The 58,451-nt window shown below is 51.9% G+C and overlaps 2 protein-coding genes across 3 annotated transcripts; both read left to right on the plus strand.

Moving 5' to 3' along the window:
• Window positions 1-11,255: 11,255 nt before the first annotated feature.
• LOC109283525 (zinc finger protein ZFMSA12A) lies at window positions 11,256-18,553 on the plus strand. Of its 2 annotated transcripts, XM_059721399.1 has the most exons (6): window positions 11,276-11,342; window positions 12,352-12,539; window positions 12,883-12,999; window positions 15,798-15,985; window positions 16,475-16,621; window positions 18,414-18,553. In XM_059721399.1, the coding sequence occupies exons 3-6, from the start codon at window positions 12,972-12,974 to the stop codon at window positions 18,444-18,446; spliced, it is 396 nt and encodes a 131-aa protein (XP_059577382.1). In that variant the 5' UTR covers window positions 11,276-11,342; window positions 12,352-12,539; window positions 12,883-12,971; the 3' UTR covers window positions 18,447-18,553. The 2 variants fall into 2 exon arrangements, with proteins under 2 accessions (XP_059577383.1, XP_059577382.1); XM_059721400.1 differs by lacking the exon at window positions 12,352-12,539 and having other exon boundaries at window positions 11,256-11,290.
• A 7,459-nt stretch (window positions 18,554-26,012) lies between these two features.
• On the plus strand, window positions 26,013-39,258 carry LOC102567853 (zinc finger protein 135). Its single transcript, XM_014595814.3, has 7 exons — window positions 26,013-26,895; window positions 26,995-27,199; window positions 28,161-28,333; window positions 28,832-28,958; window positions 31,619-31,735; window positions 36,325-36,509; window positions 36,975-39,258. The coding sequence occupies exons 1-7, from the start codon at window positions 26,533-26,535 to the stop codon at window positions 38,253-38,255; spliced, it is 2,451 nt and encodes an 816-aa protein (XP_014451300.1). The 5' UTR covers window positions 26,013-26,532; the 3' UTR covers window positions 38,256-39,258.
• Window positions 39,259-58,451: the final 19,193 nt, after the last annotated feature.

Raw genomic sequence — 58,451 nt, forward strand, 5'->3', positions numbered from 1 at the left:
CGTTCTAAATAGTCACTAGGGTGTTCATTTTTATTTTGCTTACAACTATTTATCTTGGTCCAGTCTGCCATCTTCAGGCAGATTATAAGAATTGCCTGAACCAAAGTTTTTCTTTTGTCAATAAAGCCCTGACCAGTTCCCAGGTCCTCATTTGGCCATGAACAAGAAGTATAAAGGCACATCCTGGTTTCTTTGGGTAATTTAGGTATCAGGGCTTGTAAAAGTTGATTTATGTCAGCCTAAGTAGGGTTATAACAAGTTATTACAATTTGTAACTCTTTCTGAAACTTTTCTGGGTCTTCCCTTAGTTTAGGAAAATTTTGAGTTAAATTATATAAATCTCCTGGTGTCCAGGGCGCATGCACGGTAACGATACCACTCATCCTTGTTGATCAACACCTGGCATTTGCCGCAGTGGATATATTTGAACACTACTGAACCGGAGATTCATGGCACATGGCCGCCTTGTGACTGGCGGGGTGGTGAAGTCCGGGCTAGGAGGCTCGTAAGGTGGATTTATCAATAAATTATTAGGTTGTGTCGCAGCTTGGTGTTGGGCTGGCTGTTGTGGTGGGGTTCTCATGAGAGCGGGATTGGAGCAGAAATTAAGAATTTCTTCTACTGGCTCCGGTGGAGGGGATGCCCCAGACAGAGCCGGATACAACGAAGTGGTGGCCGGCATATAATTTGGGGGAGCAGCCAATTTCTCCCGAACAGCTTTTAACTGCAGTTTCAATTTTTCCTGAGAATCTTTTAGACTTTGATTTTGAGATTCAGAGCATCTTTTAGACATCTTTTCATACCAATTAAAAAAAAAAAACATTCCACTGACTTAGAGGAAACTTTCCTCCCTCCAATTCTAGGGCACCACGCAAATGAATAATTTTTATCTTGGTCAAATGTTCCTTCCTGTGGAAATTGCTTCACGGGATCATCCCTAGTATACCGGTTCCACTTATCCAGATACTTGCAAGTCTCGGGAGAATAGTGTGTATACATAAAGTACGCTGGAGTCCCCTTAGGGGGGACTGGAACTGGTTTTGACTAACCTGTCCCCATTTTCAATCACACAGGAAGACACAGGAAAGGCTTATTTAAGATGTCCGGGCTGCTCGGTGCCTTGCCCGACGGTTTTTTACCACCCAGACAAAAGGCTTCTGACCTGACACCGGCTCATACAATGGAAACAGGGAGGGAAACACAAAAGGGATCCTTTCACTCCTGCTCTTGGCAGAAGCTACTGGGACAAGTGGTTTGGAAAAGACAAAATCATTCAGACGCCCTGTCCACTGGGTCATGAGGTTTCAGCTTGGCCCCCTTGTTTTTGACGCTACCTTATCAGGCAGAATTGGGGTGGCTAGACCCAGCCTCAGTCCCAGACCTGGTCAGTGGCTCATTTTTCTAAACACACACACACACACACACACACACACACACACACACACATTCAGTCAGCCAGACCCCCTCTCCCACACTGCCTTAGTTAATTAACCCAATGTGCTGTTGGGTGGAGGTGTTTTAAACAGTTTCTCCCTGAACAGAACATACTTTACCAGACAGAAAATTTTAGCCAGCAGTAAGGTTCTAATCTGACCTGTATTCAATAAGGTTCAGATCCAGTTACCACGGTCAAGTCAGGAGCCTACAGGCAGCCTTCCTTCAAAACTGCATTAGAGATTTTAAATTAGGTCTATTACCTCTTAAGTTTGGTGCCACAGGGTTCGGGGGAAGCAGTCTGCGGTCCTCCTTCCTCAATCTGTGTCATGGATCCGAGTCACGGCACCAAGAAACTGTTGTGGTAAAACACACGCAGCAAACTTTAGGTCAGGTCAACAGAAGCTTGGTTTATTAGAGAATGTATTCTGGACAGACTCATACACAACTGGAGAATTGTGAAGAGGTCTGACCCTGTACAATAGGTGAGTCGAGTTCATATAGAAAATATGACATCATAAGTATAGCAACAACACATACCAATTAGCATTTGCCATGACTTCGTTAGTAATGCGCATGTTTCTATTTATCTTATTTTAGCAGAATTTAGGTGTTTCTTCTGACCTGTAACCTCAGGGGTCACTTGCCATTTTGGGCTGACTCAGCAGGCTGGTTTGTGGTTACTTTTGTGCTAAGTTTTTGTTTTTACTAGACTAGGACAGGATGGTCCCAGTCTGTGTTAGTCTGGCAGTTTTGGGTCATGTCCTTTTGACTTCCCCATAGCCTAAGCTGAGTACACGATTTGCATACTTACACATGTGCGGGCTGGAGCGGTCTGCGGCCCATCTTGCGCACGTGGGCTGTGGCCAGCAGCCCGGGCACGCGGGGTCGGAGAGGACAGCTGGAGAGCTAGAATTAGTTATGGATGCGTAGTGGTTGATTTAAGATTGTTTACTTACACCAAAGATGGTCGTGGTGTAGGCTGGACAGTTTTCCAGGCACAGCTCCGCTTAAATCCCCGCTTGAGGATTATGACAAGCTCAATCTCTCCCACGGAGTTGTAGAAGCTCTGTAGGTTCATTTCGGTTCTCTCCCACGGAGTTGTTGAAGCTCCGTGGGTCCATATCGGTTCTCTCCCACGGAGTTGTTGAAGCTCCGTGGGTTCGTATCTTTGGTATGCAGGAAGGGATATGTCTAGGAATTTATCGGCGATGGGGAGAGGCCAGAGGCTGGTTAGGCCCCTGTTGCCTTTTAAGAAATGCGTTGGTTCTGTAAGGATCCGCAGCGCTTAGAGATCTTCACGCAAGGCGAAGGTTTTCTTTCTCTCTCTCACTCCGACTTGGGTGGAAACCACCCAAGCTCTTTATACGGCTAGCAAGCCAATCGCTAGCCGCCATGTGTGCATATTTTAGAACTGGCCAATAATGTGGCTCGAATTCTCATACAAATGGTGGGAACTCTTTGCACCGAGCATTTCTTAGATGCAAAAAGAAATGCACCATGCAAAGAAAGTTACAAATTTGGCGGGAATACTCCGTTGCACCGGGGTTCTCTTCTACAGCAGAAAACTCCACCGTGCAAAGAAGCTGCAATTTAGTGGGAAAAATAATTTAGCAGTGCCGAAGCACACACAAACAAAAAATCACAACTTTGGGTTGTGACAACACATAATGGAGATTCAACTCCATTTTTCTCTTCTTCCACATTTATAATATTACTGACCTACAGCACAACCTCTGTCTGTATAATGTCAGATCCATTACTGGGTGTGACATACAGTATAAAAGAAAAGACATGCTGCGTCAGTCCCTCACCCCACAGGACAGCCTCTTCAAACCTAAACTCACCCCAGTCTACTTAGGCATGTCCCCCAAGCCCTCAGACATGCCATCATACACCCAGCAATCCAACAGGCCTTACAAGTATTACAGTCCCAAGCCAATAAAACCTACACTATTATCCAAACTAATAACCACTGTGGAATTTAAAAGAATGGCTAAGGCCTCAGGGGGGAGAGAAAAAGTCCTTAGATAAGAGGAAGAATACCATAAAGCTGTCCTGAAGGACATAACACAGATAGCCCCAAGGCCGAGCAAAACTAGTTTGGGCTGCTCTCTGGACTTCTAATTGTTAAGCAAGTAACAACCCTTTGTCTTGAATCTATAAAAAGCCTGAAGCCCTGGCCGTGAGTAGAGAAACCAGAGGAAAACCTTCTGGTGATGGTTTCTCTCCAATAGCTATTGAAAGAAAGTTTCTACCTGACCTGATTCTAAATTCTACAGCATGTTTCCTCCACGACACCACCAAGGTACCCAGGGACTCACCAAAATCAAACTCAACCACTACAGCCCTTGAGAGACCATCCTGGGCTGGTCCCCAACTGCCACTGGTGTCCTGAACCTCATGATACACCCCATTGCAGTGCTGTTTATCCTCATGATAATTTTAACATTCCTAATTCTATTCCTGTATTGCAGACTTGTTTCCACCCGATGCACAGTACATGCTAGAATAGATGAGGCTAAAATACTAGCCCAAATACATTAGTGACATCACCCTGGTGGCCAATGTCAAGAGGGGGAATAATGTAACAGAAAGCCCCCTTTTCCTCCTTTTCCTCTTGCCTGCATTTGCTCTCCCCTCTTTGGATATGTTTCTCTTTTACCTTTTCTCCCTTCCTCTTTCTTTCACTATAAGATAAGATAAGGAATTGTCTTTTAAAGTTTGTATGTGTGTATGTTGTATCTCCCCTTGTATTTTGGTATTTTTATCTATTTGTGTGCCGTGGCATTACTCTTGTAGCCAAAAGCAGTATCCTTGGAAAAAAATAGCCAATGCCACTACCATTGAGTTCCGTGAAATAAGTAAAGAAATGGAAGAAATGAGACAAATGACTTTGCAAAATAGATTTGCTCTAGACTGTATACTAGCCAGTAAAAGAGGAGTATGTGGCCTGATAAAGCCTAAATGCTGTGTATATATACCTGATGCCTCTAGTGCCACGAAAAATCAAGCCGAGATTATTAAAAAAGAAGCTGCCAAACTTCACCAAATGAATCAATGGGATATGGAAGGAATGTGGTCTTGGTTAACCTCCTGGTGAGGACTTGCAGAAGGGAGAGATACAGCTCCCTATAGAAACACCAGTAACACAAGCAGTACATTGATAGAATTATAGAGACCCTAGAAATGTACCCCTAATAAATGAGTGCACCCCAAAGTGATGGGCAAATCTGATAACAGCAGGGAAAACGAATAGTGGAAGAAAGAGAATCGCTAAGTATTTAATACCTTAATTTTATTTCAGTCTGTACAGAAATGGTGAGCTGTCCATGGAGAAATTCAGGAGGAGAAGGAGAGAGAAGGAGAGGGAAGTTCAAAGCACACTGGACATTAAATCCTACATTTCAGTTCAAAGTCGAGTGGAGCCCAATAGAGCTCTTCCCATCCAAACGGGTCCAGGGAGGTGATCCTCCCTCTCTATGCGATATTGGTCAGGCCGCGGTTGGAGTACTGCATCCAGTTTTGGGCACCGCACTTCAAGAGGGATGTGGACAGCATGGAGAGGATCTAGAGGCCACTCGCATGGTTGGGGCCTGTGGGTAAACCCCCATGAGGAGGGACTGAGGGACCTGGATCTCTTCAGCCTTTGCCAGAGAAGGGATAGTGCTGAAAGGAGATCTTGTGGCTGCCTACAAATTCACTGGAGGGGGAGGGGGGCCGGTAGCATGGGATAGAAGGTGCTCTGTTTAGCAGGGCACTCCTTGAAGTAACTAGGAACAATGACCACAGACTGACGGAGAACAGATTCAGGAATAACTTCTTCACAGTAAGGTTTGCCAGAATCTGGAATGGGCTACAAGGGAGGTGGTCTTGCCCCTGCCCTGGGGTCTTTAAGAGAAGGATGGATAGGACTGACTGTCTCTGTTTTGGGGCAGCTGATTGTCTGTATTGATTCTTTCCACTCCTTAGTCGGGTTTTGTAGGTGCGAACTGCTGGCAATTAACTGGCTATGTTAGCTAGGTCCTGTGTATTGTGCTGGTCCCTGTGTGAATCATGATTGATTGGTAACTGGTAACACAGGAGCTTAGCAGCCAGGCCTGCAGTAGTGCCTCCCACACCCCAAGACACACACAGTCTTTCACACAAGCACCCATGGCGCGAGTTTTGTCTGTCAGCAGCTAGGGTTGCAGGGCCCCAGACCCCCCTGCACCGATCTCCTCGACAGCTGGCAGGCTTCATGGCCGCAGCAGAGGCCACCATCCCTGCAGCGTTGGGAAGCCTAACGAGGCCAACACATCGACCAGGATGTGCTGCTTTGAACCCCAAACAGTGCTTAGCTTCTCCGGATAAGAAAGTCTGTCCAAAGCCTCGCACAGCCCTAGAAAACAAAAGAGAGAGTGAGAGCAGGGATCTCCCCCTTCCAAGGCACTCGGGTGTTTTGTTGAGATGCAAAGTTCCCAGCACAATCGTTGAAGATTAAACAGGCAACAGAAAGATGGTGTCAGAGAGATTTCTCTCTCTTGAAGCACACTGTTTTCTGCATTACAGCTTTCTTATACCCCTAGTCCAGCCTCTTCAAAGCATTCTTTTAATCGCGTAAATCAAGAGGGTCCCAATCCATAATTGACAGGGAAAATCCTGTTATAGAAACAGTTTCAATTTAAATGAATTACCTTCTTCAGTGACAGGGGGTTATCTGGTTTGGAACATCTCACGAAACTGATTCACAACCACGAAAACCATCAAGTTTTAAGGAGTAACCGGACACCTAGGAGCCAGCTTGAAATTATTATGAATATAGAAGATGTACTGGAATGGTTTCAAAGATGGCCTAACTTTGCTTGCAGTGTGAAGTCAGCATTGGTGTTGTGTATTTTACCTCTTGTGAACAAGCCTCAGCTCAGTATGAATTTCAGATCTTACTGTCATCTTTGAACAGACTTAAAGGAATTGATTACTTGAAGTGTTCATAAACATTGTGGGGAGGACTTCCACCAGTCATGCCAGGAAAAGTATGACAACATTTGTGGTCGGGGCTCCACGGGGCTGGACGCTGTGATGAACCCTGAACCATTGTTCAAGTGTCGCCCGTACCCGCTCTGACTGAGTCTCTTTCCTTCGCATTCCCCAACCCAGCAACCGAGTTTTAGTCAATCAAGTTTAATAGGCCTCCCATAGTGACCAGGGAATGTATGTCCCAAGATGCCTATTAAACTTTCCTTCTGCTTAGTTTTGGTTAAATGATGTGGGAGGTGAGAGAGGAGAAAAATTCCTTTGTAAATCCATCAAGCTGGGTGCCAGGGCTCCCTCAGGAACACAGAGCTGACAGGTAACAGGGTGGGCAGCTTCATGGGCCGAGACCCTTATGTTCCTCCCTGCACGGGTGCAGCCCCTGCAGAGAGAAGCTGTACCTTGCTTGGGGCTTGCCGTGCTGCCACAAGAACTTCACATCCCAGTAGTCAGTGTTCACTGCCCTTTCTTCATGTCCCCGGGAGCCCTCTGTGCCCGAGGAGGGGCTGGTGCAGGTGACGGGAAAATTAGATTCCCCAGCAGCCCCGACTGATGAAGGTACAGCTAGCCCAGGCCTATGTGCTATGCAGACTCCCCTGAACTGAAGCAGACCTGGGAGTTGTCAGCATACAAAAGCTGCTCAGGATGGAGGCCCAGATGAGGCTCGATCCCAGGGGCAGGGAAGGGGCGGTGGGTCTCCACTCTCCAGCAGCGTGAGCACCGTCCCTCAGTGCAGAAATCTCCCTTTCACAACATGGTGGTGGGGTCAGTGCTACAAAGATCAGTGGCTCTTGTTGTCCTGGTGCCCCTGCAATCATTTCACAGCCCAGGAGCAGACTGACCTTGCGTTTCCCCTCCCCTGCCCTTAGCATGTGGATCTGACACGGCCCCAGCAATGCTCAAGCTTCTTTCCCTGGAAGCGATGTCCCTGCAGGCTCTGTCGTGGTGCTGTCATTATCTCCCCACGCTGGGACAGAGTTACCGGGGCTCGTCTCCAGCCTCATGCCTGTGGAGGTCTTTTAGCAAGAGCTGCGGGATATTGTGTTTTCCTTCTCCCCCCTCTTCCACACACTGAAGCCCCCGCCTCCTCAGTCTCAGGCCAGTGCAGGAGACTCACAGGGCTTTCCCCGTGCCAGCAGCACCAGGGTTCACATGTGCACTCCCTTCCCCACCCGCAGGTGCTGGGACCCTGCAGAGAGCTGAGCAGCAGCCTGCTGAGGAGGGGCCGCTGATCCTGGAGCTGCAGTAGATGTCCGCAGGGAGCCTGGAGGAGAGGAGCTCCCCGACCTCTGAGCCAGGGCAAGTGCAGAAGGGGCAGGGCAGGCCTTCAAAGCAGGAGCAGAGCTTGGAGGTGAGCAGGGCACCCACTTCACTTGTGGTGGGGAGTACAGGTGGACCAGAGCGCGGGAGGAGCCTGGGGTGCTGTAAAGAATTTGGGGAGCAGAGAGACCTGAAAAGCATGAAGGCAGCATTAATGGAGGCTGCAAACACCCCAAGCTGCATTAACAGGAGCTCCCTCCTGAGTGCAGATACCAGGGGTGCTGGCGCGGGCCGGCCGGGTTACAGTGCGTGGAGCCGGGGCTCCCTGCCTCTAGACGTGGTGCCCAGGCTGCCCCAAACTACCGAGCAAATAGATCGTGATGAACTGGGCTAAGGGCGACACATGAACTCCTGTGTACACAGCTGCATCCATAGATTCGTAGATTCATAGATTCATAGATGATAGAGTCGGAAGGGAACTCAATAGATCATCGAGTCCGACCCCCTGCATAGGCAGGAAAGAGTGCTGTTTCTAGATGACCCCAGCTAGAGGCTTATCTAACCTCCTCTTGAAGACCAACAAGGTAAGGGAGAGCACCACCTCCCTTGGGAGCCCGTTCCAGACCTTGGCCACTCGAACTGTGAAGAAGTTCTTCCTAATGTCCAATCTAAATCTGCTCTCTGCTAGCTTGTGGCCATTGTTTCTTGTAACCCCCCGGGGGCGCCTTGGTGAATAAAACCTCGCCAATTCCCTTCTGTGCCCCTGTGATGAACTTATAGGTAGCCACGAGTTTGCCTCTCAACCTTCTCTTGCGGAGGCTGAAAAGATCCAGTTTCTCTAGTCTCTCCTCGTAGGGCTTGGTCTGCAGGCCCTTAAGCATAGGAGTTGCCCTTCTCTGGACCCTCTCCAGGTTATCCACATCCTTCTTGAAGTGCGGCGCCCAGAATTGCACGCAGTACTCCAACTGCGGTCTGACCAGCGCCTGATAGAGGGGAAGTATCACCTCCCTGGACCTATTCATCATGCATCCCTTTCCACCTCTGTGCCACCCAGCAGGTCATTCCCTAGGCTGTAGGTGTGCTGGACATTTTTCCTCCCTAGGTGCAGCACTTTGCATTTCTCCTTCTTGAACTGCATCCTGTTGTTTTCTGCCCACTTGTGCAACCTATCCAGGTCTGCCTGCAGCTGTTCCCTGCCCTCCGACATGTCCACATCTCCCCATAGCTTTGTGTCATCTGCAAACTTGGACAGAGTACATTTGACTCCCTCGTCCAAGTCGCTGATGAAGACATTAAAGAGTATCGGTCCCAGGATCGAGCCCTGTGGGACACAACTGCCCACACCCTTCTGGGTCGAAACCGACCCATCCACCACGACTCTCTGGGTGCGACTCTCTAGCCAATTCTCCACCAACCGGACTGTGTAGTCATCCAAGTCACAGCCTCTTAACTTGTTCACCAGTATGTGCAGGGATACTGTATCGAAGGCCTTGACTGAAGTCTATGTATACAACATCCACCCCTCCTCCTGTGTCCAGGTGTTTCGTAACCTGGTCATAAAAAGGGACTAGATTGGTCAGGCACGATCTGCCTACCATGAACCCGTGCTGGTTTCCCCTCAGCATAATTTGTCCTGCCGGGCTCTCACAAATGTGAGCCTTGATAAGTTTTTCAAAGACTTTGTAAGGGTGGAGGTGAGACTGACTGGCCTATAATTGCCCGGGTCCTCCTTCCTCCCCTTTTTGAAAATGGGGACCACGTTCGCCCTTTTCCAGTCCTATGGCACTTGGCCCGTGCGCCACGAGCATTCAAATATTCCTGCCAGTGGCTCTGCAATGATGTCGGCCAGTGCCTTCAGCACCCTCGGATGGAGCTCATCCGGGCCTGCTGACTTAAAGGCACCCAGTTCTTCCAAGTGACTCTGCACCATCTCAGGATCTACGTATGGCAGTCTGGCGCCTTACTGCTGCCTCTCTACAACCCCAGTGAGAGACTTGTCGTGCCCCTCACTTAGGAACACTGAGGCAAAGAACTCGTTGAGGAGTTCAGCCTTGTCCCCCCTATCTGTCACCAATTGCTTCTGCCCATTTAGCAGGGGTCCTATTCCTCCCTGGGCCTTCCTTTTACTCCCTATATATCTAAAAAACAATTTCTTGTTGTCTTTTACTTTGGATGCCATCCTCAGCTCCATGGTAGCTTTGGCCCATCTGACTGCCTCCCTACAGGCATGAGGAGAGGAGGTATATTCGTCTTTCGTGATCTCTCCCTGTTTCCACTTTTTATGTGCTCCCCTTTTGGCCCTTAGGCTGCCCTGGATTTCTCTGGTCAGCCAGGGAAGCCTCCTGGCCTCTTTCCCTCTTTTTCCTCACACGGGGATCGTCTCGCTTTGTGCCCGAAGGAACGTTTCCTTAAGGCACAGCCACACTTCTTGGGTTCCCATCACTTCAAAACTCAAAACTCAAAATATCTTCATCAGCGATTTGGACGAGGGCATGGAGAGCACCCTCTCCAAGTTCTCAGATGATACCAAGTTATGTGGCAAAGTTTGTACACCAGAGGGCAGGGAGCAGATTCAAGCTGAGCTGGACAGGTTGGATCAATGGGCAGAGAGAAATAGGATGCCATTTAATAAAGAGAAATGTAAGGTACTCCACCTGGGAAGGAGGAAGCCCCAGCATACCTACAGGTTAGGGAGTGTCCTTCTCAGCAGCTTGGAGGCAGAGAGGGATGTAAAAGTCATAACTGACTCCAAGAGGAACATGAGCCAGCAGTGTAACGAGGCCATCAACAAGGCCAATCGCACCTTGTCGTGCATTATCAAGTGCATGACTAATAGATGAAAGGAGGTGATGCTCCCCCTCTATGCAGCACTGGTCAGGCTGCAGTTGGAGTACTGTGTCCAGTTTTGGACGCCACACTTCAAGAGGGACACGGGGAATCTCGAGAGGGTCCAGAGGAGGACCACTCATATGATTAATGGCATTTGTGATAGACCCTACAGAGGGAGGTTGAGAGAGCTTAATCTCTTCAGCCTTCACAAGGGACAGCTGAGAGGAGATCTTGTGGAGCCTATAAATTTATTAGGAGAGATCAATGGGGAATGGGGGATGCGCTGTTTACTAGGGCACTCCAGGGAGTGACTAGGAATAACAGGTGTAAATTAGTTGAGGGTGTATTTAGGTTAGATATTAGGAAGAAATTTTTCACAGTAAGGGTGGCCAGTATCTGGAATGGGCTCCCAAGAGAGATGGTGCTATCGCCTAGCTTGGAGGTCTTCAAGAGGAGGCTAGATAGTCACCTGGCTTGGGTCATCTGACCTCGGTCCTCTTTCCTGCCAGGGGCAGGGGGTCGGACACGATGATCCATTCTGATCCCTTCCGACTCTACAATCTATGACTCTCTGGCTCAGATTGCAATTCGTGGTAGTACCCAGTGATTGCAGACCGGGCTGTGGGGCCGGGAGAAGCTGGCCCAGGAGACAATGATGGTGCAACACTTGTGCCTGCAGCTCCGGGAGGTGTTTGAGGACGTGGCTGTGTATTTCACACGGAACGAGTGGGAGCTGCTGGACGATGAAGACAAGGTGCTTTACCGGGACCAGGTGGTGAAGAATTACCAAGCCCTCGTTTCCCTGGGTAAAGCTCTGGGCCTTGCTTCCCCCTGGAGATATGTGAGCTCTGCAGTTTTGTAGTCACCTCCCTGTTTCAGTGGTCTCATCCTCATGAACTTTTGGCTGTAGGTTTAAATCCCCTTCCTCCACACTGCTCTGTCATTGATCAGGCCTCTCTCACATTTCAGACCGAGATCTCCTTCATTTTTTCCATCCGCCTTCACCTGTGCCTTCCCTGTTCTTGTGACTCCTGGTTCTTCCATATGCAACAGTTTCTTGGCAACATGATCTCCCTTTGCCTTCTCAGCACGTTCACATCATCCCCAGGCCATTGTACACGAATGCACTAAGAGCTGTTCCTTGGGGGAGGATTCTGATTTCCTCCATCTGAGCTAGCGAGTCCTCTGCAGACGATCCTTGCATGCTCCATGCTGTGCTATCTAGGTCCCTTTTCTCCTGTCGTTATGACCTGGCAGAAGTTAATAGAAAGTTTTATCAGCCTTTGCTGCTACAACAGGAAGAGGCATTTCCTCAACTGCTGCTCTAGCAACATGTGTACACGAGATGTAAGCCAGGTTTGTCTGCCAAGGGGTCTCTGGAAGCTCTCGTGCACATCCCTTCCTAACATCTTCATCTCTGTAGGTCAGAGTTTCCCAAGCTCCCTCTGCCCCTCTCAGAATTTTTCTTGTGCTCTTCCTAAAATCCCTCTGCTGATCGGATGCCCATTGTTGTGAGAACAAGAAGTGGGCTAGTTGCAGGACCTAGTGAGAACCAGTTTTCATTCCCAGAGGCTCTCTAATACAGGGGCTTGTGCTGGCTTGTGTGCAGGGTTGCAGTACTGAGCTTTTTTTTACTAGGTCAGTTTGCTTTTCTGATGCTTTCTTTCCCCCGCCTTTCCCCCAGAGGATTTCCTTAAGGAAGTGTTTCTATGTTTGGTGTAGCTTAGCAAAGATCATTTAGACCATTTCTATATTATGGCCTTTGATGTGCTGTTAAATGTGTCTCTTTCTGCCTTCTTTTCGCCATATCCACAGCTCCTAGGAACTTGGTGTTCAACCCGGCAGTACTTACCAATTTGCACACTCATCACCCCTTTTGGGACGATCCTCCCAATGGACAGGATGATAGCTATTTTGCAGCTACAATTATTTCCTGTCCCTGGTGATGATGAATTGATTATTCTCTCTCCCAGAAAAAAATGTGATTGTCGCCTACGTGTCAGGTATGCTTTTCCCTGCCCTAAATCCCCTCACTAAGCTCATTTTCACTTCTTTTCCTGGCATTACTCTGATAAGATAAATATTATGCATCCATAGGTGTGTCCAATATCACTTTCTCTTGGTACCTTGAAATCAGTGAAAGCTTTGTTTTTGCTCCTTAGTACATCATGGGTCAATGCATCTCTACACCTGTCCCTGGTGACTCTGTCAGTTTAAATGCCCATCCTTCCTTGTCCATGAAGCCCCTAGCAGACATCTTGGGTTCCCTGGATGCATTCCCGAATGCCAGTTGTATTCTGCATCCCGTACCCAGTCACAAATGCTCTTTAACCACTGCCCAAACAGGCTATCGAGGTCCCACACCTGACTTAATCTGCAGCATCCAGCAAGGACGGGTGGATCTTTGGACCTGTGCTGATGAGGACTGTGGGGAAATGTCAAGATGGGAGGACCTGGTGCCAGGTGAGTTGTGGTTGTCCCTCGCCCCCCAGACTGCTGTCAGTAAAGCTCCATGGCCTGAGTGCCAGCGGGACCTGGGAAGTGTAGGCCTGCCCTGTGCTGCCATTGGTGTGTGCTGGCCTCAGACACAGTATATTACGCTGTAATGCAGGGACAGGCAATTATTTAGGCTGGAGGGCTGGGTAAGCAGTTTTGTTGAGTTGTCCAGGGCTGCAAGGGTGGCCCCATCCCTTCATTGCCATCTTGGAACCAATTGTCCTGTCCTAACCTCTGACCTTTGCCACCAGAAGTCCCTCCCCTTGTCCCCAAATGTACTGCTTTTGGAAAGGGGATTAGACATCTTGGAACGGGAAAAAACCAAAAGCCAATTGTATACTAAAAATCAAACATCCATAATATCTTTTAATTTTATTTAAAAATATATTTTTGCTCTGATTTGTGAGTGTCTGTGCTGTGTATCTATAGGAGTGAGTGTGTAATAACTCAGAAAGAAGTCTTACTTTTGTATATTGTGGGGGGCGGGGTGTGGAAGACTATTAGAGGTGCATCCATATATCAGTCTGATATTGGATCAGCACTGATATAAAGAATACTGAGGGTATTGGAAATCGGCCTGATGTGGCCAATAATTTGGTGGATTAATGCCTGTGTGTACGGGATTTGTGTGGGGCTGTGTGGTGCGTGGAGGGAGATGGGAGGTGGGGGGGTGTGTGTGGTGTGTGCATGTAGCGGTGAACGGGGCTTGCCACAGAGGCTTGCGGGTGTGAGTGTAGGGGAGGGTGTGGGGTTTATGGGGTGTCTGATTGCGTGGGGGATGGTGTGGTTGTGAGGTTTGTGTTGGAGGCTTGAAGGTATGTGGGGTGTGCATGGGAGTCCCTTTTCCCTCCCCTGCTCCGCAACAGCCCAGAGCCTGTATATCTGTGGCTTGTTCCCCGCCACAGCCAACAGCACACAGCCCGCGCATGGCCCACGCCTGCTCCTCCCGTACGTGGGACTTTCAACTGACATGGGCATGCAGCATGGCTGGGACAGCTCCTTCTCGCTGCCACCGCCGCTGTCCCCAGCTCCACAGTAACAGCGGGGGCCACTGCTTGCAGCCCCAACCCCGTCCGCCCTGTGCCAGCTCCGGACTCGCCCCTACAGGCTGAGCAGCAGCACCCGGGCAAAAACTTGTTCATTGCGGGGGGAAAAACAGGCCCTCCCATTTGCTGCTGCCAGGTACTGTTTGGTGCGGCTCCCCATGCCATGCTGGGTTTCCCTGTGACATGGTCACCACCGACTCTGGGGTGCCCTGCGACTGCTCTGTGCTGCCACTGCTGCCCTGCCAGGCAGCTTGGAGGTGAGGGTGATGTGGTAGAGACTCAGGGCAGCTCAGCTCAGGACGCTTTTGCTCCATCCTGAGCAGCAGTTTCTCTCCCACACTGTTACTGTTTAGCCAGACAGGTGTAGCTGAAGCTGCTGTGGAGAGCACGAAATCAGGGCTGCGTGCACTGGTACCTGCCACTGCAGCCCAGCTTGCAGCCAGAAGGAACTGCCACTGCCCAGACAGCCTAGGAAGCCAACCTAGCTGCGGAGCCATGCAGCCCCACTGCATGCCCGGCAGGCAGCAGGATGCAGAACAGCTGGGGAATGCCTCAGCCAGGCGGGACCAAGGAACTCTGCGTGCTGCCAAAGCCCCTCCATGGGTTGGATGTGGGCTGCCGGACGTATTTTGCCCACCCGACTGTAATGTTGTTCCTACTCTCTGAAACTGAAGAAGGTGGAAACAAGCAACTCTTCCCTTCTTCTTCTTCTAATGACACGTTAGGGCACAGGCAGGTTTGCTGTCTTGATTGTCGTCCCAGATCTAATTTCCGTGGGCGGCCACGATCTCAAGTTGCCATCTTCACTCAGCAAATTAAGTGTTCATTCCCCAGGCCAAGATAGCCATATCTGTGTAACACCCTCTGCCAGGGTATGATGGGATTTGTAGTCCCCCATTGAAATGAGCATGGTATACAGAGGGTTTGTGTAGCCATTCCTGTTGGTCAAGAAAGAAGCTGCGGCTGTCCCTGGCTTCTTCTGGTCAAGTTGACTTGGAGCCCAGGAAACGTTTCATCCTGGTCTCAGGCTGCAATTAATGGCTCCGTGGCACGGGTAGGATTCCTAACATTTCAGGTTGTGTGGGGAAGTGAATTACCCATGTTTTGCATCAGAATTGTCCCCTCCCCATTTCCTCTCTGGGGTCTTGAATGTCAGGAAGCCTGAGACTCAGCGCAGAGACCTGGTTCAAGGTCCTAACGAGGCCTTAGGCCCTTTGAAGATGCCTGTGACATGGAGGTCATCTGGGACCGGTCAACAGAGGAAAGCTCCATGGGTGCATTCCCTGCATAAGAGATTTCCCTGGAAGCAGGCAGGAAGCACAGCCCTGCTCCTCTCCCCAGAACAGACCGCCACAGCTCTACATCCTCCCCTCAACCTCAGCGCATTAGAGCATGAAGCTATTCAGGAACTGCCCGAAAGTACATCCCACATGTGCTTGTCCCAGCAGGGCCTGAAGTGATGGTATGGACAGCAGGGCCAGAAACTCTTGAGAGTCGGGCTCTGAACTGGACTGAGTAGGGAACATTAGCCCAGCACAGGGACCTGGCCCTTCCTCACCCCAGCACTTCAGGTTTTGGCAGGAAGACCTCGTTTTCTTGAAGGAACACAAGTGCCAAGGTCCAGGCCTGCTCTGAGGCTCATCCAAGGAGAAGGAATAGCGGTGTGTGCTCTCTGCCAGCAGCATAGGGACAAATGTAGAGTGTCTCTTCCCCATGCAGGAGGTGCCTGGCTGCTGAGCAGAGCTGAGGAGCAGCCTCCTGTGGAAGAGTCTGCAGACATGGAGCCAGCACAGAGTGCCCCAGGGAGTTTGGGTGAGATGGACTCCCTGAGACCTGAGAAGGAGCGATGCTACGAGAGTCAGGGGAGGCCCCAAAAGCAGAAGCAGAAGAAGGTAGCCATGAGCCAGGTACCATCTCTAGTTGGGCATGAGGGTGGAGAAGGCCAGAACCTAGAAAGAGCCCGGGTGCAGGCAAGAAGTTGTGCAGTTGAGAGACCTAAAGAGCCACTGGAAAGATGCACTGCATGCAAGCAAAGGCAGTGGAGAGGACCTCAGAGGGAAGCAGGAGCTCACTGCCAGGCATGGGCAGAGCTCAGCCCTAGCTGAAGGTCAGGAAAACCTTTAAGTGCTCATCACTGCTGGCTCTTCACAAGATAAGGTAGACTGGGGAGAAGTCCCATGTATGCACTAAGTGTGGGAAGAGCTTCACCTGCCTCTGCCCTGGTTTCTCACCGCTAGACCCATTCTGGAGAAAGACTCTACAGCTTCACCAAATTGGGGAAGAGGTTTGTTTGCCCCACAGACTGGTCAAGCACCTAGATGTGCAGAGGGGGAAGTGTCAGACACAGCTGTGGCACAAGTGGCAAGACCTTCACTGCTTTTTTCTCCTTGTCCCAGGACCGGTGCATCCCCCGAGGGAGGATCACTCACCACTGCACTGAGTGCCGGAAGAATTTCACCTGCTTGCAAGACCTGTCCCAGCATGAGTGTGTGCAGCAGCACTGCACCAAGTGTGGGAAGAGATTCAGGCAGCTGTACAACTTGGTGAGTCACTGGTGCATTCACACAAGAGAGAAGCCACATCAGTGTTCAGAGTGTGGTAAGACCTTCGCTCACTCCTCCAGGCTGGCTCAGCGCCACCGTATCCACACAGTGGAGAAGCCCCATCAGTGCTCAGAGTGTGGGAAGAGCTTCACTCTCTCCTCCATCCTGGCTAGGCACCAGTGTATCCAATGAAGGGTGAAGACAACCTCGCTACAACTGAGCACCTCTGGGTGCCAGCTGTCCCTCCTGCCCTCCGTCCCTCCATGCTATTCTCTAGAGCAGCTTCCTTGGTAATCAAGCCCAACAATTTAATGCGATCCCCCTGTGGTGGATCTCTACATCCTCTCAAGACCTATGAAATGTGATAATAGAGGGAAAGGAGCTGCAGGCTGTGACATGTCCTGCCCCTTGTGTGGAAGGGTGGGGAAAGAATGAAGGCATCCTCTGGGTGAAATGCAGAGTGTTGTAATCTCCCTTTTGGGAATACTGAGGTTTCCCTCCTTGTGCAAAAGCCATTTGACTCCATGCGTGTCCTTTAGGAGCTACTCCACAAGGTTCATTACCCATCCTGCAGAAAAGGCCCTGGTGGTTAAAGTGGGCAGTAAGCTGACTATGAGCCAGCAGTGTACTCTTGTTGCCAAGAAGGCTAATGGCATACCCCAGTATGGACATTTATAGGAGTGTTGCTAGTAGCTCAAGGGAAGTGACTCTTCCCCTCTATTCGGCAGTGGAGAGGGCACGTGTGGAGTTGTGTGTCCAGTTGTGGGCCCCGACTACAGAAAGGATGTGGATGCAGTGGAGAGTGCAGCAGAGGGCAGAAAAAGTGGTGAGAGGGCTTGGGAACATAACTTATGAGGAGAGGCTGTGGGAAATGGACTTATTTCAGAGTATCATAGTATCATAGTAGCTAAGGTCAGGAGGAACCTGAACAGATCATCTCGCCTGACCCCCTGCCACAGGCAGGAATGAATGCTGGGTTCACAAGACCCCAGAAAGGTGATCGTCCAACCTCCTCTTGAATTTGCCCAAGGTAGGGGCGAGGACTACTTCCCTGGGAAGTTGGTTCCAGATTTTGGCCACCCTAACTGTAAAATATTGCCTTCTGATCTCCAACCTAAATCTATTCTCCATCTTATAACCTTTGTTCCTCGTCACCCCAGGAGGTGCTGGGGAAAAAAGGGCTCTGCCTGTTTGCTGTTGATTCCCCACAATGAGCTTGTAGGCAGCCACCAGGTCCCCCCTCAGCCTCCTCTTGCTGAGGCTGAACAGGTTCAGGTCCTTCAGTCTCTCCTCATAAGGCCTGTCCAGCTGCCCTCTCACCAAGTGGGTGGCCCTTCTCTGAACCCTCTCCAGGCTGGACACATCCCTTTTCAAGTGCAGCACCCAGTACTGGATGCAGTAGTCTTACTGCAGCCTGACCAAAGTCACATAGAGGGGGAGCATCACCTCTCTGGACTGGCTTGTGATGCACCTTTGGATGCATGACAAGGTCTGGCTGGCCTTGCTGGCTGCATTCTGGCATTGGTGGCTCATGTTCATCTTGGAGTCAATAATGACTCCAAGATCCCTTGCCACCTTTGTGCTTTTAAGAAGCGTGCAGTTTGTTCAGATGAAGGATGAGATGCTATCAGTGCCTTGGTGGGGTGGGGTGCCGGGGCAGGGCTGGGGATGGTGGTCTTTGGGGGTGGATGAGGGGCACCAGCAGAGCTAGGGGCGGCTGCAGGGGGCTTTTAATGTTAACAATGGAATTTGGGGGTTTTTAACATGAATTTGTATTTTTTTTTTTTATCAGAGAAAACCAGGATCCCTGCTGAAGTCGTTCTGAGGTGGGCGGGAACCTGCTCCCTTTGTCTCACGTTTCCCACTCTTGCCAGCCAGGTGACCAGGTCTCTCACCTGTCTATCACTCTAGTTGCTAACCAACCCTCTAGCCTCCATGTGAGACCTCAGGTATCAGGGAGGGGAGTTAACCCCCTATTGTCTTAGAAAGGACCCCATGACTGGGAGAGGGGCTGGAGCCCCAGGGATGCATTTCCAATTGATTGGGTTGTAGCCAACTTAAGCTAGTCTCCACTGGATGCCATAGTGAGGTCATAAGGTGTATATAAGTTAAACTGCCCAGGAGGGTGGCGGCCATGACAAGGACTCTCAGAGAAGCTGGACCATCTGAAACACACTGTCTCTTTTGAAACTCACGGTCACTGAACTGCCTGCTTCCAGAGGGAATCTCCCCCTGCCTCTGGATGATGCCTGTGAGTAAGCTACTTGAGATCCATCTAGATACATAGCTTACAGTACTGCACATGCTTAATCAGTGGCTATCCCAGCCACATTTTGCTGTAAGGCTGTTCTTCAATACTTCTCTATCCTGAAACCCTACCCCAAGCCTTCCCTTTGTAACCTTCTTCACTGTTCTCAAGTGTGGTGAACTCCTTGGGAAAGGCATGCTTTGGTGCCCTTTGGTCTGGCTGACTAAGAGAGGCTACTCTTTGAGGTTTTGACTAACAGAAGCACCCCCAGGTTCTTGCAGTCAGTCAAGCACCCTCAAGGTCTATAGGGCCTTGAGGGTGCTTATAGCACCCAGGGGGAGGGGAGTACAAGGGCAGAGGAAGCTGTGGACCACCAAACCATGTGGCACCCACAAGGACAGCCCAGCCTGAAGAAGGAGAACATTGGGAACCTGAAAGCCATGGGGAGGCCAGCACTACAGAACAGGTAAGAAACAAGAAGGTAAGAAACAATGGACCCCATGGGACTGGGAGCGGGGGGGCAGCAAAGGCACCAGTCGCAGGGCTCAAGTGCCTATATACTAATGCTAGGAGCATGGGGAACAAGCAGTATGAACTAGCGCTCCTGCTTGCACTAAACACATATGACTTAGTGGGGATAACGGAGACCTGGTGGGATTCATCCCATGACTGGGCGGTACATATTGAGGGCTATAGATTGTATAGAAAGGACAGGTCGGGGAAGAAAGGGGGGGGGGGGTTGCACTTTATGTCAGTGAGCAGTATACATCAACCCTCATCAAAAAAGAAACCGAGGTTGAGGAAGTAGAAGGATTGTGGGTTAGGCTACATGGGGGGCAAGGAGAAAGGGATTTGGTGGTAGGGGTCTGCTACAGACCCCCACACCAAGGGGAAGAAATAGATGCAGGGCTCCTGAGGCAACTCTCAGAGACCATAAAAGCTAAAGAGGCGGTAGTCATGGGGGACCTAAACTACCTGGACATCTGCTGGGAGACGCAGACAGCAAGGTCCCATCGCTCACGCAGGTTTCTAACCTGTGTACAGGACCTCCACCTGACACAGGAGGTGCATGGTCCGACTAGGGGGAATGCCATACTGGATCTGGTATTGGTGACGGGAGATGACATGATAGGGGACCTCCAGATCGGTAGCCATTTGGGAGACAGTGATCACCTTATATTAGAATTCAACATAAGATGGCGAGTGGGTAAGGTAACTAGTAGGGTGAAAGTGCTAGACTTTAGGAAAGCTGATCTCAATGCACTCAGGCGATTAGTCAAGGAAGCACTGCAGAGTAGGAGTTTTGATGGGATGGGTGCCCAAAAAGGGTGGCTGTGCCTAAAGGAAACGATCCTTCGGGCACAAAGCATGATGATCCCCGAGCGAGGCAAAAGAGGGAAAGGGGCCAGGAGGCTTCCATGGCTGACCAGAGAAATCCAGGGCAGCCTAAGGGCCAAAAGGGGAGCACATAAAAAGTGGAAACAGGGTGAGATCACTAAAGATGAATATACCTCCTCTGCTCGTGCTTGTAGGGAGGCAGTTAGGCGGGCCAAAGCTACCATGGAGCTGAGGATGGCAACCCAAGTAAAGGACAACAAGAAATTGTTTTTTAGATATGTTGGGAGTAAAAGGAAGGCCCAGGGAGGAATAGGACTGCTGCTAAATGGGCAGAAACAATTGGTGACAGACAGGGGGGACAAGGCTGAACTCCTCAACGAGTTCTTTGCCTCAGTGTTCCTAAGCGACGGACACGACAAGTCTCTCACTGGGGTTGTAGAGAGGCAGCAGCAAGGCCCCAGACTTCCATACGTAGATCCTGAGGTGGTGCAGAGTCACTTGGAAGAACTGGATGCCTTTAAGTCGGCAGGCCCGGATGGGCTCCATCCGAGGGTGCTGAAGGCACTGGCCGACATCATTGCAGAGCCACTGGCGGGAATATTCAAACGCTCGTGGCACACAGGCCAAATCCCAGAAGACTGGAAAAGGGCTAACGTGGTCCCCATTTTCAAAAAGGGGAGGAAGGAGGACCCGGGCAATTATAGGCCGGTCAGTCTCACCTCCATCCTTGGTAAAGTCTTTGAAAAAATTATCAAGGCTCACATTTGTGAGAGCCCGGCAGGGCAAATCATGTTGAGGGGAAACCAGCATGGGTTTGTGGCGGGCAGATGGTGCCTGACCAACCTAGTCTCTTTCTATGACCAGGTTACGAAACGCCTGGACACAGGAGGAGGGGTGGATGTCGTATACTTAGACTTCAGGAAGGCCTTCGATACGGTATCCCACCCCATACTGGTGAACAAATTAAGAGGCTGTGATGTGGATGACTGCACTGTCCGGTGGGTGGCAAATTGGCTAGAGGGTCGCACCCAAAGTGTCGTGGTAGATGGGTCGGTCTCGACCTGGAAGGGTGTGGGCAGTGGGGTCCCTCAGGGCTCGGTCCTTGGACCGATACTCTTTAATGTCTTCATCAGCGACTTGGACAAGGGAGTCAAATGTACTCTGTCCAAGTTTGCAGACGACACAAAGCTATGGGGAGAAGTGGACATGCCAGAGGGCAGGGAACAGCTGCAGGCAGACCTGGATAGGTTGCACAAGTGGGCAGAAAACAACAGGATGCAGTTCAAGAAGGAGAAATGCAAAGTGCTGCACCTAGGGAGGAAAAATGTCCAGCACACCTACAGCCTAGGGAATGACCTGCTGGGTGGCACAGAGGTGGAAAGGGATCTTGGAGTCCTAGTGGACTCCAAGATGAACATGAGCCGGCAGTGTGACGAAGCCATCAGAAAAGCCAATGGCACTTTATCGTGCATCAGCAGATGCATGACGAATAGGTCCAAGGAGGTGATACTTCCCCTCTATAGGGCGTTGGTTAGACCGCAGTTGGAGTACTGCGTGCAATTCTGGGCGCCACACTTCAAGAAGGATGCGGATAACCTGGAGAGGGTACAGAGAAGGGCCACTCGTATGGTCAAGGGCCTGCAGACCAAGCCCTACGAGGAGAAACTAGAGAAACTGGACCTTTTCAGCCTCCGCAAGAGAAGGTTGAGAGGTGACCTTGTGGCTGCCTTTAAGTTCATCACGGTGGTACAGAAGGGAATTGGTGAGGATTTATTCACCAAGGCGCCCCCGGGGGTTACAAGAAACAATGGCCACAAGCTAGCAGAGAGCAGATTCAGATTGGACATTAGGAAGAACTTCTTCACAGTTCGAGTGGCCAAGGTCTGGAACGGGCTCCCAAGGGAGGTGGTGCTCTCCCCTACCCTGGGGGTCTTCAAGAGGAGGTTAGACGAGTATCTAGCTGGGGTCATCTAGACCCAGCACTCTTTCCTGCCTATGCAGGGGGTCGGACTCGATGATCTATTGAGGTCTCTTCCGACCCTAACATCTATGAATCTATGTGAGGGAGACTGCGATGGGGGAAGGTCATCTGAGGGAAACATGCATGTGTCATGCACACGCCTCTGTTGGGTTCTGTGTGGATCTCTGCACCGGTGTGTGTGTGTGGGTCTGTGTGCCTGTGTATGGGCCTGTGGGTCTGTGTGTGTGTGCCTGTGTCTGTGTGTGTGGGAGTGGGAGTCTGTGCATGTGCCTGAACCTGTGCCTGTGCCTATGCCTGTGCCTGGGTGGGGGTCTGTGTGCTGGTCTGTGTGCTGGTCTGTGAGTCTGTGTGCCTGTCTGTGGGACTGGGTGCGTGTGTGGGTTTGTGTGCTTGTCTGTGTCTGTGGGTGTGTAGGTCTGTGCCTGTGTGGGTCTGCATGCTTGCCTGTGTCTGTGGGTCTGGGTGTCTGTGCCTGTGTAGAGTGCATGCACTTGTGTGTGCATAGCAGGGATGGGGTGCAGGGAGAAGAGGTGGCATGTGCCCCCGCAGCCTCTCCTGCGAGCACTACGAGGGGAAGGGCCCCTTTCCCCCCTGCAGCCCAGCCCCCATGAGGGGAACGGCCTCCAATATTGTGCTTGCCCAGGGCCCCAGTGCACCTTCATCCACCTCTGGAGGGGAGGGGAGGGGAGGGGTGGGGAGGCAGGTGGCCACGAGGCGGGGGAGGGCAGGACAGGGGAGCAGGGTGGTGTGGGGTTGGCTCCGAGCTGTGGGGAAGGGGAGGTGGCGCAGGGCCAGAGGTGGGGCTCTGTTCCCGCCTGTCCCCCCCCGCCCCCATCATTCTTGATGGGCAATTTGCAGTCTGTCTGTCTGTCCATAACACTTTGGAGGCAACTGCACATGTGTGCTTTTAAACTTGGCATGCTTCTGCGTCACAGCAGGGAGACAAAAATGACGGCAAGTTTAAAACCGTGGCTTTTGCAGTTGCTTCTCTGCAGCCAGGAGGGGCCCCTGCTCCAAATGGGGCTGTGGGGGCAGGCTGGGGCTGGGCTGGCTGGGAGTGCAGTGCAGCTCTGCATGGCGGGGGGGAGGGCCAGGAGCACCATGCTGTGTGCACAGGAAGGCAGGCAGCAGCACTGGGTGGGGGGGCACAGCCCTCCAACATTCACCTTAGCTCCCGCAGCTGCCCCTCCCAGCACCGTCATCTGCATGAGGGGGAGCACTGAGCACCTGGCCTGAGCCGGCCCAGCCCATGCACGTGTGCGGCTGCAGGGACACAACTGGGGCACAGCTCCCTGCTGGGCAGGGCAATGGGCCAGGGAGCTGTGGGCAGCTGGCTGGGGGGAAGAGCTGCCTCAGCATGATCGAAAGTGGGGGAGGGGGAAGGGCCCTGGGAGGGAAAGTTGTGTGTGTGTGCATGTGAGTGTGAGTGTGTGTGTACATCTCTCTGCATGTGTACTTATCTGTATGCACGTGTGCATCTGTGTGCACGCATTTCTGTGTCTGTGTGCACATCAGGACATCTGTATGCATCTGTTTCTGTGTGTGCACCTCCTTGTGTGCATGTGTGCATCTCTGTTCATGGCAGGGAGAGTGTTTGTGTCTGTGTCCATGTGCAGGGTGAGTGAATAGAATACACGCCTGTGTGCATGCATGTGTGCATGCATGTGTGTGCATGCGTCTGCTTATGGTAGGAGGGAGCGTGTGTTTGTGTCTGTGTGTCCACGTGCAGTGTGAGTAGAGTGTGTGCCCATCTGCGTGTGTGCATGTGTGTGCGTGTATGTGTGTGCATGTGTCAGTGCATGTGTGAGTATGCATGCATGTGTCTGTTTTCATGGTAGGAGGGAGAGTGCGTTTCTCTCTGTGTGTCCATATGCAGAGAGCAGGTGAGTAGAGTGTGCACCTGTCTGCACATGTGTGTGTGCGTATGTGTGCATGCATGTGTGTGTTCCTGGCAGGGAGAGTATGTTTGTGTCTGTGTGTCCAGGTGCAGATAGAGAGTGAGTGTAGTAAATGCCCGTCTGTGTGCATGCCTTTGAGCGTGTGCCCATGCGTGTGTATGTTGGGCCACAGCGGGACAGGAGGGACAGGGATCAGGGAGAAAGGGGGGGGGGGGCATGTCCCCTCCATTCCAGCCCGGCAGCATCCCGCCAGCTTCCCCCGCCAGCACCAGGAGGGTAGGGGCCCTGCCCGCCCTGCAGCCCAGCTCCCATGGGGGGAGAGGGCCTCCAATTCTGTGCTTGCCCAGGGCCCTAGTACCCCTTCATCTGCTGCTGGGTGCGGGCCGGACACAGAGTGTGTGTGGCGGGGGGGGGGGAGGATGCACACCACCGAGCGGCCAAGATGCCAAGCGGCAGCAGCGTGGGACGATGGGGGGGCAGCGACAGCAGCCACCATGTGCAAGCTTCCCCTCCTGCCCCCTTCCTAGGAGGCAGAGGTGGCGCAGGATGGCGTTGTTCTCTTCCCCCCCACCCCCTGCCATTCTTGACGTGCACTTGGCTAGTGCCAGAAATAAGAAGAGGGTCTTGCCCTGCCCCGGCTCCTACTTGGCCCAGTCCCACAGGGAGCCGTGTGACTGGAGCCGTGCAAATGGGTGCGCTTCTGGGCCCGGCACCCGAACTACAGCAGGAGTTTGCACAGGAGGGCACGAGGCTCCAGGCACTGAGCTGTAGCCAAGGGTCGTAGTAGCCGGATTAATACAAGGACCATGGTGGGTGGGACACCCCCTGCACTAGGACTCCCCTGCTCTGACACCCAAAGGGAGCCTGCGGTCCCTGCCCCACGCAGGCAAGACCCTGGGCCCCGGTCTCTGCTCAGATGGAGCCCCTGGCTCCATGCGGATGCTGCCTAGCAAGCCTGCGGGCAGCTGGGTCTGGGGGCACTGGTACTCCCCTCGCGGGAGTCTGAGGGAGTCTGGGGAGTCTGCGGGAGTCTGGGTCTGGGGGCACTGGTACTCCCCTCCAATGGTGGAGGCCCTGCATGGCCAGACCAGGGGAATCCAGGCAACGCTCTGGCGGCTGCGCTCCATCAGGCTCTGCACCCCACGGCTCGTGAGGGGCTGCCACAACCAAACTGCCACCAAGTCCAGCCTGGGCTTGCCTGGACCACCAGCCCCAAGGGGCGCAGCCGCCTGCCTGGAGCCCATGTCCGCGACGTGATGGAGAGCACCCCCCACTCATCCATCCGGCCACCGTCCCGTGCTTCTCGGCCGCAGGGGCACGAGTGACCACAGGGCTCCGGGGCACACAGGTTTCCCTCGATTCCCCCCGGTCGCAGCACACGGGCTCCGGACACACAGCTGCGTCGGCGACCCCGCGGCTGATGGCTGGGAAGGGCCGTGGGGACACGCGCTGTGGGACGGGGCAGGGGAGCCGGGGCCGGGGGTGTCCAGCCCTTTTCCAGCTGCCCCCGCCCGGCGGCAAAGGGTTAACGCGCGAGGCACCCCTTCTCCCCGGGGGATCAGCTGTGGGCGTGACGGGAGAGGGTGACGTTATGTGACGTCACGTGGGAAGCGGCCGAGGAGGCGGGGTCGGGGGTTGCGCTCAGTTCCCAGGAGCCCGCGCGGCGGGGGGTCGGAGGTGCGGGGCGGCCGCGGGGAGGAGGCTTCCCCCGTGTGCGGGGCTGCGGGGACACGCGGGGTGGGGTCGGGGCAGGACGGGCAGCCCGGGGAGCGGTGCGGAGGGTCGTGTCCCCTGGGGGGGCCGTGGGGGAGGGCAGTGGGTGCGGGGCGCCTGTGGACGGGGACCGGGGCCAGGCTGGTGCCAGGCGGGGGGTGGGGGGCAGGGCTGGTAACGCTGTGGGGGGAGGGGGGCACAGTTGGGGCCACGGGGACCTCAGGGCGGCCGTGGGGGACGCAGGGAGGGAGGCTTTGCTCGAGTCTACGACTGTTGGGAGACATTGGAGATGTGCGGGGTCTGCGTGTCCTTGGCTGAGGGAGCTGGGCCCACGCGCAGGGCACTGGGGGGCCATGGGGGGATCTGTCTCAGGTCTCCCACCCCGCGGTGACGTCTATGCCATCCCCTTCTCCGCAGACCAGACGCTGTGGACAGGCGCCGTGCGTGAGCCCTGGCCGCAGCAGGGGAGCCCTCTCTGGGGAGCCACGTGTGCTGCACTGCAGCCCGGGGAAGCCCCCACGGCCCTTCCTGTCGCAGCCCTGCTGCAGCCGCAGGTGTCGCTGGGGTGCCGGGCGGGCGCAGGGGGGCTGCGGGGCAGCACACGTCCCTCGCGTCGTCCAGCCCAGGACCGGGTGCGTGGCCCCACAGCCCCCGGCACCGCAGGGGGCAGGAGAGCAGGCGCTGCAGGAGGAGCCGGCCCGACGCCAAGGCCGGGGGCTGCGGGCAGGAGGACATGCCGGCCATGCAGCCCCCTGCTCCGGCCGGGCTCCTCGCGGAGCCCCCCCAGCTCGCAGCGGGGCACGACCTGCCCGGCCCAGAGACCTGGCGGCAACGTTTCCGGGGCCTGGGCTACGGGGAAGCCGCGGGGCCGCGGGAGGTTTGCAGCCGCCTGCAGGAGCTGTGTGTGCTCTGGCTGGAGCCCCAGCGCCGCAGCAAGGAGCAGGTGCTGGAGCTGGTGGTGCTGGAGCAGTTCCTGGCCATCCTGCCCCCGGGGATGCGGAGCCAGGCACGGGGTCATGGTGTGAAGACCTGCGCTGAGGCCGTGGCCCTGGCTGAGGGGTTTCAGCCGGGTCAGGGGGAGGATGAGGCGCTGCAGGTGAGAGTGTTGCACCTCCATGTGCTGGCACAGCGTCCCCTCCCAGCCCCATCACTCCCACATCCCGGCTCAGCACTGACATGTCTTCCTCGTCCCCAGGTCACAGTGAGCGTGAAGGTCGAGGAGGGGCCCTCCGACGAGATGCAGCCCCCGGGGGCCCTGCAGGACCCTGGTGATCCCTGCCCGGAGCAGCCAAAGGCCCGCTGTGAGGACAGACCTTTGGAGGAGTCTGGACAGAGGGAAATCCCGGGGCGTCAGGACAAGCCACCTTGCATCCCCATAGAGGAGCCCTCACAGGAGTTAGGTGAGGTTTAGGATGGAGATGTGCATGCCTGAGTGACTGTCCTGCAGCCTGGGGCAGACACTCAGTTGTGACAGCTGTAATGTAGTTAACCATGTGGCTGGGTTGGGACAGACGTGATCCCTGGGGGTGGGCAGCTTCTGGGCTGAGACCCTGATCGTTCCCCCTGCACGGGTACAGCACACAGGCTGCATCATGCTTTGGCCTTGTTGTGCTGCCACAATAACAACCTATTTTGTATTTCACATCTCAGCCGTCAATGTTCACTGCCCCTTCCTCATGCCCCTGTGAGCTCTCTCTGCCCAATAAAGGGCTGGTGCAGGTGCCAGGAAACTGGGACTCCCCAGTGGCCTCTGGCTGGTTTGGGTGCAGCTAACCCAGGCCTGTGTCCTGCTGCAGACTCCCCTGAACCGGAGCAGACCCAGGAGCTGTCAGCAGATGAAAGCTGCTCAGGCTGGTGGCTAAGACAAGACTCGATCCCAGGGGCAGGGAAGAGGCGGTGGGTCTCCACTCTCCAGCAGCATGAGCACCGTCCCTCGGTGCAGAAATCTCCCTTCCACAACATGGTGGTGGGGTCAGTGCTCCACAGATCAGCAGTTCTTGTTCATGTGCCCAGGAGCAGACCGACTTTGCATTTCCCCTCCCCTGCCCTTAGCAGGTGGGTCTGATATGGCCCCAGCATCGCTTGAGCTGCTTTCCCCAGGAGCGATGGCCCTGCAGGCTCTGTCGTGGTGCTGTGATCACCTCCCCACGCTGGGCCAGTGTTACAGGGGCTCATCTCCAGCCTCATGCCTGTGGAGGTCTGTTAGCAAGAGCTGCGGGATTCTGAGTCTTCCTTCTCCCCCCTCTTCCACACACTGAAGCCTCCGTCTCCTCAGTCCCATGCCAGTGCAGGAGACTCGCAGGGCTTTCCCCGTGCCAGCAGCACCAGGGCTCACGTGTGCCCTCCCTTCCCCACCCGCAGGTGCTGGGACCCTGCAGAGAGCTGAGCAGCAGCCTGCTGAAGAGGGGCCGGTGATCCTGGAGCTGTGGAGGACGTGTGCAGGGAGCCTGGAGGAGAGGAGCTCCCTGACCCCTGAGCCAGGCCAAGTGCAGAAGGGGCAGGGCAGGCCTCCAAAGCAGGAGGAGAGCTTGGAGGTGAGCAGGGCACCCAGTTCACTTGTGGTGGGGAGTACAGGTGGGGCAGAGCGCAGGAGGAGCCTGGGGTGCTGTAAAGAATTTGGGGAGCAGAGAGACCTGAAGTGTGTGAAGCTTGCATTGATGGAGGCTGCAAACACCCCAAGCTGCATGAGCAGGAGCTCCCTCCCAAGTGCAGATACCAGGGGTGCTGGCGCGGGCAGGCCGGGTTACAGTGCGTGGGGCCAGGGCTCCCTGCCTCTAAACATGCTGCCCAGGCTGCCCCAAAGGACTGAGCAAAGAGAGCGGGATGAGCTGGGCTAAGGTTAGCACATGAGCTCCTGTGTCCACAGCTGCATCCACATCACATGTCTGCTGAAGACTGGGGAGTTGTGTCCCCTTACCTGTCATGGCTAAGACTGCAATTCATGGTAGTACCCAGTGATTGCAGCGGGGGGCTGTGGGGGCCGGGGGCAGCTGGCGCAGGAGACACTGATGGTGCAACGCTTGTGCCTGCAGCTCTGGGAGGTGTTCGAGGACGTGGCCGTGTATTTCACACGGAAGGAGTGGGAGCTGCTGGACGATGAAGACAAGGTGCTTTACCAGGAGCAGATGCTGAAGAATTACCAAGCCCTCGTTTCCCTGGGTAAAGCTCTGGGTCTTGCTTCCCCCCGAGATATGTGAACTCTGCAGTTTTTTGTAGTCATCTCCCTGTTTCAGCAGTCTCATCCTCATGGACTTTTGGCTGGAGGTTTAAATCCCCTTCCTCCCCACTGCCCTGTCAGCGGTCAGGCCTCCCTCACATTTCAGACTGAGATCTCCTTCATTTGATCTAGCCACCTTCACTTGTCCCTTTCCCGTTCTTGTGACTCCTGGTTCTTCCATATGCAGCAGTTTCTTGGCAACACAATCTCCCTTTGCCTTCTCAGCACGTTCACGTCATCTCCAGGTCATTGTGCATGAATGCACTAAGAGCTGTTCCTCGGGGGAGGATTCTGATATCTTCCCTGTCTGATTTAGCGAGTCCTCTCCAGACATTTAACAATCCTAGCATGCTCCATCCTGTGATATCTAAATTCCCTTTCTCCTGTCACTATGACCCAGCAGAATTTAATAGAGAATTTACCAGCCTCTGCTGCTACAACAGTGGGATGATGCATTTCCTCAACTGCTCCTCTAGTGACGTGTACACGAGATGTAACCTAGGTTTGTCTTCCAAGAGGGCCCTGGAAGCTCCTGTCCACATTCCTTCCTAACATCCGTAGACAGGAGGCTCTGGCTTTGCTGTATTTTTTTGAGCCTATGCTCTCCAGCTTCCTCTGCCACTCACGAAGTTTTCTTGTGCTTTTCCTAAAATCCCTCTGCTGATCGGATGCCCATCATTATGATGACAAGAAGTGGGCTAGCTGCAGGACCTAGGGAAAACCAGTTTTCCAGAGTATCTCTAATACAGGGGCTTGTACTGGCTTTTGTGTGCAGGCTTGCGGTACAGAGCTTTTACTTGGTCAGTTTGCTTTTCTGATGCTTTGTTTCCCTTCCCTTTCCCTCAGAGGATTCCCTTAGGAAAGTGCTTCAATGTTTTGTCCCGCTTTGCAAAGACCATCTAGACCATTTCTAAATTATGGCCTTTCACATGCTGTGAAATGTCTTTTGGCCATCTTTTGTCCATATCCACGACTCCCAAACTCTTTGTGTTCAACCCTGCAGCACTTGCCAACCAGTGTATTCATCACCACTCTTGGGATGATCCTTCCAATGGACAAGATGATTGCTATGTTGCAGCTACAGTTAATTTTGAAATCATCCTTTCCTGTCTCTGGTGATGATGATGTCCCCTAAAATTATCATTGTCGTCCACCTGTCATGGATGCTTTTCACTGCCATGAGTCCCTTCACTAAGCTCATTTTCACTTCTTTTCCTGGAATTACACTGATAAGATAAATGTTATGCATCCATAAGTGTGTCCAATATCTCATAGATTCATAGATGTTAGGGTTGGAAGGGACCTCAATAGATCATCGAGTCCGACCCCCTGCATAGGCAGGAAAGAGTGCTGGGTCTAGATGACCCCAGCTAGATGGTTATCTGACCTCCTCTTGAAGACCCCCAGGGTAGGGGAGAGCACCACCTCCCTTGGGAGCCCGTTCCAGACCTTGGCCACTCGAACTGTGAAGAAGTTCTTCCTAATGTCCAATCTAAATCTGCTCTCTGCTAGCTATTGGCCATTGTTTCTTGTAACCCCCGGGAGCGCCTTGGTGAATAAAACCTCACCAATTCCCTTCTGTGCCCCCGTGATGAACTCAAAGGCAGCCACAAGGTCGCCTCTCAACCTTCTCTTGCGGAGGCTGAAAAGGTCCAGTTTCTCTAGTCTCTCCTCGTAGGGCTTGGTCTGCAGGCCCTTAACCATACGAAGGGCTTTTCTGGACCCTCTCCAGGTTATCCGCATCCCTCTTGAAGTGCGGCACCCAGAACTGCACGCAGTACTCCAACTGCGGTCTGACCAGCGCCCGATAGAGGGGAAGTATCACCTCCTTGGACCTATTCGTCATGCATCTGCTGATGCACGATAAAGATCCCTTTCCACCTCTGTGCCACCCAGCAGGTCATTCCCTAGGCTGTAGGTGTGCTGGACATTTTTCCTCCCTAGGTGCAGCACTTTGCATTTCTCCTTGTTGAACTGCATTCTGTTGGTTTCTGCCCACTTGTCCAACCTATCCAGGTCTGCTTGCAGCTGTTCCCTGCCCTCCGGCGTGTCCACTTCTCCCCATAGCTTTGTGTCATCTGCAAACTTGGACAGAGTACATTTCACCCCTCATCCAAGTCACTGATGAAGATGTTAAAGAGTATCGGTCCAAGGACCGAGCCCTGCGGGACCCCACTGCCCACACCCTTCCAGGTCGAAACTGACCCATCCACTACGACTCTCTGGGTGCGACCCTCTAGCCATCTCGTCTTTTTGGTACCTTGAAAACTGAAAGCTTTGTTTTTTCCTTCCCAGTACATCGTAGATCACAGCATCTCTTCACCGGTCCCTGGTGACTCTTGTCATTTTAATACCCTTTCTAAATTGGGAGTAGTTGGTGCTTTGTTTCCTATGTCCATTCCTCATCCACCTGGGTGATGAGGACTGCCATCTTGTGAGGGCTTCTCCCTGCAGTGCCCTCTCTTTTATCTTAAATGCCATTTTCCCTTGTCCATCAAACCCCTAGCAGACACCTTGGGTTCACTGGATGCATTCCCGAATGCTGGTTGGATTCTGCATCCCGTATCCAGTCACAAATGCTCTTTAACCACTGCCCAAACAGGCTATCGAGGTCCCACACCTGACTTAATCTGCAGCATCCAGCAAGGACGGGTGGATCTTTGGACCTGTGCTGATGAGGACCGTGGGGAAATGTCAAGATCGGAGGACCTGCTGCCAGGTGAGTTGTGGCTGTCCCTTTCACCCTACTCTGCTGTCAGTAAAGCTCCATGGCCCGAGTGCCAGCGGGACCTGGGAAGTGCGGTCCTGCTCTGTGCTGCCATTGCTGTGTGCTGGCCTCAAACACAGTATATTCTGAGGGTAGTTTCAAGGCTAGCCATTATGAAGCGCTATTTCACTGTCAGGGCGGCTAGGACCTGGAACCAACTTCCAAAAGAAGTTGTGCTGGCTCCTTCCCTGGGGGTCCTTGACCCCAGTACTCTTTCCTGCCACAGCAGGGGGTCAGACTAGATGATCTCCTCAGGTCCCTTCCGACCCTACCAACTATGAAACTATATTATGCTGTAATGCAGGGGCGGGCAATTATTTTGGCTGGAGGGCCGTTTAAGCAGTTTTGGTGAGCTGTCAAGGGCCGCAAGTTTGGCCCCATCCCCTGATTGCCATCTTGGGACCAGATGTCCTGTCCTAACCTCTGACCTTTACCACCAGAATTCCCTCCCCTTGTCCCCAAATGTACTCCTTTTGGGAAGGGGATTAGACATCTTGGAACTGGAAAAAAAAGCCAAAAACCAATTGTATACTAAAATTTAAATATCCATAATAATATATTTTAATTTTATTTCAAAAACTTATTTTTGCCCTGAATTGTGAGTGTCTTTGTTGTGTATCTATAGGAATGAGTGCATAATAACTCAGAAAGAAGCCTTACTTTTGTATATTATACAGAGTGTGGAGTATTAGAGGTGCACCAATGTATCGGTCTGATATCAGATCAGCACTGATATAAAGAAAATTGAGTGTATTGGAAATAGGCCTGATGCGGCCAATAATTTAGCCGATCAATACCTGTGCGTACAGGGTTTGTGTGGGGCTGTGGGGTTCATGGAGAGGGAGGGTGGCTGGGGGTCTGTGTGGTGTGTGCATGTAGCAGTTTACAGGGCTTCCCCTAGAGGCTTGTGGGTGTGAGTGTAGGGGAGGGTGTGGGGTTTGTGGCTGCATGATTGTGTGGGGGATGGTGTGGTTGTGGGGTTTATGTTGAAGGATTTGAAGGTATGTGGGGTGTGCATGGGAGCCCCTGTCCCCGCCCTGTCCCGCAACAGCCCAGAGCCCATATACCTGTGGCTTGTTCCCCGCCGCAGCCAACAGCGCACAGCCCCAGCATGGCCCGTGCCTGTTCCTCCTGGACTTGGGACTTTCAACTGACCTGGGCATGCAGAATGGCTAGGACAGCTCCTTCTCACTGCCACTCCTGCTGCCCTGAGCTCCATGGTAACAGTGGGGACCACTGCTTGCAGCCCCAACTCCATGCGCCCCAAGCCAGCTCCAGGCTTGTGCCTCCAGGCTGAGCCATAGCAGCAGCTGGGCAGAAACTTGCTCATTGTGTTCGGGAAAAGCAGTCCCTCCCCCTTGCTGCTGCCAGGCAGTGTTTGGTGCTGCTGCCAGGCAGTGTTTGGTGCGGCTCCCTGCACTGTACTAGTTTTCTGAGTGACTCGGTCACCACTGCCTCTGAGGTGTGCCCTGCGGCTGCTCTGTGCTGCCACTGCTACTCTGCTGGGCAGCTCGGAGGTGGCGGTGATGTGGTAGAGACTCGGCAGCTCCATGTGGGCTGCTTTTGCCTTGCACTGAGCAGCAGTTTCTCTCCCACGCTATCACTGCTCTGCCGGACAGGCAAGCCAGGAGCTGCTGCGGAGCACACGGCATTAGGGCTGCGTGTACTGGTACCTGCCGCTGTGCCCCGGCCTGCAGCCAGAAGGAGCTGTGGCTGCCCACGCAGCCTAGGAAGCCAGCTCAGCTGCAGAGTCATGCCAGCCCCATTTTGTGCCCAGCAGGCAGCATGATGTGGTACAGCCAGGCGATGCCTCAGTCAGGTGGGACCAAGAAAGTTCTGGTGGGGAAGGACGTGTTTAAATCAGGAGGTGCAGATGATCTCCACCCCAGGGTGGTGAGGGAATTGGCATGGGTCGTCGCAGGGCTCCAGCACGGTTTTACGAGCACTCGTGGTACTCTGGTCAGGTGCCAGAGGACTGGAAAAAGGCCACTGTGGTCCCCATTTTTAAAAAAGGGAGGAAGGAGGACCCAGGTATCTGTAGGCCCGTTAGTCTTACCTTGGTCCTGGGGCAGCTGTTTGACAGAATTATCCAGGAGCACGTCTGCGAGGGGCCGGCAGGGGAGATTTTGCTCAGGGGCAACCAACATGGGTTCACTAGAAGCAGGTCCTGTCAGACCAACCTGGTTGCCTTTACGACCAAGTCACAAAATCCTTGGATGCAGGTGTCGTGGTGGACATAGTCTTTCTGGACTTTAGGAAGGTCTTCCACACTGTCTCTTACTCCATTCTCATTAAAAAATTAGGAGATTGGTGTCAATGCCTACAGAGTCAGATGGGTTGCCAGTTGGCTGGAGGGCCGCACCCAAAGAGTGGTGGTGGACGGGTCTTTTTCTACCTGGAGGGATGTGGACAGTGGGGTCCCCCAGGGCTCGGTCCTCGGGCCCACATTGTTCAACATCTTCATAAGCGAGTTAGGCAAGGGGGTGAAAAGCACCTTTTTCAAATTCGTGGACCACACTAAGATGTGGGGAGAACTGAGCACGCTAGAAGGGAGGGACATGCTACAACTAGATCTGGACAGATTACAGGGTAGGCAGAGGAGAACAGGATGGGTTGCAACACTGACAATTGCAGGGTCCTGCACCTAGGGGGAAAGAACCAGCAGCATGCCTGTAGGCTGGGGAGCTCCCTTCTCATCAGCACAGTGGCAGAAAAGGATCTTGGAGTCAATAATTATTGATTCCAAGATGAACATGGGCCGCCAATGTCAGGATGTGGACAGTAAGGCCAACTACACCTTGTCATGCATCCACAGATGCATCAGGGGCAGGGCCAAGGAGGTGATCCTCCCCCTCTATGGGACATTGGTCAGGCCACAGTTGGAGTACTGCATGCAGTTCTGGGCGCTGCACTTCAGGAGGGATGGGGACAACGTGGAAAGGGTTCAGAGAAGAACCACCCGCATGATCAGGGGCAGCAGGGCAGGCCCTAAGAGAAGAGGCTACAGGACCTGAACCTGTTCAGCCTCCACAAGAGAAGGCTGAGAGGGGATCTGGTGGCTGTCTATAAACTTACCAGGGGACCAGCGGGAATCGGGGGAGTCCCTGTTCCCCCAAGCACTACCCGGAGTAACTAGGAATAATGGCCACAAGTTGATTGCAAGTAGGCTTGGGGTAGACATCAGGAAGCACTACTTCACTGTCAGGGTGGCTAGGATCTGGAACCAACTTCCAAGGGAAGTGGTGCTCGCTCCTACCTTGGGGGTCTTCAAGAGGAAGCTAGATAATCACCTAGCCAGGGTCGTTTGACCCCAGCATCCTTTCCTGCCCATGGCAGGGGGTTGGACGTGATGATCTGCTCAGGTCCCTTCCAACCCTACCTACTATGAAACTATGAACCCTCTGTGTGCTGACAAAGCCCTTCCATAGGCCTGATGCAGGCCACGGGCCGTATTTTCCCCACCCGACTGTAATGTTGTTCCCACTCTCTGAAATTGAACTATGTGGAAACAAGCAATTCTTCCCTTCTTCTCCTTCTAATGACACATGTTAGGGCACAGTCAGGTTTGCTGTCTTGATTGTTGTCCCAGATCTCATTTCCGTGGCCTGCCACGATCTCAAGTTGCCATCTTCACTCAGCAAAGTAAGCATTCATTAGCTAGCGCAAGGTAGCCATACCTGTGAAACACCCTCTCCTGGGGTATGATGGGATTTGTAGTCCCCCATTGAAATCAGCATGGTTATACAGAGGTTTTGTGTAGCCATTCCTGTTGGTTAAGAAAGAAGCTGCAGCTGTGCCTGGCTGCTTCTGGTCAAGTTGACCTGGACCCCTAGAAGAGTTTCTTCATGGTCTCAGGCTGCATTAAATGGCTCCGTGGCACGGGTGGGATTCCTAAGGTTTCAGGTTGTGGGGGGAAGTGAATCCCCCATGGTTCGCATCAGAATTGTCCCCTCCCTGTTTTGTCTCTGGGGCCTTGAGTGTCAGGAAGCCTGAGTCTCAGCGCAGAGTCCTGGTTCAGGGTTGTGCCTAGGCCCTTTGAAGACTTGTGTGACATGGAGGCCTTCTGGGACCGGTCAGCAGAGGAAAGCTCCAGGGGTGCATTCCCTGCACAAGAGCTTTTCCTGGAAGCAGGCAGGAAGCACAGCCCTGCTTCTTTCCTCAGAGTAGAGCGCCACGCCTCTACATCCTCCCCTCATCCTGAGCCCATTAGAGCAGGAAGCTATTCTGGCACTGCCCTAACACACACATCCCACATGTGCTTGCCTCAGCAGGGCTTGAGGTGATGGTATGGACAGCTGGGCCAGAAACGGAGAGTCGGGCTCTGAACTGCACTGAGTAGGGAACATTAGCCCAGCACAGGGACTTGTCCCACTCTCACCGCCAGCGCTTCAGGTTTTGGCAGGAAGACCTTGTTTTCTTGAGGAAGCATAAGTGCCAAGGTCCAAGCCTGCTCTGAAGCCCATCCCAACATAAGGGCCCAGCAATGTTTGCCCTTTGCCAGGAGGGTAGGGACTAATTTGGAGTTCCTCTTCCCCATGCAGGAGATGCCTGCCTGCTGAGCAGAGCTGAGGAGCAGCCTCCTGTGGAAGAGTCTGCAGACCTGGAGCCAGCGCAGGCTTCCCCAGGGAGTTTGGGTGAGATGGACTCCCTGAGACCTGAGAAGGAGCGATGCCACGAGAGTCAGGGAAGGCCCCAAAAGCAGAAGAAGAAGGTAGCCATGAGCCAGGTACCATCTCTACTTGGGCATGAGGGTGGAGACGGGCCAGAACCTAGAAAGAGACCGGGTGCGGGCAAGAATTTGTGGAGTTGAGAGATCTAAAGAGCCACTGGAAAGATGTACTGCATGCAAGCAAAAGCAGTGGGGAGGGTCTCGGAGGGAAGCAGGAGCTCACTGCCCAGCACAAGGGCAGAGCTGAGTCCTACCTGAAGGTCAGGAAAACTTTTAAGTGCCCATCATTCCTGGCTCTTCACAAGGTAAGGTAGACTGGGGAGAAGTCCTATGTATACACCAAGTGTGGGAAGAGCTTCACCTGCCTCTCTGCCTTGGTTGCTCAGTGCCAGATCCATTCTGGAGAGCCACCCCACCACTTCAACAGACCTGGTCAAGTACCTACATGTGCAGGTGGGAAGCATCAGGCACAGCTGTGAGAAGAGTGACGAGACCTTCACCCCTTTTTTCTCCCCGTCTCAGGACCGGTGCATCCCCCAAGGGAGGAAAACACACCACTGCACTGAGTGCAGGAAGAAGTTCATCTGCTTACAAGACCTGTCTCAGCACAAGTGTGTGCAGCACCACTGCACCAAGTGTGGGAAGAGATTCAGGCAGCTCTCCGACCTTGCAAGGCACCTGTGCATGCACACAAAGGAGCAGCGACTTCAATGCTCAGAGTGTGGGAAGAGCTTCGCTCACTCCTCCAGCCTGGCTAGGCACCAGCGTATCCACACAGGGGAGAAGCCACATCAGTGCTCAGAGTGTGGGAAGAGCTTCACTCAGTCCTCCACGCTGACTCGGCACCAGCGTGTCCACACAGGGAAGAAGCCACATCAGTGCACAGTGTGTGGGAAGAGGTTCACTCAGCCCTTTAAACTGGCTCAGCACCAGCGTATCCACACAGGAGAGAAGCCATATCAGTGCTCAGTGTGTGGGAAGAAGTTCACTCAGTCCTCCAGCCTGGCTCACCACCATCGTGTCCACAGAGGAGAGAAACCACATCAGTGCTCGGAGTGTGGGAAGAGCTTCACGCAGTCCTCTGACCTGACCAAACACCGCCTTGTCCATGCAGGGGCGAAACCATATCGGTGCTTGGAGTGTGGGAAAAGCTTCAGCATATCCTCTACCCTCACTCAGCACCAGCGTATCCACATAAGGGAGAAGCCACATCAGTGCTCAGAGTGTGGGAAGAGCTTCACTTACTCCTTCAATCTGACTCAGCACTTGCTTACCCACACAGGGGAGAAGCCATATCAGTGTTCAGAGTGTGGGAAGAGCTTCACTCACTCCTCCACCCGGGCTCGGCACCAGCTTATCCACAGGAGGGAAAAGCCATACCAGTGCTCAGACTGTGGGAAGAGCTTCACCCTATCTTTCGCTCTTGCTCAACACCAGCGTATTCACACAGGGGAGAAGCCACATCGGTGCTCAGAGTGTGGGAAGAGCTTTGCTCAGCAATCCAGCCTGGCTCACCACCAACGTATCCACACAGGGGTGAAGCCACATAAGTGTTCGGAATGTGGAAAGAGCTTCCCCCGATCCTCCAGCTTGGCTCGGCATCAGCTCACCCACACAGGGAAGAAGCCACATAAGTGCTCAGAGTGTGGGAAGAGCTTCATCCGATCCAGTCACCTGGCCGAACACCAGCTTATCCACACAGGGAAGAAGCCACATAAATGCTCTGAGTGTGGGAAGAGCTTCACCCGATCCTCCCACCTGTCTCGGCACCAGCTCACCCACACAGAGAAGAAACCACATTAGTGCTCCAAGTGTGGGAGGTTCTTTCTCCAGTCCTCCAAACTGGCCCAGCACCAGTGCATCCCTATCTGGGAGTGTCTATAATTCTGCCAGCAATACAGTTATGGTTTGGGGATGTATACCTGCTCAGCATTCACCAGTGTCTGCATCCAGGGAATCAGTCTCATGTTGGTGCACTGCAGCAACAGTTCACCCTTCGTTCAGCCTTTCAAAGACACTGCAAAACCCAAAGGACACAGAGGCTGGCCTCCCTTGTTTGATATGGGTGAGGGGTTAAAAGGAGACACTTCAGGCAGAGGCCAGCCCGGATAATGGGGGAACCTGTGAGGAGATGATCTTTGCATCAGCCTTGGAGCCTGTGCCCTCCACATCATTCCCTAAAAGCAGGCAGTGCTCCCAGGGGGAGAAGTGGTGCCTTCACAACAGGTGCCCTACCCAAGACAGCTGGCTCCAAGTGGCACTGTCTTTGGTGGACTCCTATTTCGACTTCCCTGCTGGCCCCAGGGTTCTTGTATGTGAGCCTCTAGAGTTGTAGGAAGGAGGACATTTATTTCTGGGGAAGCATTCCCTGCTTTCCACCCTGAGCATGCCTTTCCTCCCCACTGCATCACCTGTCTCCCAGGCCTGCACATGGCCATCGCGGTCTGCAAGAAACTGCTACTGCCACCCTGTGAGCCCAGTTTGGCAGGTTTTTCCTTCTCAGCCCCACATCAGAACTGAGCACCACCAGGTGCCAGCTGCCCCTCTTTCCCTCCATGCCATTCTCTATAGCAGCTTCCTTGGTAATCAAGCCCCACAACTTAATATGATACCTCTGTGCTTGGTTTCTACTTCCTCTCAAGAACTGTGAAATGCAATAATAGGGGTAAAGGAGGTGCAGCCTGTGACAGGTCCTGCCTCTTGTGTGGAAGGGTGGGGAAAGAATGAAGGTATCCTCTGGGTGAAATGCAGCATGTTTTAATCTCCCAGTGAAAATATTATGGCTTCCCTCCTTGTGCCAAAGCCATCTGGCTGCATGCGTGTTCTGTAGGAGCCGCTCCAAGAGGTTAATAATCCATCCTGCAGAAAAGGCCCTGGGGGTTAATGTGGGCAAGAAGCTGACCACAAGCCAGCAGTGTGTCCTTGTTGCCAAGAAGGCTAAGGGCATACAGGGCTGCACTGGCAGGTGTGTTGCTGGTAGCTCAAGGGAAGTGACTCTTCCCCTCCATTCAGCACTGGGGAGGCCACTTCTGGAGTCCTGTGTCTGGTTTTGGGCCCCCACTACAGAAAGGATATGGACACATTGGAGAGTCCATCAGAGGGCAACAAAATGGTGAGAGGGCTGGGGGACAAGACTTTGAGGAGAGGCTGAGGGAACTGAGCTTATTTAAACTAGCAAAGAGAAGACTGAGATGGATTGAATAGCAACCTTCAGCTTCCTGTAGGAGGGTTCACAAGAGGATGGAGCTGGACTGTTCTCAGGTGTGGCAGATGGCAAAACAAGGAGCAATGGTCTCAACTTGCAGCAAGGGAAGTTGAGGTCCGATTGTAGGAAGTATTTTTTCACTGGGAGGGTAGTAAAACACTGGAAGAGGTTACCTGGAGAGGTGGTGAAAGCTTCATCCTTGGAGGTTTTCAAAACCTGGCCAGACAAAGGCTTCACTGGGATGATCTAGTTGGGCTGGTCCTGCTTTGAGAAGGGGGTTGGGCTAGATGTGACCTCCTGAGGTCCCTTCCAACCCTAATTTTCTATAATTCTTTAGAGGAATGCCTGTTCTATACATTTGGGGGTATTAGTTATAGCCCTGTTGGTCTTCCCTGCCATGCATTTGCATTTTCACGGACCTGCATGTTGGCTTGTTGATTCCACTCAGGAGAGCCCACAGACACCAGCATTCTCACCCTATGAGTGCATAAGTGTGTTTGTTCCTGAAAGCTTGTAAAGAACAGGCAGTAGAGGCAGGGTCCTGACTTGCACAGAGCCTGGGGGCCACTCCCCGGCACCGCACCATTGTAGGAACCTGCCAGGCTGCAGTTGTCCCATGGCCCAGCCTGGCCAGGGCCCCATTCCCTGTGACTTTGCCTCAGCTGGGCCTGGTTGTGGGGCAGTTGGAACCCGGTGGCTTGTGGGGGAGTGTGACGTGGTAGAGCCAGTGGGGAGGAACGTCCCACCTCTTCCAGTGGATGCAGCAGTGGGAGCTGCCTGCCCATGGCCTTGGAGGATCTGCCAGGCTCCGATAGCCCCACAGCCCAGCCTGACCACAGCCTGTACCACCCCCTCTCCCCCCCCCCCACACTCTGGGAACAGGCCGGCAGAGCCTCAGCCCCACTACCCCCCACTCCACGGCCCTTCCCTTGGCAGTGGCACCGGCGGCTCCCCCTCCCTGCCAGCTGTTGTTGGGGGGGCACAGCGCAGTGCGCCAGCTCCCTGGCTCCCGACTGCCTCCACCCCCTCCCCTGAGCCCCATCACAGAGTTGTGCATGTGTCCACCATGGCCAGCTAATCACCACCTGCCCTCTTGGCAGCATATGCGCGGCTGACCTGGAGTGTTACAGACACACGGACGGAAGGGCTAAGGCTTATATTAAAATATTACCAGTCCTATGAATGCACTTCTCTGTCAGCTGGCCAGGCATCACAGAGCTGGGTGGTTCCCCAAACAAAGATCAGATGTCTTTCAGTCTTCAGACTCAATCAGGATCGGCGAGGAAGCAGCTTGTTTTTTCTCTTTTCAAGGTGATGGTTTGTATAGACTTTTAGTCATGTAGCCACCACTTAGGTAAGTTTTTGTTTTGCATCAACAGGTTTCTCTTTTTTATGGACATTGCTTTGTGTCCTCTTTCTATCCACACTGTCCTCCTCAGTGCCAGGGTCCTCCTGATTCAGATATGGGTGGGATATGTGCTAATAGGCTGTTTTGTCGGACTTTTCACAGCACCATTTGGGAAGAAGGGGAGCATTCTTTAGTGGTGAAAGAACAGGGTAGGGGCTATTTAGAAAATCTGGACATGTAAAAGTCTATGGGGTCAGGTGCAATGCAGCGGAGGTCCTGATGATCACCCCAGAGTGCTGAGGGAATTAGCAGAGGTCATTGCAGGACCCCTGGCATGGCTTTACGAGCACTTGTGGTGCTCTGGTGTGGTGCCGGAGGACTGGAAAAGATCCAATGTGGTCTCCATTTTCAAAAACGTGAGGGCGGAGGACCTAGGAAACTACAGGCCCGTTAGTCTTAGCTCAGTCCCGGGGAAGCTCTGTGAGAAAATTATCCTGGAGCACATCTGCAAGGGGCAAGCAGGGAAGGTGATGCTTAGGGGCAACCAACATGGGTTCATTCGAGGCAGGTCCTGTCAGTCCAACCTGGTGGCCTTCTACAATTAGGTCACAAAATCCTTGGACACAGTTGTCATGGTGGACGTAGTCTTTCTGGACTTTAGGAAGGCCTTCGGCACTGTCTCTCACCCCATTCTCATTAAAAAATTAGGCAACTAGCATCAATGCCTACACAGTCAGGTGAGTTGCCAATTAGCTGGAGGGCTGCACCCAGAGAGTGGTGGTGAATGAGTCTTTTTCGATCTGGAGGGATGTGGGCAGTGGGGTCCCCCAGGGCTCGGTCCTCAGACCCGCACTGTTCAACATAGAATCATAGAAGTTGGGTCGGAAGGGACCTTGTAGATCTTCAAGTCCGAACCCCTGCCTGGGCAGGAGGAAAATTAGACCCAAATGACCCCAGCAAGGTGTTCATCTAGCCTCCTCTTAAAGACCCCCAGGGTAGGAGCCAGCACCACTTCCCTTGGAAGTTGGTTCCAGATCCTAGCCATCCTGACTGTGAAGTAGTTCCTACGGATGTCTAATCTAAACTTACTCTCCAACAACTTGTGGCCGTTATTCCTCGTTATCCCGGGTGGTGCTAGGGGAAACAAGGTCTCCCCCAACCCTTTCTGGTCCCCCCTAGTGAGTTTATAGATGGTCACCAGGTCCCCCCTCAGCCTTCTCTTGTGAAGGCTGAACAGGTTCAGGTCCCATAGCCTCTCATTGTAGTTTCTGCCCTGCTGTACCCGGATCATGCGGGCAGCCCTCCTCTGGACCCTCTCAATGTTGGCCACATCCCTCTTGAAGTGGGGTGCCCAGAACTGGACACAGTACTCCAGTTGTGGCCTGACCAGTGTTGCGTAGAGGCAGAGGATCACCTCCTTGGCCCTACTTGAGATGCACCTGTGGATGCATGTTAGGGTCCAGTTAGCCCTGCCTACCGTGACCTCACGTTGTCGGCCCATGTTCATCTTGGAGTCAGTGATGACTCTGAGATCCCTTTCTGCCTCCATGCTCTCAAGAAGGGAGTTTCCTATCTTATAAGTGTGCTGCCGGTTACTACTGCCCAAGTGTAGCACCCTGCACTTGTCAGTATTGAAACGCATCCTGTTTTTGTTAGCTCACCCCTGCAACCTATCCAGGTCTCTCTGCAGTCTTTCCCTCCCTACTAGCGTGCCCATCTCACCCCAAATTTTGTTATCATCAGCAAATTTGAACAGGTTGCTTTTCACCTTTTCGTCCAAATTGCTGATAAGTTGATAACATCTTCATCAGCGACTTGGATGAGTGGGTGAAAAGCTCCTTGTTCAAATTTGTGGACCACACTAAGATGTGGGGAGAAGTGGGCACACTAGAGGAGAGGGACAGGCTGCAATCAGATCTGGACAGGTTACAGGGGTGGGAGGATGAGAACAGGATGGGAGTCAATACTGACAAGTGCAAGGTGCTGCACCTGGGGAGGAAGAACCAGCAGCACACCTACAGGCTGAGGAACTCCCTTCCCAACAGTGCAGAGGCAGAAAAGGATCTTGGTGTCATTACCGATTCCAAAATGAACATGGGCCGACAGTGTGGGGACGCGGTCAGGAAGGCCAACCGCACCTTGTCGTGCATCCACAGATGCATCTTGAGCAGGTCCAAGGAGGTGATCCTCCCCCTCTATGCGGCACTGGCCATGCCACAGTTGGAGTACTGCATCCAGTTCTGGGCACCGCACTTCAGGAGGGATGTGGACAACATAGGGTCCAGAGGAGAGCCACTCGCATGGCCAGGGGCAGCAGGGCAGGCCCTATGAGGAGAGGCTACAGGACCTGAACCTGTTCTGCCTTCACAAGAGAAGGCTGAGGGGGGATCTAGTGGCCGTCTATAAACTTACCGGGGGGGACCAGTGGGGAACGGGAGAGTCCCTGCTCCCTGAGCACTATCAGGAGTAACTAGGAATAACGGCCACAAGCTGATCGAGAGTAGGTTCAACTTAGACATCAGGAAGCACTACTTAACAGGGCAGCTAGGATCTGGAACCAACTTCCAAGGGAAGTGGTGCTGGATCCTACCCTGGGAGGTTTTAAGAGGAGGTTGGATAATCACCTAGTCGGGGTCAATTGACCCCAGCACTCTTTCCTGCCCATAGCAGGGGGTCGGACTTGACGATCTGCTCAGGTCCCTTCCGACCCGACCAACTATGAAACTATGGAGGGTGCTGAGAGATTTTGCTGATGTGATTGCAGAGCCACTGGCCATTATCTTTGAAAACTCATGGTGATCAGGGGAGGTCCTGGATGATTAGAAAAGGGCAACTCTAGTGCCCATCCTTAATAAAAGGAAAAGGAGGATCCAGGGAACTACAGACCAGTCAGCCTCACCTCAGTCCCTGGAAAAGTCATGAAACGGGTCTTCAAGGAATCCATTTAGAAGAATTTGGAGGATAAGGTGATTGGGAACAATCAGCATGGATTGACCAAGGGCAAGTCATGCCTGACCAACCTGTTTGCCTTCTATGATAAAATGGCTGGCTCTGTGCATGCAGGGAAAGCAGTGGACAACATATCCGTTGATTTTAGCAAGGCTTTTGATAGTCTTCCCACAGTGTTCTTGCAAGCAAGCTAAGGAAGCTGAGTTGGATGAATGGGCTGTAAGGTGGACAGAAAGCTGGCTGGCTCATCAGATTCAATGATGGCTCAAGGTCTAGTTGGCAGCCAGGATCTTGTAGAGTGGCCCAGGGGTTGGTTATAGGCCTGGTTCTGCTCAGCATCTTCCTTAATCTGGAAGAAGGGATGGAGTGCCCCCTAAGCAAGTTCACTGATGACACCAAACTGGGGGGAGTAATAGATACACCAAGGAGTGAGGCTAGGATTCAGAGTGAACTTGACAAATTGAAGGATTGGGCCAAAAGAAATTGCATGAGGTCCAAAAAGGACAAGTGCCAAGTCCCGTACTTAGGATGGAACAATCCCAGGCACGTTACAGGTTTGGGGCCAATGAGCAGCTCCGCAGAAAAGGCCCTGGGGTTACGCTGCTATATGGAATGTGCCTTTAAGGGGCCTGCAGTGGAACGGTCCAGTTTTTCCCTTGATGCCCTGTAGGTTTGGCTTGTTGATGCGTGTGGTTCTCCCTGCAAGCTGCAAGCATGTTTGTGCTGCTGAATCCTGTTTCCTAATAAAAGCTGTTTATCATCCTGCCTGTGTCTGCTGGATTCTGACTCGAGGACTAAAAAAAAAATAATGGAGCATTTCAAACCTCCACCTTTACTGGAAATCTTGGGGAGAACTGAAGGAGATGGGAACAACATTCGATTATACCTTGCAGTTTATACGATTATAGAAAGGCCGAGGAAGAGATGGAGGATTATAAAATTGCAGTCATGCTTCACTGCGTTGGGGACAAAGCCCTCAAAATTGACAGCGACACGTAAGGGGTGTTTACAAACCCTAATAACAAAACCCTTACAGAGCTGTTTGCAGCACTGAAGAACTACTGTGAACCCAGAAATAGCCTGTTTTTTAAAGGTATCAGTTCTGGCAACTTAGCTACAACCAGGCTGCAGGCACACGTTTTTGTTACAGAGCTCAGAAATTGAGCACAGAATTGTGAATTTGCACCTGCTGAGGATGTTATGTTGAGGGACAACGTTGTCTTCAGCATAACTGACAGCAAACTCAAGGAAAGGCTTCTGGAAACCTCTCCCTCACCCTAGAAAAGGCTGTGGGTATCTGCAGAGCAAAGGCTCTCACAAGTGCCCAGGTTTGTGTTATGTCTGCAGACACAAACCTATGTGGAGCTGAGCAAAAGTGAAACTGCCATAGCAATTTGCAAAAGCAAAACAGACCTCTAATGAAGTTTCTGCCACAGGAGGGCCATTGAGCTTCAAGAGGCAAAGTTTACAACAGCTGTGGAAGTGCACATAAGCCAAGATCCTGCCCAGCTTTCGGGGAACCTTGTTACCAATGCTCTCAAGTGAACCACTTTGCAAAAATGTGCAAATCAAAGGGAGAGGCTCCAAAGTTTGTAAATGGAGTCAGTACCCTATATGCAGGCACAATGTCAGCAAAGCAGCACTCGCAGACCTTTGATAACCTGAATCCCTGGTATAGTACAGTTATGATTGCTGACTTGCCAGTCTATTTTAAGTTAGATACTGAACAGAAGCACCCGCTATTCTGGTAGATGTAGCAAAGGCCCTGCAAGGCAAAGTACGCAAGACTCATGCTCCTACTACATTGGTTGCATTTGGCAGTGCACACATCAAACCAAAAGGTGCAGTCATTGCACACAGCAAATCTGGTGCTAATAAATCTAATTTAACCTTTTAAATTATTGTAACGGACAATAGTGACCCACCTATACTTGGTAGGGTGGCATGCACCACCTTAGACCTTATCAGATGAGTCCATGGCATGGCCCAGACACTACCTACAACCAAGGCAGACCTTTTAAAACTATATCCGGATGTTTTTGAAAGCTTGGACCAATTTTCTAGTACCCACCACAGCTATGTCGACCTGGTGGTACCACCAATTGTGCATGGGTGTAGAAAAATTCCCTGTGCAACCCTAGGCAAGTTGAAGACCACCCTCCAAATGCTGGAAGCTATGGGAGTCATTATGAAGGTCACCGGCTTCGGAAGTGGTGTCTCGAGGCAGGCTTCGGCTTCCTGGACAATGACCCGCACATCACGACGAGGGACATGCTCAGCTGGGATGGGCTTCACCTGTCCCCCAAAGGTAAGCGTGTGTTTTCTTCTAGGTTGGCGGATCTCCTCCGGCGGGCTTTAAACTAGGCTCGTCGGGGGGAGGGGAGTACGAGGGCAGGGGAAGCTGTGGACCACCAAACCATGTGGCTCCCACAAGGACAGCCCAGCCTGAAGAAGGAGAACATTGGGAACCTGAAAGCCATGGGGAGGCCAGCACTACAGAACAGGTAAGAAACAAGAAGGTAAGAAACAATGGGCCCCATGGGACTTGGAGCGGGGGGGGGCAGCAAAGGCACCAGTCGCAGGGCTCAAGTGCCTATATACTAATGCTAGGAGCATGGGGAACAAGCAGGATGAACTAGCGCTCCTGCTTGCACCAAACACATATGACTTAGTGGGGATAACGGAGACCTGGTGGGATTCATCCCATGACTGGGCGGTACATATTGAGGGCTATAGATTGTACAGAAAGGACAGGTCGGGGAAGAAAGGTGGGGGGGGGTTGCACTTTATATCAGTGAGCAATACACATCAACCCTCATCAAGACAGAATCCGAGGTTGAGGAAGTAGAAGGATTGTGGGTTAGGCTACATGGGGGGCAAGGAAAAAGGGATTTGGTGGTAGGGGTCTGTTACAGACCCCCACACCAAGGGGAAGAAATAGATGCGGGGCTCCTGAGGCAACTCTCGGAGACCATAAAAGCTAAAGAGGCGGTAGTCATGGGGGACCTAAACTACCCGGACATCTGCTGGGAGACGCAGACAGCAAGGTCCCATCGCTCACGCAGGTTTCTAACCTGTGTACAGGGCCTCCACCTGACACAGGAGGTGCATGGTCCCACTAGGGGGAATGCCATACTGGATCTGGTATTGGCAACGGGAGATGACATGATAGGGGACCTCCAGATCGGTAGCTATCTGGGAGACAGTGACCACCTTATAATAGAATTCAACATAAGACGGTGAGTGGGTAAGGTAACTAGTAGGGTGAAAGTGCTAGACTTTAGGAAAGCTGATCTCAATGCACTCAGGCGATTAGTCAAGGAAGCACTGCAGAGTAGGAGTTTTGATGGGATGGGTGCCCAAGAAGGGTGGCTGTGCCTAAAGGAAACGAGCCTTCGGGCACAAAGCATGATGATCCCCGAGCGAGGCAAAAGAGGGAAAGGGGCCAGGAGGCTTCCATGGCTGACCAGAGAAATCCAGGGCAGCCTAAGGGCCAAAAGGGGAGCACATAAAAAGTGGAAACAGGGTGAGATCACTAAAGATGAATATACCTCCTCTGCTCGTGCTTGTAGGGAGGCAGTTAGGCGGGCCAAAGCTACCATGGAGCTGAGGATGGCAACCCAAGTAAAGGAAAACAAGAAATTGTTTTTTAGATATGTTGGGAGTAAAAGGAAGGCCCAGGGAGGAATAGGACTGCTGCTAAATGGGCAGAAACAATTGGTGACAGATAGAGGGGACAAGGCTGAACTCCTCAACGAGTTCTTTGCCTCAGTGTTCCTAAGTGAGGGGCACGACAAGTCTCTCACTGGGGTTGTAGAGAGGCAGCAGCAAGGCGCCAGACTTCCATATGTAGATCCTGAGGTGGTGCAGACTCACTTGGAAGAACTGGATGCCTTTAAGTCGGCAGGCCCGGATGCGCTCCATCCGAGGGTGCTGAAGGCACTGGCCGACATCATTGCAGAGCCACTGGCGGGAATATTCGAATGCTCGTGGCGCACGGGCCAAGTCCCGGAGGACTGGAAAAGGGCTAACGTGGTCCCCATTTTCAAAAAGGGGAGGAAGGAGGACCCGGGCAACTATAGGCCGGTCAGTCTCACCTCCATCCTTGGTAAAGTCTTTGAAAAAATTATCAAGGCTAACATTTGTGAGAGCCCGGCAGGGCAAATTATGCTGAGGGGAAACCAGCATGGGTTTGTGGCGGGCAGATCGTGCCTGACCAACCTAGTCTCTTTCTATGACCAGGTTACGAAATGCCTGGACACAGGAGGAGGGGTGGATGTTGTATACTTAGACTTCAGGAAGGCCTTCGATACGGTATCCCACCCCATACTGGTGAACAAGTTAAGAGGCTGTGATGTGGATGACTGCACAGTCCGGTGGGTGGAGAATTGGCTAGAGGGTCGCACCCAAAGAGTCATGGTAGATGGGTCGGTCTCGACCTGGAAGGTTGTGGGCAGTGGGGTCCCGCAGGGCTCGGTCCTTGGACCGATACTCTTTAATGTCTTCATCAGCGACGTGGACGAGGGAGTGAAATGTACTCTGTCCAAGTTTGCAGATGACACAAAGCTATGGGGAGAAGTGGACATGCCGGAGGGCAGGGAACAGCTGCAGGCAGACCTGGATAGGTTGCACAAGTGGGCAGAAAACAACAGGATGCAGTTCAAGAAGGAGAAATGCAAAGTGCTGCACCTAGGGAGGAAAAATGTCCAGCACACCGACAGCCTAGGGAATGACCTGCTGGGTGGCACAGAGGTGGAAAGGGATCTTGGAGTCCTAGTGGACTCCAAGATGAACATGAGCCGGCAGTGTGACGAAGCCATCAGGAAAGCCAATGGCACTTTATCGTGCATCAGCAGATGCATGACAAATAGGTCCAGGGAGGTGATACTTCCCCTCTATAGGGCGTTGGTCAGACCGCAGTTGGAGTACTGCGTGCAATTCTGGGCGCCACACTTCAAGAAGGATGCGGATAACCTGGAGAGGGTACAGCGAAGGGCAACTTGTATGGTCAAGGGCCTGCAGACCAAGCCCTACGAGGAGAGACTAGAGAAACTGGACCTTTTCAGCCTCCGCAAGAGAAGGTTGAGAGGCGACCTTGTGGCTGCCTGTAAGTTCATCATGGGGGCACAGAAGGGAATTGGTGAGGATTTATTCACCAAGGCGCCCCCGGGGGTTACAAGAAACAATGGCCACAAGCTAGCAGAGAGCAGATTTAGACTGGACATTAGGAAGAACTTCTTCACAGTTCGAGTGGCCAAGGTCTGGAACGGGCTCCCAAGGGAGGTGGTGCTCTCCCCTACCCTGGGGGTCTTCAAGAGGAGGTTAGACGAGTATCTAGCTGGGGTCATCTAGACCCAGCACTCTTTCCTGCTTACGCAGGGGGTCGGACTTGATGATCTATTGAGGTCCCTTCCAACCCTAACATCTATGAATCTATGAATAAGCCCACACTGTGGGTCAATAGCTTTGTGGTCACACAATAGACGATGGTTCACTACAACTTTGTCTAGACCCATGAGACCTCAACAAGGCAGTGTTGAGTCTGCACTTTTCTATTACCACTGTAGAGGATGTGCAGAAAAGCTTGTCTGGTAAAAAGCTGTTCACCATTCTTGAAGAAAGGATGGCTATTGGAAAGTCATATTGGACAAACAGTTGGCAGAGCTGTGTACCTTTAACACCCCATGGGGACGCTACCACTTCAATCACCTTCCCTTTTGTATTAAGTCAGTTAGTGAAGTATTCGAACAGAAGAATTATGAGCGCTTTGGTGACATTCTGGGAATCCACATAATCACGGATGACATGCTCATTGTGGCAGCTACTGATGAGGAGCATGACACTACCCTGAAACAAGTCCTGGAGAAAGTAAAGTTTAATAAGAACAAAATGCAATTTTTAGTCAACAGCATTAGGTATATGGGCCATATCTTCTCAAAAGATGGTGTCAAACCAGGTGATGACAAAGTGGAGGGCATCAACAGGATGCCCCCTCCAACAGACCAGTAAGGCCTTCAAAGACTCCTTGGAACCATTCAGTACTTGGCAAAATACATTCCACATGAGTCCAGCCTGACAACCTTGCTGAGAGCACTTCTCAGGAACAACATTATCTGGCAATGGGGACCTGAGCATCAGGCAGCCCTGGATAAACTCAAACCATCACATTGGCCCCTGTACTCAGGTACTTCAACCCAGCAGAGCAGCTGCAAATCCAAGCCGACACATCCAAAGATAGCCTAGGAGCACATTTATTTCAGCTGAATCAACCAATTGCTTATGCTTCGAGGGCTCTAACACAATCCGAGAGAAATTATGCGCAGATTGAAAAAAAACTTCTGGCAGTTGCCTTCCCATAACAAAGTTCAACCAGTATGTGTGTGGCACCCAAGTACGGGTCCAGTTGGACCACAAACCCCTGGAAGTGATTTTTGCAAAGCCCATAGGAAAGCCTCCGGCATGGCTACAGAGGATGCTGTTGCAGCTCCAAAAATGACATCCAGATTCTCTATATCGAAGGCAAAGACATGTTAGTGGCTGACACGCTTTCTAGGGCCACAACGCTTGCCCCTCCTCCTCAGCCTGATCTTTTCCACTCAGAAAAGGTGGTTAATGGTCTGCCTGAAATGGAACCACTTGGTGGCCAGTTACTCCAGCAGTTACAGGAGCACATGAAGGCTGACATGGAATTACAAGCCCTTAGAGCTCAGCATCTTAATGGATGGCTGAACTGGCAAAAACAAGTGAGACCTAAACTAAAGCCCTACTGGCCTCTCAGAGACCAAATCTGGATTTAGGATGATTTCCTTATAATTGATCTAAATATAATCATTCAACGTGGTGCGAGGACCACTTGATGGGGTCCATCAAAGCATATAAAGGTTGAGAGCGTGAGCTTGACAAATCATGTATTGGCCTAAGATGAATGCCCACATGGAGCAATGGATTGCAAATTGCACACCTTGTCAAGAGCTGCAACCCAGTACTCAGAAAGAGCCCCTGATCTCACATGAGATCCCAGACCTGCTTTGTATAAAACTGACAGCGGGCATTTTTAACCTACAGGGACAGTCTTATTTGATAATAGTCGACTAATACTCCAAGTACCCTGAAGTTTTGTACCTGCAAGACAAAATGGCTGGGATGGTAGTCACCAAAATGAAGTCTGTGTTTGCTCACCATGGCATACCTAAAGAAATTGTTTGTGGTCACGTGCAATTTGCAAGTCACATGATGAAACAGTTTGCAATTGACTGGGGCATAACCATCACCCACTGTCATCCGGGTTACCCACAATCCAATGGTCGGGCTGAATGCACAGCTCAGACCATCAACTCAATGTTTAAGAAGTTGCAGGAGAGCTCAGATCTGCACCTGGCTTTACTCAGTCTCCGGAATACGCCCATTACCCATCTTGAGTATGCTCCAACTCAGCTTCTGATGGGGATACTTTTGCACAGTACCTTCCCTGCTACAATGGTGGTGCTGACTCCTAGACTACCATTGAATGCCTAGTTGCAGAAACTTCAAGGGCACCAAAAGAAGCGCTATGACTGCACGGCTGCATTCTTGTTAGCTATATGAGAGGGGGAGAAAGTAAGAATGCAAACAAGTATAGGTTGGATACCAGCGTTCATTATGGCAAAAAGGAATGAGCCTTGTTCCTGCATGTTAATAACCCCCTGCAGTAATGTCTACAGAAAGAACAGAAGACAATCCCAAAATGTTCCCAGTTAAAGTAGCTACTGATGAACATTCATTTATTTAAGAGGAAGCTCCTGTTGGCTACAGATGTCCAACTCGGGATCCTTAAAATTCTGGTTTATTAGGCAGATTGAAACACTGTAATGAAGTAAAATCATAAACCTTGGGGCTGGTCCCCCCCCCCCCCAACGCACACACACATGCACACACACAGTAGCGAGTTACAAGAGTCGGGTATACCTATCCTACAAGCACTGGAATCTGCCGTCGATGGCCAGTCAAGGCTTCTTCCAGCATGGTGTTATCCTCCAGAAGAGGGTTGCCGGCTGGTCCTTCTGGCTGGACAGGTCAGATGCTGGTCAAGTTGGAGATCAAGAGGGCACCCCTGAAGGTCACTTTTCACTGCTTTTTATCTGTCCTTAGCAGACATTGGTGACTCCCCAGTTTTCAGGTTTGCCCAATCCAGGGTTCATTGACCTTCGTGGGACTTCCCCCTTGGAGGCTACTGGATGGTATCTGTCAGCCCCAGGGGTCATCCGCATGTACGTGCAGGTTTGGGAGTCCGTTGATGAATTTTGAATAGGGCTCTGGGAGTGGTCGATCTGGAGATATTCAGCCCAAAAGTTGGTCCCCGGCGTTGATTAACTCAGACCAGGGCTTCTAGCCCTTGAACAGTGAAGTTTAGAGAATTCATGGTTGCTACATTGTCTCCTATTGATTTCTTCCATTGGTTGATCTGTGGTTTCCCTAGGTGTTAATAGCTGCCTGCTACTGTGTTATGCATTCAATCACTGATTCACTCACTCTTTCAGGGGCCAGCCTGATACAGGGAAGTGGCAGTTTGATTCCTGCCCTTGTTAACATTGTTACAATGTATAACTTACTTCTGAAACTAAACACATTTAGTTAAAAGGTGAGGAATATAAAATATAAGCTACAAGAGTAATGCCATGGCACACAAATAGATAAAAATACCAAAATACAAGGGGAGATACAACATACACATATACAAACTTTAAAACACAATTCCTTATACTGAAAGGAAGAGGAAGGAGAAAAGGTAGAAGAAGAGAAACATATTCAAAGAGGGGAGAGCAACTGCAGGCAAGAGGAAAAGGAGGCTTTCTGCTACACTCCCAGAGTAAGGAAGGGGGATGTGCTTGAAGGGAACTGCAGTGGAACAGTCCAGTTTCCCCCTTATGTCCTGTGGGTGCACCTTGTTGGTGTGTGTGGTTCTCCCTGCAAGCTGTGAGTGTGTGTGCTGTTGAATCCTGCTCTGTAATAAAGACAAAGCTGTTTATCATCCCACCTGTCTTTTCTGACTGACTTGAAGACAGAACCCCAGGGGCATGGAAGTCTAAGAGAGTACCCCATCCCTGGAACCCAATGTCCTAGAGTAACCATTATAGTTACAGTGGACAATAAGTTGGATGTGAGTCAACGGTGTGCCCCTGTTGCCAAGCTGACTGCATCCTGGGCTGCATTGGTAGGAGCGCTGCCAGCAAATCAATGGAAGTAATTATTTCCCTGTATTCTGCACTGGTAAGTACACATCTGGAGTACAAGGTGCAGTTGCAGGGCCCACACTACAGAAAGGATGTGGCAAGTTGGAGGTAGCCACCAAAGGGCAATGAAAGTGCTGATGGGGCTGGGACTCATGAGTTGTGAGGTGAGGCTGAAAACTGGTTTTTAAGAGGAGACTGAACAGTCACCTCACTGGGGTCACTTGACCCCAGTTATGTTTCTGCCTAGAGCAGTTGGGGGCTGGACCCGATGAACTGCAAGGTCCCTTCCAGCCCCTGACAATCTGTGAATCTATGACCTGGGTGTATATAGCCAGGAGAAAAGAAGACTGAGTGGGGATTTGATAGCAGCCTTTAGTTACGTTAAGGGTGGTTCCAAAGACTCATAGCTTGTAAGGCTGGAAGGGACCTTGTAGATCATTGGGCCCAGCCCCTTGCACCAGGAAGAAAAGACGACTGGGGTCAGGTGACCCCAGCGAGGTGAATGCCCAGTCTCCTCGTGAAGATTTCCGGGGTCGGCGATTGTACCACCTCTGGAGGGAGCCTATTCCACATTCTGCGCACCCTGACTGTGAAGAAGTTTTCCTAATGTTGAGCCTGAAATGGTCTTCCAGGAGTTTGTGACCATTACTCCCGGTTTTCCCCAAGGGTTCAGTACTTGGACCAGGGCTTTTCAACATCTTCATCAATGATCTGGATGTGGGGGTGAAAAACAGTGGCAAAGTTTGCTGATGACACTAAGCTGTGAGGAACTGTGGCCATACCTCAAGGTAGGGTGACAATCCAGGAGGACCTAGACAGAGTAGTTAGAGACTGGCAGACCAGAACCAGATCCTGTTCAACGCTGAAAAGTGTAAAGTGCTGCATCTGGGAAGGAAAAAGACACAACAAACTTACAGGCTTGGTGGTGCTATGCTAGCTAGCACCACATCCAAAAGGACCCAAATGGCCCTGGCGGTCATCATTGACCACAAAATGAATCACCAGTGTGATGCTACAGTTAGCAGAGCAAACAATATGCTGGCATGCATCAACCAGTGCATCTCAAGCAAAACTAAGGAAGTGATTCTCCTGTTCTACTCGGCATTGGTGAGGCTGCAGGTGGAGTACTGTGTCTAGTTCTGGGTGCTGCACTTCAAGAAGAGTGTGGAGAAGCTCGAGAGAGTTCAGAGAAGAGCTACCCATATGCTTAGAGACCTGAAGAGGAAGCCATTCAAGGAAAAGCTGACATATATGGGACTGTTCAGCCTAGAAAACAGATGACTTCAGGGGGATTTGGTGGCAGCTTACAGATATATCAGGGGCTAGGTGAACATTTATTCACCAATGCGTCCCAGGGGAAAACCAGGTGCAATGGTCATAAAATCCTAGGAGAAAGTTTCAGATGAGATATAAGGAAATACTTTATTGTTCATGTGACCAGACTCTGGAATAGACTTCCCAAGGAGGAGGTGCCGTCCCCAACCTTGGAAGTCTTCAAAAAGAGACTGGACAGACTTCTTGCTTGGATCATTTGATCTGCCCGGAGCAGGTGGGGTTGGACCCAAGGATCTTTCGAGGTTCCTTCCAGCCCTTCATTTCTATGATCCTGTGATTCTAAAAGTAGGCAGAAAGGCACACATTTCAGAGCATGTGAAATTCCCTACTGTAGAAATGATCTGTATGGGCTTTGTTTTGCTACAGAAAGTATTTTGAACTCTTTCTTAAGGAAATTCTCTGGGGAAGTAGAGGAAAAAGAAAGCATGAGGAAAGCAAACTGACCTACTGAAACATAAGGACCTCAACCCTGTGCAGAAGCCAAAACAAGCCCCTGTATTAGAGATCCTCTGGAAATGAAAACTGGTTTTCACTAGGCCCTGTACCTAGCCCATTTTTTGTAATGGTGATGGGTATCTGATGTACAGAGGGATTTGAGAAGGACAAGAAGACTTGTGAGAATGGCTGAGTGAGCCAAAGAGCACAGGTCTTAATAGAGCAAAGCAGTCAAAGACTTCCATTAACTTCTGTTGGGTCATATCAGGAAGTGTGTGAGAATCTATCCAGGTGCTTCGGATCAAAGGACTATTGGAAAGTCAGGCTGGAAGGACCCTCACATGGTCATCTAGTTCAGGCCCCAACTCAAGGTGGAACTAGCCCACCATCCCAGGCACGTCTCTGCAACCTGCTCTTGGGACCTGCCAGGGATGGAGACTCCCCCATGTCTCTAGGGGCCTGCTCCAGTGCTCAGCCCTGCTTGGAGTCACAAAGTTCCTCCTTCATCTCCAGCTTTCATTTCCCCTGCTGCAGCTCGTCCTGTCCCCTGTGACCACAGAGAAAAGCCCATCTCCAGCCTCTCTGCCATCGCCCTGCAGGGCTTTGCAGACTGTGATCAAAACCCCACTCAGTTTTCTCCTCTCCAGATTCAATCCCCCCAGCTCTTCCAGCCTGTGTTCAGCTGTCTTGTCTCCCAGGCCCTGATCATTTTGGTTGCTCTGCACTGGGCTCGTCCCAATCCATCCATGTCCTTCTGCAAGTGTGGGGTCCAGACCTGGACAGTCTCCAGTGCAGGATGGAGCAGGAGAACCACCGCCTTGCACCTGTAAGGGATTTTCCTGCCCAGACAGCCCTGGAGGCTGTTGGCTTTGTTTGCAACAAGTGCACTGGGTTAGCTGGGTCCTCAGGCTAAGAGTGCAGGTCTTTGTGCCCAAAAGCTTGCTTCCCATCCCAGTCAACTCCCAGCTGGTTCAAGGAAAGTGATCACCAAAAAGTCCTGGGCTCTCCTGCATATTGTGGCAGGACTCAGCAGGTGGCACTTTTATCCACTGCACCATGAAGTTACAGGGTTAGAAGACACTTCAAGCATCTAATCCAGGCCCCTGCATGGAGGCAGGAGGACACTTCCTAACCCATCTCACACAGACCTCATTCAACCTCTGCTTGGAAATGTCCAGGAAAGCAGGTCTGTAACTGCCTTAGGCAGCTGGTCCCATTTTCCTGCTGCTCTGACATTAAGAAAGACTTTTCCCCTGAGATTTCCTCGCCATCTGTTTTGCTGCACTTCAAACCCATGGTTGCATGTCTGGCTGTCTGTTAACAGCTGTCATGGGAGCATGAAGATTTCCAGGGTCTCTCCCAGATCTATTCACATCGGCTCTTTCAGGAGTGAATGGCAGTGGCCGGCCAGGGCTGATCTGCCTTTGTGTTGAGTCTGCAGTTGGCCGCCTGAATTCAGCCCCCACGCACACAACTCAGGGAAAGTAGTGGGCTAATGTGAGTGGTCCTGGCTGCAGAGGTCTGGCCCAGTGCAGGGACAGCATGCAGGGGCGGATCCTGCGAGCTCCTTGAGAACACTTGTGGGTTGGCCTTGGCCAGCGTGAGCTGGTTTTGGTGCAGTGTCAGGGCAGAGCTGTGGCGGGTACCCTCTTCTGCGTGCTCTGGACCTCCATTCAGAAAGGCAACAGAAAAGGAAATGTCTTGCCCCCACCTTGTTCCCCTCCATTCCTGGCTCTGGGTTGGGGATGAGGCTCCACCCATACTGCGCAGTATGGGCACATGTCTACATGTGAACACCCGGACTGCATATTAACTATGGAGACTTATGCTGACTTGGGCATACATTTGCTACCTGCATGACACAGGTATCGCAACTCTCATCCTCCCCTTCACCCAAGCACTTTGCAAAGCCACCCAACTAGATCAACTAGGAAATTGCAATAAGAAAAAAATTCTTTTTCTGCAAGCTTTTGAATTCAAATGCCCTTCATCAGGCATTGGGAAATTAAAGATGGTAATTGTATTGAATTACAACATGGGGCACATTTAAACCATTAATCCCATCTCTCCCAAAATACTCCCAACCCCACAAACCCAGGGATCCCTACATAAGCTGCAGTCATCACCTCTCCCACCCACACTCTTATCACATGGACTTCCATACCAATCTACCTATGAAAGAAAAAACACCACATCTGGAAGGAACTGTGTGGATTTCAAAACTTTATTTCAACATTAAAGTGATGGTCCATTTACATGATCTTTTTCTTGTGAAAAAGAAGTCATTATTTAAAAAATAAAATAAAATTGTACAGTAGTAGAAAAGTAGAAAAAAGCAGTCTAGCTTTTCCTTCCCATATCTTTATTTATACAGTATTTATATACTATTTAAACACAACTATTGATACTATCACTACATATGTATAACTATACATCTACTTCTATTCTACGTTCTTATTCTTTACTCTGTTCTTCTATTTCCTCTACTGATCTTATTTATTTATTTTTTCATTTATTCACTCTTTTCAATTTCTGATCTTGTAAGTCTTCATCAGGGGAAGAAAGAAAAGGAGGATGGGTTTTGGTCCACAGTCCAAACACCACCTTCTTTACCTCCTCCCTACAGGTTTAAAAGTGGGTGGGATATTTCTGACATTACCTATATATTACCTGGGATGCTGCATATCCTGGGGGGCAGATCTGGCATGCAGCATCCACCTACACTATTCATCGTGTTTCTGGAATGGTAAACATAAGAACTAGGAAAGTTACCCCGAAATATTAAATTGTTAAAAAGAAATGCTCCACTCCCTCAGTTGCTAACTTACCATTTGCTACTTCTGCCACTGTGCTGTGCTCTGCAGTTTCGACCACGGTGCTGGGTGCAGGGTGTGTGTGTGGGGGGAAAGGGCATGGGGAGCACATACAGGACCAGTGGTGGTGGTGGTATGCTCACAACCATTACAATGCGATAGTACACTACAGTGTGCATTGGACAGGCATTGGCTTCCCCCATTTTTTTCTTTCTGTATAAGGACTATGGGGACATGCCCTGCCTGCAGTGCAGGACAGCAGGATGAGATGCCCCTGCCACAGCCCAGCAAGGGACCCCCGCAACATTCACTGCCTGCACGCAGCTGTGGGAGCAGGGCAGTGGGGTGGCAGTGCAGGACAGCAGGATGGGATGAGCAGGAGCCAAAAAACAACAACAAATAAACAAACATATATATATATCTCAGCAGCAATCAAAAGCAGCATCTAATGGACAAAGGCCTGAACTACAGAAATAGCGCTGTGCCACCTGGTGGAAAAAGAGGGTGACTACTAGGGCTGTGCGAAACTGCAGCATTCTGTTTTGACTTTTGTTTTGATTCGAGACGGTTGTTCTCTTCCATTTTGTCAAAACAGTTTCACCGTTTCGACACTTTCTATGTTTCTCCCATAGGCTATAATGGGGAAGCATGAAACAGGCTATAACCTTGTCACTCCTGGTCTGATTCAGAGGAAGCTTGCAGGAA

This window comes from Alligator mississippiensis, chromosome 2 (assembly GCF_030867095.1).
Source record: "Alligator mississippiensis isolate rAllMis1 chromosome 2, rAllMis1, whole genome shotgun sequence".
NCBI classification, from domain to species: domain Eukaryota; kingdom Metazoa; phylum Chordata; order Crocodylia; family Alligatoridae; genus Alligator; species Alligator mississippiensis.

Bases quoted from the DNA above. Each gene is read 5' to 3' on its own strand.
- LOC109283525 (XM_059721400.1), top strand. From the start codon at position 12,972: ATGTCAAGATGGGAGGACCTGGTGCCAG. The intron at 15,986-16,474 runs GTACCATCTCTA...TCCTTGTCCCAG, and splicing joins AGAAGGTAGCCATGAGCCAG to GACCGGTGCATCCCCCGAGG. The intron at 16,622-18,413 runs GTGAGTCACTGG...TTTTTTTATCAG, and splicing joins TCAGGCAGCTGTACAACTTG to AGAAAACCAGGATCCCTGCT.
- LOC102567853 (XM_014595814.3), top strand. From the start codon at position 26,533: ATGCCGGCCATGCAGCCCCCTGCTCCGGCCGGGCTCCTCGCGGAGCCC. The intron at 27,200-28,160 runs GTGAGGTTTAGG...CCCCACCCGCAG, and splicing joins GGAGCCCTCACAGGAGTTAG to GTGCTGGGACCCTGCAGAGA. The intron at 28,334-28,831 runs GTGAGCAGGGCA...TTGTGCCTGCAG, and splicing joins AGCAGGAGGAGAGCTTGGAG to CTCTGGGAGGTGTTCGAGGA.